Genomic DNA, 72,089 nt, shown 5'->3' with positions numbered 1-72,089 from the left:
CATAAAGAATTGGCAATTTCGAAACTTATGTATGTTGTGTGCATACAAGTATTAAACAAATCATGCACTTTGTTCTCTCTTCTGTCCTTATCAATCAACCAAAAATCTCCAACAATGCTTTCATCGCCATCTATAACTTCCCCATTCATATTCCATAACCATCTCACATCTCACACAGAGAGAGACAGAGGACTCTCCTTTCTCTTCATATTTCATATTTCGAAAGAGGACTTTCCTCTCTCTTCGTATTTCATATATTTCATATCAGTCTACAATCTCATCAAGAAGATGGCAAGCAAGAGGCCCTTGAAGATATGTTGTGGGGTTACCTTCCTGCTAATCCTTCTCTTAGGAATAACATTAGTGATCTTATATTTCACCTTATTGAAGCCCAAGCAGCCTAAAGTAGAGGCCAGGGCCGTTACCCTAGAGAACATAGAATTCGGATTGTTCCCTGTGGTGAACCTCAATGTGACCCTTGGCTTAGTGTTGTTAATAAGGAACCCAAATGTGGCTAGTTTCAAATTTTCCAACTCGACTGCTTTCGCCTACTATAGAGGTGTGGAGGTGGCCCAATCTCCGGTACCGGAAGGCCGGATTGCGGCACGTGGGTCCCACATGGTGAGCACGAGAGTTGTGATAGTCGCTGACAAATTGGTGACGAACCCGAATTTTTTCGGCGACATTCTCAAGGGTTCCTTGTTTTTCACTTCGATATCAGAAGTGAGTGGCAAGGTTGGGCTCTTTGGGATCGTTAAGTTTCGGGCGATGTCATCCACCAGTTGTGAAATCACTGTTGTTTTGCCGGGTGGCCCTGTGAATTCCACTTGCAACTCAGCAGTCAAGTTTTGAGATTCGGCAGCTTGGCCCTGTGAATTCCCCCAGAGTTCACATGATGTCTAGAACGTCCCTTGTTCTTCTAGGTGACCGCGGCCATGAATTTCTATTAGCCACTGATTTTGCTTTCTTTTTCCGAAGAATGAAAGAGAAAAGGAAATAGTATGACATATTTGGATAGTGAATTATTTCGTTTGTAGAATTTATTTTTTAGGATTTATTTGGAGCATTAAGGCATTTCTATCCGTTTCTAATGAGAATTTAGAGGTTTTCATTCAGTATGCGAGGCTTTCATTGAGTATCCGTTCAGTATCCGTTTTCATTCAGTATGCGAGGTTTTCATTCAGTATGCGAGGCTTTCAGTCAGTATGCGAGGTTTTCATTCAGTATGCGAGAATTTAGAGGTTTTCATTCAGTATCCGTTTCTATATGCGAGGCTTATTTCTATAGTTTTTGTCATTTTATTTTATTTTTTATGAAGTTTTTTGTCAGTGAAATTTATAAAAATGTAAATCAGAGATGACCTATTTAATGTAGGGTGCAGTTTGAATAGAGCTTGGGCTCTAAACAATCAAATTAGAGCCTACCTTCAAATAGTGTTGAGAAATGTGGTTTCAATATTGGAAATCTTTGTGATGGCTTTAAAAAACATTTTCATTTTTATTTATAAAGTTAAAAGCTTTAAAAATAGTGTAGATCGACAGATCTATGAAAACTTGGAAATCTTGAAAATTAACGGTCCAAAAATAAATTACAAAATATACTATTTGCAAAACTTGAAATCCATTTTTTTCTCATGTCCATGCATCTTGCTGTCGAGATGATCAATTTGATGATATTTGAGCACCAAAACAACCTCTTCTAGTGAAATTTATGAGGTAGGCTCAAATTTGATTGTTTGGAACCTCGGCTCTATATAAACTTTTCCCTTTAATCTATCAACTGTTTTTACTTTAATCTCCACAAGTCAATCAAAATACATGTAATCATGAGTTGGAATAGAACAAAATGGGTAAAATATTAAACAATAAGATATTTTGATAAAATTCACTTTTTACTAGATAATGTAGACAGCTTGTAGTTTATCAGGCACTTGAGCATTTTCTCCTAAAAATTAGTTATAATGATATTCTTAGCATTGTTTGTTATAGGCATCGACGAAACAAGTGGGATTTGTGTTTTTTTGGTTATTCTTCTCCTTGGTTTATCCTTTTTAGGGTGACATTTTTTCAGACAATATGAAAGCTTAGGAAAGAATTACAATACACGAAGGAGTTCATATACAACAATTGTCTAAAGGAAACACCATGCTTTGCCAACCCATCTGCTAAATCATTCACTCACCGACAACCCATCTGCTAAATCATTCACTCACCGATAAACATGATTGAATGAAATTAGGAGAGCGTCCCACAGATCAACTATCTCAACCCAAAGCCAACAAAATTTCCAACGTAGTTTTCCCAAATTGTTGCACTAAGTAATCACATTTTGTGAATCACCCTCCACCACAATTCTCCACATAACAAACAGGGGCCTAGTAAGCTCACCTCTTCTCATGATGCCCAATTGCCTCTCCATGGATCCAAATACCATGGTAGTTATCTCCCTGGAGTCTTTATTGTCATGAATGTAGCCTTGCTGAAAGACATTAATGGTAAACAGTCATCTCGTAAATCTTGAAGTCATCTGAGTTTTCCAATATGACTTAATATATACAGTACTTTGACATGTTGGCATATATTTGGTGATTGTCATTTCTTTGATGATTTAAGTACATGTTTAATGGGTGTGAAATTTGGTGATTGTCATTTCTTTGATGATTTAAGTACATGTGTAAATCTCCAAGCAGGTATCATGTGTCCACATTGCAATAAACATATGCAAATATGTAGGCATCCATGTGTGACTTTCATATAGAACTCCAAGCTAACTTTTCTTGGAAGAAATAAAGATTTCTCAAGATGGGAAAAGTACCTGGGCGCCCGAGTAGGGCCAAGTTCTAGCCAAGCTAGAAATTGTCAAAAACAAAAAAACAAAAAAAAAAAGAATTATTTTTAAGGTGAAATTCAACAAAGAACATCTAAATGATGTTAAAAAAAGTAGTAAAAAAGAATCGATCTTGAAAGAAACTAATTTGTGCTGGGGGTATTTTAGAAATAATCCAAAAAAGGAAAAATTTTAAAATAAATATTCATGACCAAAATACTTTTCAATCTTTGCCAAAATGATAGACAACATAAAAAATATTTCTCCAATAAATTCCTTATTTTTTGGCATTTTCTATGATTCGTTTTCAATTTTTTTAAGATCCTTTAGGACCGGTTTTTAGGGTCCCCAATCCAAGTCACCAATCCGTTTTTCAGAACACCGATTTTATGAAAAGAGGATGAAGAATCAAGTGACCTTCATTTTCTCCATTGCTGATAAATGCCTGATTTGCGAATGTAGTTTGCGAGTATTTACCTAATTCTACGAAGATCAACCACTAATATTGATGATCACCTATATGTACCCCTCTTATTTGAGATTGGAAAGGTTGTTACAGAGCATGTAGAGTGGAAACTTTGGGACGAATAGAAGAAGAGAAACAAGAGGGTTTTTGAAGGGAAGATCTTGGACTTGCATTCTAGAACCTTTCGGGTAGTCAATTATGAAGAAGTTTGGGATGTATTGAATTGCAGACATGAAGTCATGAAGTGTTGAAGATGGAGAATCCTTTTTCTAGAAGCCCTGCAGGTTAATGTGGGTCGATTAGAGATCATTAGGGTAGTATTTTGTTTGCTTACTAAGGCTTTTGCTGGGAAGCAACTGCCAATGAGGCGAAAATGGTAGCAGTTTTAGAAGGTCTGAAAATTTTTAAGTACTATTGTGGCAGACTGATATTCTATGGATGTGATTAAATGGTGTCGCAGGATTAGTGGGTTCTTTGGACATTGAGATTGATTTGGTTTCACAATCTTGACATTTATGATAGGGTGGAGGTGTCTTTTGAGCAAGTCTATAGGCAGGTGATAAGCCTATAGACTTTGGTCAGTGTTGAGGTATGAACATTGGCGATTTCTAGAGAGAGAAACTGTAATGCTCATTGGGATCTTTGATTGGTTCTGACTGAGATATCTTATATTCTTTAATAGCCCTTGCTTCTGGTCAGATCAGTCTTCTGATTCTCATTATCTCTTTCGAATGGTAATTCAAAACCTAACTCCAACATAAAACTTATTGTTGTTTATTTGAATGGACTTAATTATCTTTTTTGGTCGAAAGCCGTTTCTCGTTATCTCTCTGAAAAATCTAAATTTGGACATATAAAAAGAAAAAAAAAGGATCCAAGTAAGGATGATTATTTATATGAGGAATGGAAATTCAGTGATGATCTTGTAATGTTATTGATCATGAATTTCATGAAACCTAAGCTTTCAGAAATCTTTACTTTTGTTGAAAATGCCCAAGATTTATGGAACTCTATTAAAAAATGTATGGCCAACAAAACATTGTCTACTGAATTTTCTAATTAAAACAAGATATTTCTCAAACAAAACAAGGGGATAAAACAATTACTGAATATTTTGGCACTCTCAAGAGCACGTGGGATGAGCTAACAATGTACTTACCACAACTACTGACTTGGCAATCTTGCAAAAACATGTTGAGCATGACAAAATATTTCAAATTTTGGCCAATTTAAATAATGAATATAAATCCATCAAAAGTCAAATCTTAATGACTACAAAATTTCCCTCCTTGTATGTCTTGTCATTCAACATGAGGAAACTAGGAAGAAAATCATGAGTCTTGATTTTGAAACTTTTGAAAAAAGTATTGATAAATCTGCCTTGGTCCCTAATAGTAAAAAATATGAAACTAAAAAATTAAAATAATGATGGAGGTAGAAGCCTTAACAATTATCACGGTGGTGGAAGGGGTCACAATAATAAGGAGTGTCCTAGATGTAATCATTGCAACAATATATCACATGTGCATGATTAGTGTCGGGTATTATACTCATACTAAAGACCCACTAATGACAAGACAATCGATAGATCTATTATTCATAGCACAATCACTCAAACTCATTACTGCAACTGTGATCATTGTTAATAGCCAAGTAGCAACAATGGTTATTCATCCATATAAGATCCTTTTTTCTCTACCCAAGACATAGGTAATCCTTATGTATTCTCGTCTTTCTAGGGCACTTTTTTTTGGATAATAGACTCAAGGGCCATATATCATATGATTGGTAACTTATAGTGCCTATCTAACTTCAAGAGCAATAGCAATATGAACCATGTGTCTTTGTGCGATGGTCTTTTTATTCCTAGTCATGGTGTTAGTAAGACTACTTTCAGATGCATGTTCCAAAACTTTGTTACTTTTAAGCTATTTTAATTGTTTGCTATCTGGGTAATAGACTTCCAAGTAAAATTTTCAAGGACAAATATGCCCTTGAAGTTTTGAAAAATAAAAAAATTGATTCATCTCATTTGCATCTATTTGGGTGTGTATCTTATGTACATATGGCTGAACACAACAGGGATAAACTTGATAAATATGTCAATAGATATATCTTTTTTGGATACTCCTATGCTAAAAAAAGATACAAATATTATGATCCTGCAATGGGAAAAATGCATATTGTCAAATATGTTCAATTTGTTGAAACTGAGTCTTATTTCAATGACACCCTAGAGTGTGGTATGTAAAATAGGACTCAAGGCAAGTGTTCTAAAGGTTGTTTGTCATTGCCTAATATATAGTACAAGTGATGTATCCAACACACCTGGAACAAATCATATTGAAGAAAACGGTCATGATGATCAAGCTAAAACTGAAGATACTTCTGAAACCCACCAAGCTTATTTAGAAGAAGAAGACTGCGCCACGGCCCCATCTGATCTCCTACTGCACAGGCCATCTCATGTTTATCAACCTTGCTCTAGGCTTCAAGATTATTGCACTTACCACATAGTTTCTTATCCAATTTAAAATTACATTTCTTATGATAACATCTCTCCTAGTTATTTTACTTTTTGAGTTCTATTTCTAAAAATTTTGAGCCACTCAGTTCTCAAAATACCATTTCTCAACATGGGTGGAAGAAGGCCATGAAACAGGAACTTCAGACACTTAACAAGAACCATACTTAGAACATTTTCAAGTTATGGAAAGGAAAGAAAGCAGTTGGGTGTAGATAGGTTTTTAAAATTGAACACAATAGTGATAGTTTGCTACGAGACATAAGGCCAGGTTGGTGGCTAATGAATTTACCCAAACGTCTAGAGTTAACTATAAAGAGACTTTTGTACTAGTTGTCAATATGAATATTGTTCAAGTTCTTTTGCCTATCGCAATTAATTGTGGATGGTCTCTATATCAAATCAATGTTACAAATGCCTTATTATATAGTTACCTTGAAGAAGAAATATATATGTGTCTTCTTATAGATCATTCTAAAGAAAAAAAGAACGGTCATGTATACAAATTAAAGAAGGCCTTGTATGAACTTAAACAATCACCCTATGCATGCTACGTCAAACTCTGCTCAGCTTTTATGAGTATTTGGTTTCTTAGAAGTTCAGTTGATTCTTCAATGTTCATAAAAATTGGTACTTCGCATACAACAATTATACTCATTTAGGTTTGTGATATTATTATTAGAGGTGATGATATGAAAGAATCTTGAAGCTTAAAAATTATCTTCATAAGAAATTTGACATCAAGGTTTTTGGTCAACTAAAGTATTTTATTGACATTGAAGTAGCACATTAAAAAAATTGACTTTATTACTCAAAGGAAATGTATCTTAAATTTGTTGAAAGATACTGGGAGAAATGAGAATCAAACATGTTAACACCCATGTTGATCTTAATTGCAAGATTAATTAACTAATGGTAAGCCATTTGAAGATATAGGTTGCTTTCAGAGACTTGTTGATAGATTGGTTTATTTGACCAAAACGCCACCAAATATAATATATGCGGTCTGCCTTATAAGCTAATTTATGCTTGCTCGTAGATCATGTCATATAAAGGTTATCAATAAGATTCTTAGATATCTTAAATCATCACCCGGCAAGGGTATTTAGATGAAACAAAATAGTCATACTAATATTATCGGTTATTCTAATGTTGATTAGGTAGGTAGTCTAATTGACAAAAGGTCCATTACTAGCTATTGCACATAAGTTGGAGGGAACTTAGTTTTTAAGAAAGTAAAAAAACAAAATGTAGCTGTTTGATCCAGTGTAAAGGCTGGATATGGAGTTATGGTTGCAACTACAAGTGAATTGATATGGTTGAAATCACTACTTCGAGATTAAGGTTCCAAACGTCCAATCTAATGGATATTTTTGCAAAAATTAAGCAACTGAGCTTATAGCCTCAAATCTTGTCTTTTATAAAATAACCTAGCATATAAAAGTTGATTGTTACTTTGTGAGAGAAAAAAAATTCAGTAAAAAATTATTAGTACTCTTTATATTCGAAATAAAAACCAAATAGCAAACATGTTTACTAAAGCTATTGTAAAGGTAAAGTTCCATCAGATATTGTCCAAGTTGGGCTTTGAGGATATCTCCATACCAACTTGAGGGGGAGTATTGACGGTTATAACAATAAACTATTGAGTTTTCTATTTTGTGGGATTACTTTGAAATGTGACTTGTTTCAAAAAAATAAAAAATTGTAACTCTATAAATCTCTAGTAAACCAGAGTAATCTGTATGAATGAAAGACTGGTTTACCCTCTATACATGTAGACACCTTTGCTCTCTCTCTCTCTCTCTCTCTCTCTCTCTCTCTCTCTCTCTCTCTCTCTCTCTCTCTCTCTCTCTCTCTCTCTCTCTCTCTCCTGGTTGCAACCTAATGCAAACCACACTAGAATAAAGACTTTACATTGTTCTTAATAAAATAAACAAAAATGTTTATATAAGGTTGACACCTTGAAATATAGAATTAAAGTGCACCTCTAAAATCATTCAAAAAAGATTGTTTTGGCGTTGAAAAAATATCTAACTGATCATTTTAACATCAAGATATATAGATATGGGGAAGAAAATAAATTTCAAGTCCTAAAAATAGTACATCTTACAACACATTATATGAACTGTCTATTTGGAAGATTTTCATGTGTTTATAGATCTCTTTGATTTGAACCAGTTTTTAAATTTAAAATTTTATAATTTAAAATAAAAATAGATTCTCGCGCCATCCTAAGAATTTTCAACACCAAAATTACGTCTCATAACAAAGTTTGAAGGTGCACCTTACTTTGATTATTTATCACTGTACCTATAATAAAACTTCATATACCAACAAATAATTAATCTTATGCTCAAGGAAGCTCCCCAAGTTGCCCCAGCCCCTCACACATATACACACAATACACACAAACACATCCCACTTTTTCAAAGATTTTTCCTAGAATCGACTCTAACCTATGTTGCAAGAAAAAGAGCAACTAGGTTCCTTTCCAACAAAGCAAAACCTCCCAATACCTTTAAAAGTTTCTACATCCCAAGGTAATGTATCATTAATGAGCATGACCCACCTCTTAGAGCCTTTATGGCCTGGAATCACCCTTTTTATCATCTTTAACGCCATATATTACAATTGTTTTCCCATTCTTTTGAAGTGGAATTCTCCTTAGCCCAAGACGCAAGATATCCATATTCCAAGTGCCTAAAGTGCTCATATATATACTTTGATCAGGAAGCCAAGGTATCCTCATTTTCCCAAAAGGAAGAATAAATCATAAAGCAAAATGTTCATCCCACCAAACTTATATAACCATGCTTGGAGAAGCCTACAACAGGCCACAACCCCTCTCTCTCTCTCTCTCTCTCTCTCTCACTTCTCTTCAATCCAAAGCTATACTTTCTAAATGCTTGCATTCTCAATTCGACCCTATATAGCTATGGCTAGTAGTAAATGTGACCAGAAGAGAGTGTTAGTTTTGCTTGGGTTCTTTTGTATGATGATTTTGTTTCAAGAAACAATTGCTATGGAGTTTCAAGTTGGGGGCAAGAATGGGTGGTCTGTCCCTTCGGATCCTACCGTGCAAAGCTACAATCAATGGGCTGAAAAAAGCCGTTTCCAAATCGGAGATTCGCTCCGTAAGTTAACAATGTCATTTGTGGTTGTTTCTCCAACTTTTCATTTTCAAACTCAAAAAAGTAGTCCACATCAAGCTGATCTATAAATGTTTGAAAATCTTGAAAATGGATGGTCCAGATGAAGTGTTGCAAGATGTACTATTTTTAGGACATGAGCTCTTTTTTTTATGCTTTTACCTATACATTTGGATGTTTAGATCATCAATTAGATATTTTTCCAATATCAAAACAACCATTTGCGAATGTTTTTAGAGTTGTACCTTAATTTTACATTTTAAGGTGTCAACCACATATAATCTTTTTCCTTATACTTAATGGGAAAGGTTTCTATACTTCCTCTACAACATAGAACATCTATGCTTCTCCTATCATTCAGCCGTCCAATTGTGATCAAGAAAGCTATTCACCGTTTGATCTTAGATCAAACATCTTAAAGTATTTTATTTTTAGTTTTTTTTATACAAATTTTATGAATATGAAATTTGGTACGTGCCATCTTCTCATTGGGGCGCACCTATAAAAAATATTAAAAATAATACCCTTTGAAATTTTTAGAGGTATTTTGGTCATTTTACTTTATTGAAAATATTTTTTATATATTTTTTGCTAATGCGAGTTTAATAGAGGATTAGACGTACAAAATTTGGTTGTCAAAATAGATTATAAAAAAAATTAAAAATAAAATAGTATAGAAATGTAATGTTTTGATTGGAACAATATTAGCCCTCCATTGAAAATGGACCTTTTGATAAGATGAGAAGTATATACGTTTTATGTTGTAGAAGAAGCATAAAAAGCTTACCCATATTTAATATACTTATCATTTTGCAAATGTCCCTTCTCACTTATCAAAGATGCCTTTTCTAGAATGTAAATAAATGTGAGAGCAATAATTATCTTTCGTTATAATGTTCATTCTAATGACGACAAAAGCCCGCATCATGCATGGTACGTAGGAAACACAAATTTTTTGAAGAGTGTAAAAAAAGTTAAAAATTTTATCATTCCTTAATAGAATCTCGACAAATTTTGGTTTTATTTCAGATTATACAATTTTACAAAAACATATTATCTAGCTTTTTTTTCTTGTCTTTTTTTATAAACAAGCTTGTGGAAGCATGCAAATGTTAAAATAGAAATCTACAAGGGAAAAATGAAAACTATTGAAGAAATAATATGTGATAAGGGGGAATACCATTACAAGTAAAAACAAATCTATCACAATAAACCTTAAAACGTTTGGTTCGCCTGAAAATATTATAGAAAACATTTTCTCATGAAAAATTTCTCTCATGTGGTTTAGTGTTGCAATATTTTTATATCAATTGGTCTTAGTGCATCTTTTCACACCAATGGGCAACTAATTGAGATAAAAATATTCTCACACTTAACCACATGAGAGAATTTTTTCATGTGAAAATCTATTCATGCGAACCAAATGTACCATAATGGCACGTTTGGTTTGTATGAAATTGTTTTCAAGAAAATATTTTTACATAAAAAAATTCTCTCATGTGGTGAATTTTGGGGAATATTTTTATAGCAAATGGTAGTGCATCTTGTCACACCAATTGACAACTAATGTAAAAATATTCTTGTACTTAACCACATGAGATAATTTTTTTATATGAAAATATTTCCGAAAAACAATTTCACGTGAACCAAACGTGCAATGAAGTAACATTTCCTAACACTTCCGCTGATATCATACTTCAAAAGCCCAAAGTTATTTGTTAGTGAGCCATTTTCCATAGAATTTTATATTGAAATTGGAAACACACACACATGCATATGCATCCACACACTTACCACAAACTCAACTATATATATATATATATATATATATATATATATATATATATATATATATATATAAAAGTAATGATCCTATAGGACCCTCTCTCACCTATGTGTGTAGGACCCTAAAGGATCACCATTAAAGTTACCACGGATCTCTAGAAAAGTTATCACATAGATGTGGAACTTGACTTTTTCATATATCCGTGCCAAATTTAATGGTGATCCTTTGGGGTCTTACACACATGGGTGGGGGAGGACCCTATAGGATTATATATATATATATATATATATATATATATATATATATATATATATATATATATATATATATATATATATTATCCTATGAGCTAGTAGACTCACAAGTAAAATTGAGCCCAACAGATCAGATTGAATCTGGGTCAATCTGACGATCACGGATGCCCGATAGTGTTTGAATTTTAATTTTTTTTCTACAAATCTAAATCACTTGAAATTTTAGTCATGTGTTCATAAAAAATAGTTGAATCTTCGAAAAGTATTAAAAAAATATTTTACATTAAAAAATTGATCAAAATACCCCCATAAAATTTCAAGGATATTTTGATCAATTTTTCTTTTACAGATTATTTTTTTTATATTTTTATCAGGTAAGTCTTAATGAGAATAACATACGCCTAAAATTCAAGTAATTTAGATTTGTAAAAAAAAATTAAAATTTTAAAACTATCAAACATCCGTGATCATTAGATCGACTCAGATTCAATATGGACCGTCGGGCTCATTTTTTTTTGTGAGCCCACTGACTCACTAGATTATTTTCCATATATATATATATATATAGGAAAAATATTATATAAGGAGGCAACCTTATCATGTTGAACTATGGATGCACCTCAAAAATCCATCGAAAAAGATAGTTTTAATGTTGAAAAACCATTTCATTAATCATCTCAACATCGAGATGTATGACCATGAAAAATAAAAAGATTTTAAGTATCAGAAATAGTGCATTTTACAACATATTATCTACACCATCCATTTTTTAGATTTTCATTTGTTTATAGATCTACTTGATTTTAACCATTTTTGAAATTTAAAATATTATAATTAGATATAAAAATAGATTTTTAAATAATTCTAAGAACATTTTACATCAAAATTATATACCATGATAAAATTTGAAGGTGCACCTTACCTCTACATCTATAGATGCATCTGTATGCCAACTCTACCTCTCTCTCTCTCTCTCTATATATATATATATATATATATATGTGTGTGTGTGTGTGTGTAAATTTAACAATATTATATATGCTGCTAGTTTTTGTTTACTCCCTGGAGAAGGACTCAGTGCTCCAAGTGACCAAGGATGATTACTCAAATTGCAATACTGGCTCACCAATTGCTCCTCCATTCAAAGATGGGCACACTTCTTTTAAGTTCAATCACTCAGGCCCTTACTATTTCATCAGCGGGGTCAAGGAAAACTGCCAAAAAAATGAGAAGCTACTGGTGATTGTAATGGCCGACAGGACCGCCAAGTTGGCTGCTCCTCTCGCCTCGCCTCCCCTAGCGGCTTCTCCTCCTGCTCCGGCTACGACCTCGCCTCCTCCCCTCGCCGCTTCTCCTCCTGCTCCTGCTGGCCCCAACTCCAGTGCTCCTATTCTTAGCCCAACCATGGCTCCCACCACTGAGACTGAGTCCCCAAACAAAAATGTTGCCAGTTTTTTGGCTGAGACATTCCTAGGATTGGCAGGGGCAATTGGGTCATCTATACTTTTCCTTATCTTTTAACCCCTCTCTCTTCCGTATTTTGTTAAATGATTGTTTTTGATGGGTGGTGATGAGAAATTGGTGTGAGAGTTTGTGGTTATGGTTTGTAAGTGCCTTCTTTTTTTTTCTTACTTCCATGTCTCCGGATTTTACTCCTTGGAGGCCGCATAGTAATAAATGTATTTTGATGTGTAGTAATGATTTGATAAATTTCTGCTAATATGTCACACACATGTATATGAAAAAAGACGTTTGGTTTGTGAGGTCTTAAAGGCTTTAACCTTTTAACGTAATGGATGTACAATGCTTGATTCTAATTTTTATTTTAAAATCCGGCGATTTCCGATCAGGGTCGTCGATTCGGATGTCGAATCGGTCGGGATCGAACCAGTTTCAAAATGATATGGGTTCCAATTTAGTTCCCCCTTAAACCTTCTGTTTTTTTTTTTTTGGATCACTTATCTAAACGATTCGAGAACGATCTGAATTGTTGATCCAGCCAATTCGGACGGGATTTAGGGTAGACCATTCGCTTCATCGATCCATTTTTTTAAACACTGAGTCTATTGAAAGATCGCAAGATTCGAAAATATAATAATAATTACCATCATCATCTGAGCCTTATCTCAACTATTTGGGGCTAGCTACACGAATCATGTTTCAACATTTTGCTATATCAAGGGCCATACTTCAGTAAGACAATATCATCATATATTTTCTCACTACTTCCATCTATATTTTTTTAAGCCTTCTCTTTGCTCTTTTATAGCCTTCCACTTAGACTAAATCGCACATTCTAATCGGTACTATATTAGGTCTACTTTGTATATGGATAACTCGCCTTTCTTTCATCTTATCACCTATTGAAGCCATATCTAAGTTCCCTCAAATGTATTCATTTTGAATTCTATCTTTTATTTTTTTGTGACTCATCCATCTCAACATCCTCATCTCAACTACACTCATCCTGTATATGTGTGGGATAAAATAATAATAATAATAATAATAATAAATATGATACGTCCCCAACTTCTAGAGTTATTTTATGGTAGCCCCTCCAAACATTTCTCTCTAAGCATTGAATTTCCGCTAAAATTATTGATATACCTCTTCATCCCCTCTCTTCCCTTTTATCACAGAAATTTAACGTGAACAATTTCTGTTGTGCCACATAAGGACGTGGTCCTCCCATCCCTTTTTTACCTCATGTGATATAAAAAATTTGTTTATGTCGATATTTATGTAAAAAAGTGATAAATAAGGAAGGAATGAGATCGTATCCCAAAGAAAACAAGGTGATAAGGGGGTAACTTGATGACGGGATATTTAATGCTGATTTGGAAAGAAAACTTGGATAAAGTTCCTGAGTCCATGTAAAAATGAGTCCCCTCTTAAGAATATATTTTCGAGGGATATTTAATGCTGATTGGAAAGAAAAAAACCTTGGATAAAAATTTTCTAAGTCCATGTAGAAATGAATCCCCTCTTAAAAGTATATTTTTGAGATGGATTTTTGACTTAATTTTTAAGGACATATAATCTCTAATATGGAGAACATGAATTTAAAAATTAAGAATAATGATTTTACAAAGAAATCATTTGGTTTTTAAATGGGCCACCTGAATGCTTTATTCCTAGGAGGGTGCAAATATAGAAATGCATCCAGGGAAAATTTTTCCGAAAAAAACTACCGTGAAATAAGTTTAAAAATTAGGCAAGCTGCACCATATTTTCCCAAAACTAAAGAGCGTAAGGAGCCGTTCTATACCTGGGTATAATCCAATATTTTACAAGAATAGTCCAATTTTTGGAAGTTGAAGAACCCAAAATGCAATTTTTATTCTTTCACAGCACTCATCTTAGGTATGTAAATTTCAAAATTTTGAATTCAAAGAAAATCCCTGTAGCGGATATTTTGCCCAAGGGAGTACGGTATGCTCGCACAAGAGCATAATTTATGCGCTCTTCGCATTTTCTATACAACCCAACTTTCTCTAAGATTTTGAGTCTTATTTCCACCTTTACAATTTTCCACTTAAAAAATATATATATTCAAGAAAAGTTATCATTCAGATGGATTTTTAGAAACAATTGTTTCATGCCGACTGGACAGCACTTCTACAATATACGACATAGAGGTATAAAGCATCCATCTTCATCTTAAAGATGGACCGGCATTTCTACAATATACGATCTAGAGGTATAAGGCATCCATCTTCATCTTAAAGATGGATGCAAATAGGTGGTCCATCTAAAAACAATTGTTAACTGCGGGTCCAAATGTTTTATTAATATAATTATCATTTCTAATTTTCAATTTTTTTTTCATATTCATGATCTCCGTGTTGAAGATTATATATACTCTAAAAATTAAGATCAAAGTATATTTAAAAAATATATGTATTGCCAAGCCTGCATTTCTACAATATGCGGGCTGGTCGCATGCTAACCGCATCCCATTTTTTATTCACCAACCAAAGTTTCAGTAGAGAACCATTCGGCTGATTCCACAAATTTAAGGCAGGCAGAACTTTTATTCTTTAAATGGCTAAGTTTAGCTATTTTTATTTCTTCTTTTAGGGCCTTAAAAAATTTCCAATATAAACATTATTTTTTAGATGTTTAAAAGACCTAACCATGTGAGATTGAATGTCCAATTTTTTAACAGTTAGACCTAAGTATTCAAAATCTACTTTATACTTATGATAATTCTAAAGCAGATGCCAAGATTTTAGATCAAGAAAATACTCACAAGTGGATTGTTTTGCCCAATGGAGTTAGTGTACAGGTACGCACTCTTCTTTTTTGTACTTAATTTCATTTTGAAATACTTTATTTCATTTTGAAACTCTTGAAGTTTGAAATGCCAACATTTTCTCACTTATTAATCCAAATTTCTGCTACCTGGCACTAGCTTGTGTTTTCAGGAGAAGCAGCTGGTGGGAGTGTCTTGGACAATGAAAAGTTCGTGCTTTCTGTCCTTTCTTTTCTCTTTTTAGATTTTACCAGAAATGAGCATTCTGATAACTCGTAGCAAGCTGCATAAGTTCCTTTTTTTTTTTTTCTTTTGAAAATAACAAAATAAGAAGAGAATGTAAAAAGCAGCAAAAAGAAAGAGAAAGAAAACATGAGAAGAAATAACACTTGCAATGAGGAACTCATATATTGATCCACTATACTCGAGACATGTTTTCTGCTCTAGGGGCGCAACATACAGATGATGGCTGCAACACCCCTAATCCATGATTAATATAGTAAAATTAGATTAGACCTTATAACGAAAGAATCACCTCTTCTGGTCAGAACTGCTTTCCTAGTTCAACTTTCTTCACTAACCGGATTGTATTTTGCAAAATTGAATCCAAGATACCGGCAACCTAAGCACACATTAAAACCGAACAAAAACATTATCATATAAAATGGAAATGATACAACAGAACTTACAAGGAATATGTAATAACACAATAATCAACAAAAATAAAAGTCAGTTAAGCATGGATACTAACCGTGAAAACACCACCAATAATTGCACAGACATTTGTGATGAAATGTGAAAATGACCTTGGATTTTCAGTCACCAGGACCTAAGCAGTTAAAGAGGATCATACAAGCAATTCAAGCATGGGCACAATCAGTGTGTGTGCGCGTGCACGCAGGGTGCATTGGTCATTAACTTGCTTGTCTTAGTAATATGATACCTGCATGGGTGAGAGCTCAAAATGGAACTTAGCGACAGGGATATCTGGACTGTGCACCAAACTGCTATGAGCAGTGTATTCGTACTCCTCTAACAACTTAAATTCTTTACTTTTCTTCCGTGATACCACCTCAGTCTTCACTATTTGAAGGTAATGTTCAATCTGCAAATACAGGGGAATTTAAAGATCTGACCAAAATAATGCGGAAGATCAACATTCCAATATTTTTGTCTTATCATCCCCAACAAGTAGATAACTCAGCCACTAACAAGATGAAAAAAAAAATATTTGATTACTTTAAACATTCAATGATATATTGCCAACTGACAGAAATCAGGAAGACGGCAATGGAATATCAGGTTTCTGAAAGCGACAGTTTAATTTGCCATTGAGAGGCTGAGATATCTGGTTCAACAATACACGACACTGTTTTGTTTATCCATCTTAAGAGGAGATTTCCATAAATCCCACTTTTTTGATTGTGGAGATTTCTCATGGTCAATATACCGCCATTCAGAGGGATTCCTAGATGAATTTCTATAGATTCTATGACTTAAACTTACCTCTTTCTATAAATGGTGACTCCATTTGATAAAATGTTGTCTAAAGTAAATGAAAGATCTTCATATTAGGAATAAGGTTTCTCAACCACACTAATACAGCATCCATATCCTCACCTCCTTTAGCCAATTGATCAGCATCTCCTTCAGCTTCACTAGGCATATGTGCAAAAGGCACATGCACATACGTAGTACTTTATTTCTCTTGATAAGTAACATGGGCATCTTCTATCAACAAGAAGCTTCCTCCGGCTTGATTTTCAGAATGGCTACATACTTCAAGGCTAAGGCTCTCCCAATTTTGGGCACAAGCGTGTCCTCGAGCTTATGGAACTTAAAGTGCCCTAACCAACATGACTGTGTTTCCCTTTTGGTTCTTTTGTTACCCACAACCTTCATCAATAATTTAATATACACCAGGTCCAGAAAGTCTGGTTTCACTCACATGTACTTTTCTGGATATAGCTTCAGTTCTTTGCCTGTTTTGGGTTTTGGCTTCGATAATACCTTCTAGGATGATCAAGGAGATCTAGGAAACCTCAAATGAGCTCTTCTATCATGTGGGTTCAGGTTCGAAATCTTCTATTTTGCTTTCCAGAGGGTATAATATCTCTCTATACCCATTCCCTTCATGGCCCATTGTCAAATGGTTTATTCTACCTTCTAAGGTTCGTTCGTGGTGGCCTCTCATTGCCTTGATAGCTGGACACTCCGAATATTGCATTGTCGTATGAAAAAGGGGAATTTGATGTTTTAAAAAAACAACATAGTTTAAAACATTCTAAGACTCCAATTAAATGCTTTACCAGAGGACAACACATTCGGGGCCAAATTCACCCATGCATTCCATATCATAGAAAACACAGGTTTTTTTATGTTATATACTGGGAACATAATAATTCCAAGAGTTTAATCCCCTGTTACAATTTACATGACCAAATAATGCGATAACAATCAAGTAAGTCCAACTATGCTTGATTATAGCCTTAAGATCTATACATTCGTTTCTGAGATAACAAGACGTATAGACATATAAAAGGAGATAACATCGGATGGGATATCAGCCCATATACCTGATCTATAGCAGGGATGCTAATCCTAAGTCCTTGCCCCTTTCAGAAAACGGGCCTCAATCTCAAAGCACGGGATCGATTTATTTTTCTCTTTTCTCTCTCTTCCCTCACTCTATCTCAATATTTGATCAACATATGAGATATGTGCTCTCAAAGAGTACCTATCTCCAGAAAAAATATGCGAACCCCCTTTCTCATCTATTCACATGGCTTTTATAACCATCTTCAGATGATAACGCTCAATCTTTTTTTGATAACCACCCGATATTATCTCCATCGTTGATTCCTTAATACTTATCTTCTTCCTCACCTTCACGCTGAATCTTCATTTTGTCCTTATCTTCTACGTGAATTTGAATTTGTGATATGATATTTTAGTTCGAATGAACATATTTCATGGATTTGAATTTAAACTTCAAAGCTTCACGCGAGTTTTAAAACCGCATGTAAATCTCTTAATCCCGATCTCATTCACGCGCAAACTTTGAATTTGTGATTATCCTATGTGGTCAACCCTTAACCATTCGCAAATTAAAATTCACGCCCATCTGATGTTGCCAACCATCTCTCTTTTGTATTTTAAATATGCAATCTCGCAGATCAATCAAGTTGTCTGATGAGAAAGACCAGGACATATCCTCCCTTTTTATTACTCGTTGGCTCACCTTGTTGTTCCCCCCATTGAATATACTTCCTTCTTCTTGCATAGAACATTTCCACACCTTTTAAAGGATTAAGGATCCAACAATCTTGATTTCTTGGGAAATTCCTCATATTAAGGAGAAATTACAATATCAATAGTCGAAAGTTGTTATGTCTGGAATCCACGAGACATGGGGCTTTAAAGCTCCAGCTGTCGAGCTATCCAACCTCCGACTAATACGAAACTTCAAGAAGAGGGTCACAACGCCTCAACATGGTTTCCTGAGAGTCTCAATTTGGTATTGAAGGCATTGAGCTTCGGGATGTCAATTAGGGCATATCCGAACCGACGGTGGATATGGACATGGGTTAAGCCAGGTCCAAATATCGCCTAAGTCATATCACTCTTGGACCTTAAGCCACATGAGGCGTTAATATATTTAGGAATTCACCTCAATATATTATGACAAGGTTTCCTTTAAGCTCCATCAGTCAAAACCCCATTATTTCAACATACAATGGATCTTTTTAGAGTCACATCTCACCCAGAATTCCTCCAGTATCCAGTGGTGGGACATTTTTTGCCAGGGAACATATGCATTATGGAGTTCCGTCTCAAATAGAGACGTCTTCATGATCTCTTATCATTGGTCGTAAGTTATGGCACATGCGCATAACCAACGATGGATGCTAATAGTCAACCGTATTTGTCCCTCCATGTATCATATGGATAGGTGTACATTGAGCCTTAGGAGTATATATATCCTATAACTTGTCTCAAAAGGAGATGGTTTCACCATTTATGTTAACCTTGAATATGTCTAGCTGATGGGCTTTTGGCATTATCAGACATGGGTTAGGATTTTTAAGGACTAACCAACGAGTCAAGACTCCTTTAGGCATATCAAGCCTTTCATATGACGGATCTTAATCATATTACATATTTGTGTCGCATGGGGTATTTCTTGAAGCCTTATATGAAGCTTGGCTATCATATCAATATCAAAATGCATCTGGTCCTCGTATGTGACTGAAAACACACCCAACAAAACCGCCCTAGGCGTTCGCGTGTGTGGGAAAGATCCCTAGAACACGTAATGACCAATGTTTTGGGTGGTCTTGTCGTCATTACTCCTTGTGCATGCCTTGAAATCTTCTCAAACGTTCCCCATCTCGAAAACCCCTGCATTTATCAAAACGCATATAGCCGTCCGGGTATTCAATTTTCGGTGTACCCGACATAATTTCCTCATGTTCCCAAGAAACAACCCTTCGGATCCCTAACAAAACGTTTATAAATCTGGGATAGAAAGCGAATATCTCGTGTCCCATATCTTTAACCATGGCAATCCCCAAGTTCCCACGTCACTTGGAAACCCGTCTCAATCCTCACCGCACTGCCCCAATTTTGGGCAATGAAGAACATTTTGGTAACATCCTTCCCCCGATTGCTGCCAAAGGGGAGGGTAGCCACTAACGTCCCACAAACTCGAAGTCTATGAGAAGCTCCTCTGAGGAAGAGGAAGATGTTCTTGTGGCAGCATTGGAGGCAGGCCTCATCAAGGACCCTAAGTTCCAGGAGATTGCTCATCTTCGGGAGGTGGTGTCTCAGCTACGCCGGGAGGTGGCGCATTATCGGAACACGCCAGACTTCAATTAAGGAGAAGCCAAGCATGCGAAGGAGGCCCTGAGCTCAATGAAGAGAAAGCTCACCAGGGTCATGGAACTGATTCGCTTCCGGGAACTGGCCTTGACTTGAGCGAAATTAGTTGGCTCCTCTCTTTCCTTATTGTTCTCTTTTTTCCTTATTTTTTTTTCTAGACATTCACATGTCGTCGGTTCGTGTTTCAAATTTCAAACACAATCCTTATATCCCTATCTTTTCAAGACATATCGGACGCAACCGAGTAAAATCCTCAGGTCATACTGTCTTTCAATAATTCAGTGGGGGCAGTTTGGTAAAACTAGGAGCAACCATCTTAATCCCGTCGTCTTTTTTAGCACAAATCGAGGTATAAGGTACCCTTGGCGTCGCATTTTCTACAAAGGCTCTTCCTTTCACCTTCTTCAACTCTTCCACTCACCACCATTTCTGGAAAACCCTCTTTCCTTTTAGCATTTTCTTTTTGGTACTCCAGTAAAACTCCTCAAGAGAGAGACCCTTTAGTCACCTTTTTTCAAAAGAAGTATCTGCAACTTCTCTCCTGCTTCTTTTAGTATGAGTTCAAGATCAACAAGTTCCCCATTTGCTGCAAGCGGAGCCTGCAGCTTTGAACACTTCAAGTTTCAACAGCTCAAATGTTCCTTTTGTAATCACAGTAGCCCAAAACGGTGAGTGCTTGACCTCTTTATTTTTTATTTTTTATTTTTTTCATCATTTTCCTTTACTGTTCTTCATCTTCCCCTTTTTCTTTCTTCTTCCTAGCCGTAACCTAATTCCTGAACAGTTGCTCATGACAAGGAGATTGGTTTAGGGATTTTCTGTGGTTGGTCCCACCTTTTTGGTTTGGGTTGATGCTCCGGGCTATCGCCCCGATTTCAACTTTCGGTCAATTTGGCATATGGGATTTTTGAGGATTCAATTTCCATCGGCAAGTTATGCCCAAATTTCTGGAAATCTATTACAGATTTCGATAAATCTTCCTATTATTGAGGAGATTTGGGGCTTTTTCTCCTTAAGCCCTCCTTGATTTTTCTCAGCTAACATTGGTCGTGAGTCGAATGCTTCAATCGAGTAAGGACCCTTGCAGAGGCACTGGCTGGGGGTCGGGGTATCGAGTTAAACGATCAAACCCTCACAGGTTTTGAGGGTTAGTTGAAAATCACAATCTTATAGGACCTAAGGTTCGAACCTTAGACTGAAGCTCTGTAGGCATTAGCCGTAGGCTGGAACCATAGACATGTAGATATTCAATCTAAAGACCAAACCTTTGACCTAAGCCACGAAGGCATGGGTCATAGGTTGGGGACCATAGATTTGTAAGCATCGAGTCTAAAGATCGAACCTTTGAACTAAGCCGCGAAAGCAATGGTCGTAGGTTGGGAACCGTAGACCTGTAAACATCGAGTCTAAGGATCAAACCTTTGACCCAAGCCACGAAGGCAATGGTCGTAGTTGGGAACCACAGATTTGTAAGCATCGAGTCTAAGGATTGAACCTTTGACGTAAGCCGCGAAGGCATTGGTCGTAGGTTGGGAACCATAGACCTGTAAGCATCAAGTCTAAGGATCGAACCTTTGACCTAAGCCATAAAGGCATTGGTCGTAGGTTGGGAACCATAGACCTGTAAGCATCGAGTCTAAGGATTGAACCTTTAACCTAAGCTGCGAAGGCATTGGTCATAAGTTGGGAACCATCGAGTTTAAGGATCGAACCTTTGACCTAAGCCACGAAGGCATTGGTCGTAGGTTGGAAACCATAGACCAATAAGCATCGAGTTTGAGGATCGAACCTTTGACCTAAGCCGCGAAGGCATTGGTCATAAGTTGAGAACCATAGACCGGTAAGCATCGAGACTAAGGATCGAACTTTTGACCTAAGCCACGAAGGCATTGGTCGTAGGTTGGGAACCATAGACTTGTGATCTTGATTTCCAAGAGCATCCTTTTAACATTGGATTTCTTCTTAAGCACCATGAGGTCTAAAAGGCCTTTCCAAATAGTGGGGAAGATTCGCGAGGCCAGTGTTCGGGCGTCGAGTTTCCTCGCCATGACCTCAAAGGTGAAGATGAATGCAAATACCTACCGGAGATCTAATGGCCTGTTTCCATCAACTTCTTGGTAGACTTTGCAGAATGCGAAGAAATCATACATCGATCTCATCGAGTTTCAGGCTGAAGATCCCTGCTTCTTCACTTTGCACATAAAAAAGCAACAGATTCAGGGTCCTTCCCTATTCTAGCCCACTTAATTTATGACAAGGAAATGAAATGGCATGAAGAGGGATTTCGATGTGAAGGGGAGACCAGCTTCCTTTGGGGCTACTACAGCTGAACACGAAAAGTATGCGTCCGTTACAAAGAGCCCCTCCTTGCAGCAGGGCTCCTAAGAGCCTGTGAATGTTCTGCCTATCCTTATGATAGGTGCGGGAATGTAGCTAGAGCATATCTAGAAACTTGGTGTTCGGAGACCAACTCTAACTTTTTCGATTGAGGGATGTCCCTTTTGGATCTTCATTTTATTGGTGGTCTCTCTATTTTAGGAGGCTGCTATGAGGAGTTTACTCCTGAGAACAAGATTATTTTTTAAGGTAAAGTCTACCGGAGTTTGCGAAAACCAGAATGCTTGTAGGGACTCTTTGAAGAGTTTGCGAAGCTGGTTGCGGTCAGTAAATACAAAAATAAGAATGCGTACTTCCAAGTCTAGATCAACCACTTTTTCGATATGCAGAAGGCCGCAAATGAACCGGCCAACCCCATCCAGAATGCAAGCGACAGACCCTCAGCTTTACTGGCCGATGAGCCCCCGCACCCCACCGTCTACTTGGCCGCCTCTTTGGCCTTAGTCCTTTGCCACTTTGTTCTTCCGAGGTCCAGAGGATATGTAATTAGGCCAGAGTGACTTTATGCGGCGTGTAATATGACTGAAGATCATAGGTATGCCCTGGCTCAACCCGCTTTGTGCATCACTTATCATGGTTTACGAGCAAGGACCAACCCTCAGAAGATGTTGGGGAACAGGCGCGCTCCTTTCCCCATCCATTATGTGTATGGATGAATAGGTGCTTACTTCCCAAGCACCTACAAATCCCCAAGCGGGAACAACGACGATGTTTTCCCGTATCTACTCTGCCTTATGGATCGTCGGGTTGTGTTTCATTCAGAAAATGACACAAGGAAGCTGTTTCGTGGTGAAGAGTTCTTTTTTAGAGGTGTCGTTCCCGATAGGTTGTCTCAAGGACCATCTTTACGCAGATGACCAACCATACCGAGCTGGCTTGATTCCTGCCACAGAGAGGGGCATGATGTACTCGCTAAGTGTCCGAGGAGCCCTCCTTCCTTTAAGGATCGGGGTTCACAGGTATATCCAGCTTTATAAGCCCCACCGGTTTGCCAGGCAATACAGAATAGATCAAGGTTGTCATGTAGTCTATGAGTTCACCAGGCGACACAATTGGCTGGGTCCTTCTATCAAGATTGCATGGGACTCTTGCACACGCTTAGGTCTGGGCCGACAAGTCATCATCCCCCACTATAGGAAAGAGGCGTATAAGACTTAAACCTAATGCCTTTGGTATGACAACCATCAAAGGGGTTTCCATAAACCTCTTTTAAATGAACTGAAGTTGATTAGGGAAGATGGAACATCTCGTACTCATTACAAGTTGAAGATTAGCAATATGGATACCGAGTGGGTCATAGGGACCCGGTTTCCTGATAACTAGAACATCGTCAGTATTGAATGTCCAGTGGGTCCTTTGGTTCCGGAGGATGTTTTGGCAAAGACGAATGTGTCTTTTTGCCATTATCTAGAGAATTTGCTAGAGACTGATCCACGAGTCCCAAAGGGACCTTCAGGCCCTTTTATTCGAGATCTCAACAAATTGATTGAAGCTGAGTCAGCTGACCTAACTTCTATTCCCATCCAAAAATCCAAAGGCAAGAGAGAAGTCATGCGTCGTCTTGCTACAAGGCAAAGATTGGCGTACAATCTTTCGAGCCAAAAGAAAAGGCAAGAGAGGAGTCCAACTCCTCCACCAGATGAACCTGCACATGAGCCCTTAGCGAAGAGAAAGAGTCCTTCCCCTTCAGGGGATCCAACAGCAAAAGATCCGTCTCCTTGGAAGTAGAGAAAGAAGGTTGCGCCTTCTGTAGAAGAGGAATCAACAAAAGATCGTCCTGCTCAGAAGAAAAGGAAGAAGCAGACTGAGGTGGTACCCCCGGCTGTAGCGCCCTTGGAAGGGTCAACTACGTCGGGTAGTGACATGGCGGTAGGCCGCTCAACCGATGATCAAGGTGAGGAGAGGGCTGACGTTCCTATTTCTCCTCGTACATAAGAGATGCAAACCTTGGAGGGCACCATAGGTCCGAAGAAAGAGAAGAAGAAGGATCGAAGGAGGGAACTCCCGCCCCAATGTTAGTTGCTAGAAGATCATCCCAGAGGCGTAAATTTTCACGCCCTCAAGATGATTCTTCTGAACTATTGGAAGCTCAACCTTTGAAAGCTGGGCTGCCTTCCCAAGCAGCTACTCCTACCCCTGGCCTCCGATTGAAGAAAGTAGGATCTCGAAAGAAACTTGGGGTGGTGATTGAAGTAGTTACACCTTCCCCTCCATCTCCTTTTTGGATGAGAAGATTGCTCGGGAGTCTTGTGATCTCGACCAAGTATCCCATCGCGTGGGGTCGATGCTTGATATTACCAAAGGATCTCAGCAAGACCTATTCAGAGCAAGAGCTCAGATGGAAGCCGCTCAGATGGAAGCCACTCAAAAACTAGAGGAGGAAGAGGGTCAGAAGATTGAAGAACTTCTGAAGCGTTTTAGAGCTTTTTAACTTCTCTTTTTCCTTCTTGGGAGCGGTTTTTTTTTATAACTCCACATATTCTAAGCCCAAGAGGCACCCTTTTCATTTGTAGCAGACTTACTCGCGTGGTTTGATGGTTATTTATCATATTTGAAGAATCCTTCCCTTTCTTGTTTTAGCATCATATGAATGGAATTGCAATTCTACTTTCAAAAAGCCTCTATAGTTTAAAGTCCTACTGAATGGACTCTAAGGCCTTCCTAACGTCGAGGGGATCTTGTAGCCTAAAGTCATGCAGAGTAGACTATTTTTATTAAGGCCTTCTTAACCTCCTACTTAAAAAGGTATGGGTGGCCCAATGCTCAAGGCTATAAAACCCTGAGGGGATCATGTAGTTTAGAGCCATGAAGGGTAAGCTATTTTTATTAAAGCCTTCTTAACCTCTGACTTAAAGGGGTATGGGTGGCCTAATGCTCATGGCTATAAAAGCTTGAGGGGATCCTGTAGTTTAGAGTCATGCATGGTAGACTATCATATGCTTGACAATTTAGAGTCTTGTAGCTTGGACTATGTGATAGGCAGTTTAGAGTCATACATCACAGACTTAACCTTTTCAAGGGTAATATTTCTTCCAATATCTTCCACTAATTGAAGACATAGCGTCCTCTCTCGTTTCGGTGCAAAGAAGTTATGCCCCGACAGAGTAAGCCTCCTTAACCACATAGGGCCCATCCCATTTGGTTGGAATTTGGACTAAGGTGCCCCAATAGAGCGTCGTATGGCCAAGACCAGGTCACCTGGTTTGAATGACCTTAGTCTTATCTTTTATCAAATGTCCTACTCGTTCTGGCTTGATAGACCTCGAACTTTTGCTAAGCGATGAGTCGCTTGTCATCTAGGTCATTGAGCTCATCATGTCGAAGCTTAACGCGTTCATCGTTTGTTAAACCATAGTGAACTGCCACCCTTAGTGACGGTATTTGGAATTCCAAGGGTAAAACAACTTCAGCCCCATAGACCAGTGAGTATGTTGAGGTTGCATTCTTCCTTGTAGTTCGATAGGTTCAAAGAGCTTCCGACAGTCTTTCATGCCAATCCCGCTGGCTTTTGCTAATAGTCTTCTTTAAGACTTTGCAAAGGCTTTTATTGAATGCCTCCACCTGTCCGTTAGCCCTCGGGTTGTACATAGATGAGTACCTCCAGTAAATATTGAATTGGCAAGTCAACTCTCGGATGCAGTCATTCTTGAATGGAGACCCATTATCCAATATGATCCTATCTGGTTACCCCAAATCAATGTACGATGTGGTGACGCACAAAGTCAGCCACGATCTAGCCCGTTACCCTCCACATAGGAATAGCTTCTGCCCATTTTGAAAAGTAGTCAGTGGCTGTTAATATGTAGAGATCACCTCAGCTAACACTAGTGTAATGGGTCCCACTATGTCCATCCCCTATTGAGAGAATGGCCAAGCCGTAAGGGTCAGATGCAGTGGCTTTAGTGCTTGATGGATATAATCTGCATGTACCTGACACGCATGGCATCTTTTTGTGTACTTGAATGCATCCTTGGCCATGGTGGGCCAAAAGTACTCATTCGGTGAAACTGGTGAAACAACTTTGGTCCGGATTGGTGCATACCGCATACCCCGTTGTGTACCTCCTTAAGAGCTAGTTGTCCCTCCTCATGCGAAAGACGCCTTAATAGCCTCCCATCATATGAACTTCAATAAAGTTGGCCGTTTAGCAAGGTGAACCTTGTAGCTCACCTTTTAAGGGGCCAGTTTGTCTTCTCTGATTTGCGGGAGTTGACCGTGCATTAAATGTTCTAAAAAGGGTTGTCACCAATCTGGTTGAGCAGCTTCCACAGTAGCCACGACACTGGTGGTGGTGGTGGGTTCTTTCATCGATTTTCTCGCTGCTCCTTAAGGGGTGGGGAAATTCCGCCCGTAAAGATTCCTCATCCACGGAGTTGGCCTTGTCCACCATGAAGATAGCTCGCCATTCTTGCAAAGGAACATGAAGCGAGATGTCGGGCTAGATGAATTTGGCGACCCCAAGCTTGGCTAATGTGTCAGCCTGGATGTCCAATCCCGGGGTATGTGAGTCAGGGTGATTTCATCCATTTCCCGAGGAGATATCTTGTCGTGCTGTAGTATGGTTTGAGTTCATCTTTACAAACCTCATAAACCCCTTTTACTTGTCGAACGAATAGCTGGGAATCGTCGAAAATATTGAGGTGTCCAAGGTTCAACTCTAGTGCCATATCTAGACCAATAATCAACGTTTGGTACTCGACTTGAGTATTCAAATATTTTTCGTTCAAGGAGAAGGCATACGGCAAAAACCCTTTATCGGGCATCACAAACATGCCCCGTGCCAGCCCCATTTGCTTGGGAGGCTCTGCCAAACAACATTTGCCATTGGGCTGGTTCATTTTCCCACATGACTTCTTCATCAGGTAGATCTTCGTTCACAGGTGATCCTTCGGGCAAAGAATGAGCACCTAAGAAGTCTGTTAGGGCTTGCCCTTTAGTAGCCTTTTGGTGAACATAAGTGATATCGAACTCCATAAGGAGTAGGGTCCACTTAGCCAGGCGTCCTGATAGAACGAGCCGAGTCATACATTCCTAAATGACTTGGAATGTGGCGCAAGCTTCTAGCATGCCAATCCTTAGCTTCAACCTGACACTGCCTATGACTTGTTGAGTAGCCTGATTGAAGCCTTGGATTATCATGTGCCCCTCCTGCAGATTCTTGATATCCATTCCTACGGCCTTCAGCATCCTCAGAGGAAGTAGGTTCACGGCTGACCCTCCATCTATCATTGTCGATTAATGTGGGTGTCATACAGAACTCCGGGCACAGGCGATTGTGAGGTTTCTCCCCCACCTGTAAGACTGCATCTAAGAAAGTGACTGGCATAGCTAGCACTGTTGGGTCAATTTCTACTTGATCAACTTTCGCTTGGAACTCCTCTGGAGACGACAGGACCTGTATCAAGGCTGCCGAAGCTCCTTGGATAGCATAAGAGGCTCATAGACACTTATGGCAACTGGTATTCTCCTCAAATGGGATGCTACATTATAGTCATCAATCTTCTTATCCGTGGACGGTTTTACATGCCCGATAACATTGGAGGTTTCGGCCTGTATTTTGGTGGCAGGCATAACCTTATTTGGCATGGTATCCTTGGGAGGTTTTATTTTAGCAATCCTTCTACCTGATCTCAAGGCTAGTTGCACGATCGGAGGTTCTAGGTCAGTTTCCACCATCCATGTCACATTACAGGATTCTTTGGGGACATCATCCATCTCCCTTTGCTCATGAAGGCCATTCATCATCAAACGCCTTGGCATGAAATCTTTCAAGGTGGGATACGAAGGCAAAGTTCGCCTAACGACTTTGTTCGTCTCTTTCTCCCTTTTTCTTTTTTTCTTGTTTGCGTCTTTGGAAAAGGATGGAACAACTCCTTCATGTCCTTCTGTTATTTGAGCTTGAGAAAGTGTCGTCTCCAATGCTTCTAAGCCAGCTCTTTTCAAGAGCTTCAGCTTGCATTCGTTTCTTCTCCTTCCGGCTAACATAGGTAGTCCAGCCACTATACGCAGCTTCCTCTGTGTTAGTCGAGGAGTTGAGGGTTCTCGTATATTCTGAGAACTCAAACAGCTCCGGGAGAGGACATCCTTCAACTTTTTCTAAAATGGGGGCTAGATGAACATGCCGCTCGGGAGAAGTATGAGCCACGGATGTAGTTCCATTGTCTATATGTTCTTGTATGAAGTCCTTTACAGGCCAACAATCTATAGCCTGTGTGAGCGAGAATCATGATATCGGCAATACGGAGTACCCTTCGAGGAAGGTTTCCTCCTTGATGGCCGATTTCTCCTTAGAGGGGCTAGGAGTCCCATAGCAAGGAGTGGGTCATACATGCCACACACCATGGTTCTGTGAAAGCCATAAGGCTCCTCACAGGAAGGGCCATCGTTCATCTGCAAAGGCTCTCTTCTGTGGATCATAAAGGAAACTACATTAGCCGCTGCAGTTTCGGAAACTGGTGCTTCTGGTTCATTTTGTTTGAGTTTCCCTCCGTGATGAGGTCTTCGATAATGTCTTTCAAGGGAAAGCAATCTGTCACCACGTGCCCCGACATTTGCTGGTATATGCAGTAATTAGGTTGATCAGTTTGGCCGACCTGATCGGGATATTTTGGTGGAGGGAGCGTGATGGTCTCAGCTGCCAAGAGCTTTTCCAATATCTTTGAGACTAGCACCTTATCGAAGGAATATTCTCTCTCAAGGCGTTCTCAAAATGTGCGTTGTCTCCCTCTTTGGCTTCCTCGCCCACGTTCAGATGGCTGCGGAGAGTCATTGCTCCTTGGAGGTGGGATAGCTGCTCCTCGCCTCCCTTGTGGCACCACGGATGTGATCATGGAAGTTTTAGCTGGCGTAGCCGTAGGCTTGCTTTTATCGGGCTCTCTTCTCATGATCACCGGCTTGGGGCCCATGCCAAAACTCTCCAAGAGATTCTCTAAGTTCACAACACTTGAGACTAACTCAAAAGTGCGGAGATTGGAGGTGTGCAAATGTATCGCAATCTCGGGTCTCATATTTTTTATGCACGTGCACTTCTTGTATTTCAGGGAGTGGGGTTGCCTGCACCACACTAAGGTTCTGCCATCAGGTGATGTATTGTTGCACTAACTCATGAGCCTTTTGCTTCGTATTAAGAAGCTCGGGTAAATAAACATCCCTTTCGGTGTTTTGGAAGCATGCCAGGAATGCTTCCTGCATCCATCTCCATGTGAATATACTCCCAGAAGGTAACACGAGTACCAAGAAAATCTCAATCCAGATAATTGATTGGACAAACTGCTTCATCAATAGGTATCAATGAAATGATAGAATCCGTCAAAATTATTCAACAGGCTCTAGAAGGAATTCCGGGGGGGGCCTATGAAAATTTAGAAGCCCGACGCTTTGATAGAGTAAGAAATATAGAATGGAATGATTTTGAATATCGATTTATTAGTAAAAAACCTTCTCCCACTTTTGAATTGTCGAAACAAGAACTCTATGTGCGAGTAGAAGCTCCAAAAGGGAACTCATTGTTGGCCGTATCTGAACATAGGGATACAAAATGGGCCAAGTGCGAGTGGGGGGGTTCCCTGCCCATCGAATTTGGGAAATTTAGGGCGATGATACCCCACAAGGTAAGCTGCTTCATCCACATACGCCGGATATGGCTTATGGTATGCATCTACTGGCCGCACACCGGGGAGGTGCAGCGATTGTAAACTTTCCATAACCATGTCGTGCACTGTCTCGATAGTCAAGTTGTATTGGGGAGGTGCGGAGGAAACACTGGTTCGCGCATCGCTCGGTTCCCTGTCGCGGGATTTGTGGAGCATTACCCGAAAGGGTTCGCTGATGTGGCGGCTATTTGGGTTGCTCTCAGTGTTTCAAGCTCCATAGCTTGTGTTTGGACCTCAGCTTCCCTTGGGGCCAATGCGGCCCTTAAGCACGCCATTTGTTCGGATTCATCTGGGTTACTTCCCCCTCCAACCATCATCACATCCGCGACAGGCTGCTGCTCAATCAGTCTAATAAATTTGCTATATGATATTAGCACATCGGGTTCTTGTAATCCAAAGTGAAGAGTCGGAGTTCTCACAGCCGCCGTTGAGGCTTTCCTTGCCTTGGCAACACTGCGAGTAACATGGGGGTTTGGAACAACTTGCCAGCTCTTGTTTGCCTTATTTGTCTTTTTGGACGGCGGCTTGATGGGCAGAGGCCCGTCATTAGATGATAAGGACGATACATCATCGAACCCCTGAGCAATCTTCTCTTCTACTGCCCCCTTGTCTTGATCAGGGAGCACCCTTTTGATATTGCACGGCCATACCTCGTTAAGATAATCCCTCGAGTCATGAACTATCTCGTTAGGTTTTGTGTTCAAGAACTCCATCAATGTCTTAATCATCGGATCGTGGTTTGGTCGATTGTCCACTTGGGTTCTCGCAAACGTATTGATCAAGGACCTCTCGTGCCTGCTTAAGAACAGCTTGGAGATACGCCTTCTAGGCTCGCATATATTTCTTCAACCATGCTTTGAAGGTATAGGGAGGCTTACCATCACTTTGATTTAGGCTACGCAAGTCGAGATCTCGAAAACTATCAACTGTCCGGGGATGAACGATCCCGGGGCGGTCAATGCTCCGAGTATTGGTACCCACAAGTGGTCAGTTAAGACAATTGAGACAGGGGGGGTTGACATCATGAGGATGTACAACAGTTGGGGTGTGAGCAAAATGGTGCGAGCCGACAAGGTTACTATCACGGGGAAGACTAACCGCCGGTTGATTATTGGAGAACTTAGGATGCGAGCCTGTGAGGCTGGTAATATTAGGAAGACCAACTGCCTATCGATTATTAAAGTACTTAGGATGCGAGTCCATGGGGTTGTTAACACATGGAAGACCAACCGCCAGTCGATTATCAAAGCACTTAGGAGGCGAGCCGGTGGGGATGGTAACACTAGAAAGACCAACCACCAGTTGATTATTGAAGTACTTGGGATGCAAGCCGGTGGGGTTGATAACACTAGGAAGACCAACCGCCGGTCGATTATTGGAGTACTTAGGATGCAAGCGAGTGGGGTTGGTAACACTAGGAAGACCAACCGCCGGTCGATTATTGAAGTACTTGGGATGTGAGCCGATGGGGTTGGTAACACTAGGAAGACTAACCGCCAGTCGATTACTAAAGTACCTGGGATGCGAGTCGATGGGGTTGGTAACACTAGGAAGACCAACTGTCGGTCAATTATCGAAGTACTTAGGATGCGAGTTGGTGGGGTTGGTAACACTAAGAAGACTAACCGCCAGTCGATTACTAAAGTACTTGGGATGCGAGTCGATGGGGTTGGTAACACTAAGAAGACCAACCGTCGGTCGATTATCAAAGTACTTGGGACGCGAGAAAGTGGGGTTGGTATCACTAGGAAGACCAACCACTGGTCAATTATCAAAGTACTTGGGATGCCAGCTGGTGGGGTTGGCAACACTAGGAAGACCAACTGTCGGTCGATTACTAAAGTACTTGGGATGCGAGCCAATAGGGTTGGTAACACTAGGAAGACCAACAGCTAGTCGATCATCAAAGTACTTGGCATGCGAGCCGGTGGGGTTGGTGACACTAAGAAGACTAACCGCCAGTCGCTTATTGAAGTACTTAGGATGCGAGCCGGTGGGGTAGGTAACACTAGGAAGACCAACCGCCAGTCGATTATCAAAGCACTTAGAATGCGAGCCGGTGAGGTTGGTAACACTAGGAAGACCAACCACCGATTGATTATCGAAGTACTTAGGATGCGAGTAGGTGGGGTTGGTAATACTAAAAAGACCAACCGTCAGTCGATTATTGAAGTACTTGAGATGCAAGCCGGTGGGGTTGGTAACACTAGAAAGACCAACTGTCGATCGATTATCAAAGTACATAGGATGCGAGCCGGTGGAGTTGGTAACACTAAGAAGACCAACCACCGATCGTTATTGAAGTACTTGGGAGGCGAGCCGGTAACACTAGGAAGGCCAACCATCGGTCGATTATCAAAGTACTTAGGATGCGAACCAGTGGGATTGGTAATACTAGGAAGACCAACCGCCGATCGATTACCAAAGTACTTAAGATGCCGACGGGGTTGGTAACACTAAGAAGACCAACCGCCGATGGATTATCAAAGTACTTAGGATGTGGGCCGGTGTTACCGCCAGGCTGTACAGCAGTCGGAACTGAGTGCACGATCAGCGTACCCAACAGCGAAAAACAAGACCCTGTAAGGAGGGGGCCAAAAAGCTCAGAAGCCATGGCTCTTTTCAAACCTCCTGAGGGAACCGTGCCAAGACTGTACCCATCAGGTAAGGTAGTGGGATTCGCATAATGCACTAAAGGTGTCTGGTCCTAAGCGTGATTATCGATAGCACCGCCGTGACTCCCCTTTCCTTGACTTTTGCCAAGGTAAGTAAGAACTATGGTCAGTGGCTTAACACCTGGGACTAAAGCCACCTAGGGGCTCATCTCGTGGACTGCGGCCTTTCGTGTTGTAGTTCCTAGGTTGTCGTGATCATCAGCAACGACAGTATGATCCCAGGGTGAGGGGAGGTTTAGCGAAACTTCTATAGCGCCGACTTGAAAGGAGGTCATTATCGCAGCCATCGAAATCGCTTGACGACGTATGTAATAACACAGGGGATCACTCGTTAGATTGATCAGGAAGTGAGATTATGAGAGAGAACCAAGGATATATGTCCCTCCTATACCCTGCTAGAGACGAAGGGTGAACTATTCCCCAGTGGAGACACCAGAGATTTGAACGCTCCGAATATTGCATTGTCGTACGAAAATGGAGCATTTGATGTTTTAAAAAGACAATATAGTTTAAAACATGTTAAGACTCCAATTAAATGCTTTATCAGAGGACAACACATTCGGGGCAAAATTCACCCATGCATTCCATATCATAGAAAACACATGTTTTTTCATATTATATACTGGGAACAGAAAAGTTCCAAGAGGCTAATCCCCTGTTACAATTTACATCGACTAAATAATGCGATCAAAATCAAATAAGGCCAACAATCCTTGATCATAGCCTTAAGACATACATTTGTTTCTAACAGAACAAGACGTACAAATATATACAAAGAGATAACATCGGATAGGATATCAGCCCATATACCTGATCTATAGCAGGGATGCTAATCCTACGTCCTTGTCCCTTTCGAAAAACAGGCCTCAAGCGGGTATCTCAGAGCACGGAATCAATTTCTTTTTATCTTTTCTATCTCTTCTCTCACTCTATCTCAATATTTAATCAACCTATGATATATGTTCTCTCAAAGAATACCTATCTTCAGGAAAAAATATGTGAACCCCCTTTCTCATCTATTCACCTGCCTTTTATAACCTTCTTCAGATGATAACGTTCAATCTTTCTTTGATAACCACCCAATATTATCTCCATCGTTGCTTCATAATGTTTATCTTCTTCCTCACCTTCACGCTGGATCTTCATTTTGTCCTTGTCTTCTACGTGAATTCGAATTTGTGAGCTAATCTTTTAGTTCAAGTGAACGGATTTCATGGATTTGAATTTGAACTTCAAAGTTTCATGCGAGTTAAAAAAGTGCGGGTAATCTCTTAACCCCGATCTCATTCACGTGAAAACTTTGAATTTGTGCTTATCCTTGGTGGCCAACCCTTTAACCATTCGCGGATTCAAACTCATGCCCATCTGATGTGGCCAACCATCTCTTTTTTGAATTTTAAATATGCAATCTCGCAGATCATTCGAATTGTGCAGATCAATCGAGTTGTCTGATGAGGAAGATCGGGACATATCCTCCCTTTTTATTACTCGTTGACTCGCATTTCTGTTGCCCCCGCTGAATATACTTTTTTCTTCTTGCATAAAACATTTCCATACCTTGTAAGGGTGATCAGATAGAGGATCCAACGGTCCTGATTTCTTGGAAAATTCCTCACATTAAAAGAGAAATTACAATATCAATAGTCGAAAGTTGTTATGACTGGAACGCACAAGACATGGAGCTTTAAAGCTCCAACCGTCGAGCTATCCAACCTCCAACTAATACGAAACTTCAAGAAGAGGGTCACAACACCTCAAAATGGTTTCCTGAGAGTCTCAATTTGATCCCAAAGGCATCGAGCTTCGAGATGTCAGTTAGGGCATATCCGAACTAACAGTGGATACAGACATGGGTTAAGCCAGGTCCAAATATCACCCAAGTCATATCACTCTTGGACCTTAAGGCACATGAGGCCTTAATATATTTAGGAATTCACCTCAATATATCATGACGAGGTTTTCTTTAAGCTCCATCAGTCCAAACCCCATTATTTCACATTACATCTCACCCAGAACTCCTCCAATATCCAGTTGAGAGGCATTTTGTGCCAAGGAACATATGCATTCCGGAGTTCCATCTCAAATAGAGACATCTTCATGATCTCTTATCATTGGTCGCAAGTTATGGCACATGCGCATAACCAATAATGGATGCCAATATTAAGTCGTATCTATCTCTCCATGTATCACATGGATAGGCGTACATAGAACCTTAGGAGTATATGTATCCTAGAACTTGTCTCAAAAAGAGATGGCTTCACCATTTATGTCAACCTTGAATATGTCTGACAAGCTTTTGGCATTATCAGTTGTGGGTTACGATTTTTAAGGACTAACCCACGAGTCAAGACTCCTTTAGGCATATCAAGCCTTTCATATGATGGATCTTGATCATATTACATATTTGTGTCACATGGGGTATTTCCTGAAGCCTTATATGAAGCTTGGCTATTATATCAGTATCAAAATGCATCTGGTCCTTGTATGTGACTGAAAACACACCCAACAATAGCATGATCAAGGGTGGATATGGCCTCCAGCATGCCTCCTTTGGTCACTTTGCTCCGATTCTTCATGTGATGAGTCAGTTTTTTACAGGGCTCAACTTGGAGACTACCATCACTATAAGAAACATGGATGTTGCTAATCTAACAGCTTATGAGTTCTTTTCAGTGTTTAAAAACATAGAACTGGGGACAGAACCATGCAGGGGGTGCATCCGAATCAGCTCGTCAAATCCCAAGTCTAAATGGTCAAGACTTGGACCAGAATCACTGGGCTTCCTAAACACTCAGTCAACACTTGGGCCGGAGACATGATCATTTGGAACTGGCAGGGTGCTAGTTCCGAGTGACTCACAGGAGTAGGAATCGAACTAGCCAAGTTTTTAAACAATGGTTCTTTGAAATTCAATATGATGGGGTAGTTCCCTGGTAGTGATAATTTCATAGCTACGACCTTAATTAATCTATAGCAAGTTTTTGAGTCATTATCAATTCTTGCTTAACAGAAGAGAATAATATAAGATTACCAATCATTTCAAATAGATAAGACGTAAAAGCATGAAAGCATATGCAACTCACAGTAACATTGGCATTAGCATCTCCTTGGTTTGTCATATATGACTTTCCTGTCAGTCGATCGACACTTCCGCCAACATAAGGTGAGAGACGATTTACTTCAGAAATCATGCTCAATGAAAGTCTTTTACCAAATGAAAGATGGGAAATATAGTGCGACATATTCATCATGGAGGCATCGAATGAATGGGCTCCTGAATGAGCTGAGATGACAAGGTTCCCAGGGACCTGCACATGGAAAATAATAATAAAATGTTCATAAATGTCTACTATTACCTCCTCTATGGATAGTGATTATGACTAAGGCGAAAAGAAATCAGGAGATGAAAGTTCCATTTAGGTAATACTAATTTGCCTATGCACACAACTTGGTCAGATGTATTTATACTTCATTGAGAGTCCATGTTAGCCGAAAGGGCTTCAGATTGGACCTGATAAATTTTGGCAAATATTGCTTTTCTACTATTGGCTCCATCTAAGCCTCGGTTTATAGGAAGTGCCTTTCACAGAGAAACAGCGGAACAAGGATAGGCACAACAGAGCAGTATAAAAGAGAAAGCAGTGGAACTCGTTCATGATCAAGTACGCTTTTGAAGTGAGGTAGGTACTGTAATTGATATAGCCCATATTTGATCTGGCAACTTCCTCTGGGGACCCAAAACAATGGAAGCAGGGGAGAAGAATTAGGGGCAATGCACATAACCAAAGAGTGAGAGGATAGGGAGGAAATACTTCAGTAGAAACTTCCAGAGATTAGCATAGGGTAGTTATTGATGATATATCCTATAAAAGGTGACGATAAAGCCAAAAATCTCAATTGCACGAGAAATGCACAGATGCTAGGTTGATGAAATTAAAAGGAAGTGCAACATAAACCCTTGAAACAATTCATCAAGAGAGGTAGAAAGAGGACGTGCGCTGGCAGGACGGGAAGAGAATAGATGCAATACTGAAAAAGAATGAAAAGGAGAGGACAAGTTAGAGGGAGGTATGTCAGGTAGATCTGGTAGACACAGATGATGTTCATCACAAAAGTGGTTACTAAGGAGGTTTCAATGTGTTGGAAAGAACTTCAAGAACCTCTTCTAGGCATGTAAGTAGCTCCAACAGAAGAGGCTGAAACTAGTAGACATGGAGAGTACAAAATTTGATGTTGAAGAGGATGAATGAAGGTAAAGTGCCACTGGAGCAGGTATGGCAATGGAAAGTGTAGGCAATAAACATCATATGGAAGAATTTGTTCTGCCGCAATGACTAATCCTAGCGAGTAAACTATCTTACAAATCTCAAAGGTAACTCAGATGAGAATGCCTCGATGACTGAAACTAATGCCATGCACAATGAAATTCTACAATCAAAAAAGGAAAAAATCTGATATTGCTTTCAAGAATGCTGCAATTCATAAAAAAGGCATCTGTATATAGCTACCCCTCAAAATGCTCACTATCAATTAGAAATGTCAAAAGCAAAATTACATTAACGATGAGATATTACCTTCTTAACACGCACAAATCCTTCTATTCTGCATCCTCCTGTCAATGGTGCAGGACGCTTGACTGAATCTGAAGTTCTGTTGGATTTGTCCTCCAATGCAAGTTTATGTGATTCCAATGGTATAGGAGCAACTAGTGACTCCATTGTCTGCAAGGGAAGCATGTAACCGACTTATTTATTGTGGTCCTCATATACAGTCAATGGCGTGCAAATTGTACAGATAATACCCAACCAAAGCTGGCCTCAAAACTCAGAAAAGAGAGAAGAAATTGCAAAAATATATAAACAGGGCATGTCATAATCTTAAGTTAACTGCTTACCGCAACTAGGCTACCTGTGTCTCGGTCTCCATAATATGATTCATGGTCATGGTGCCCATGATTGTCCCTGAGTTAGACACTACCGTTTTGATTATTGAAACCAATGTGATTAATAATCTAGAAGAAAAAAAATGAAACAAATGAGTGTATATATTGCTAAAACAGAAACAAATTGAAAGAGGAAGACAAACTGTGTCTAGCCAACATTGGAAATGCATGAAGGCAAGAATATAATCTATAGAGAAAATTCCAAGCATTGAAGAAAGGAGTTCATGGAAAATATCCAATAAGCAGCCACTTATCAAAATAAATTGAACTAATCATTTACAAATTATCTGATCATTTACAAATTATGAAACTTGATCTTTTGAACTTATTGAAAACAGCTAGGGTCCTGCCCTCATTTTTCCCGAGGTTCTTCCCATTTTAAAAGTACAATTCAATTGTCAATCTTAGATAAATAAAAAATTTAGGGGAATTTACGAGCATACCCCCAAATATTTATTCACTTAAAACTTCCCCAAAAAAACTACAGTTTTGACATTCCTGCCCATTTTTTGGTTTTTTTAATTACCAAATTGCTCCTATTACAACCTTCAAGATCCGAAGTTTGATTTTTGTAAGATAGATAAAACAAACTTCAGACCTTGAATATCTGAAGTTTTAACTTTTCTGAAGTGTTTTTTCATGAACTAATACAAAAAATATAAACTCGGACCTTGAAGTTCTGAAGTTCAACTTTTTCGAAGTGTTTTTTTTTTTCTTTAAACCAATACAAAAAACTTAAACTTTGAACCTCGAAGGTACAAAGTAGGGAAAATTTGGTCATTTCAAAAAAGTGTGAAAAAATGGGTATGAATATAATAGCGGAATCTTTTAGGGGAATTCTTAAATAATAGAAATTTTGAAGGGATATGAAAAAAATACTATACAACAAAGCACATGTACTTTGTATGCACGTCTTTTTTCTTAGAAAGATCAACTTGGCATTAGGGAGTCTCAAACCAACACCTCTCTTTTGTAAACCACATGTCTCACTTATAAGACCAACAGCCCGATTAACTATATTACATTGTATAAACAGGATGATATATCTTATCATTCTAATGATACACCAGATATGTCATATAAGGGTCATTAAGATACATTTATACATTTTGTTGAACACATATTAGTCCTCTTGGTAGAGCTTATATTCCAAATTCCAAATTGCCAGTCCCAAGCCTAGATGAGAAAGGAGGGTTGTTTTTAGGTTGACAGCCAGCAAAAACCTTTTACCATATCCCTATAATAAATTCTAATCCAACGTTATAGGCTCATATAAGGGCATTCCCTGTAAGCAACACACTGAACCAGCACCTGGGTGCATTGAGAAATGAGGTAGGGTTAGCTAGGGCACTCATTGGAAGCGACATGTCGCAATAATGCCTGGTTGTGGTGATAAGTAAGCATAGTTTCAAAAAGCGCTAGGCGGGTCCTGGGCGAGTCGCCCAGCTCCTAGGCAGGCGCCCAGGCGATCGCTCAGAACATGAGCGGCCCAGTTGAATCCAAATAAGGATTCTGGCATTCTGCAGTTATGTCAGTATCAGTTACATGTATTGCAGTACATAATTCAAATTATACTACATATTTAGCATTTAGCATACACTCCATAAGCATAACCATAATCCATAAGTCGGGTCATCCTCCATATCCAATTAAAACTTAAAATTTTCCAACCAACCAAATTATCAAACCAAGTTATCAAATAGTATCACAACAGTACTGCAGTAAACCACCATGACGAAGAAAACAATCTAGTTTGAGTAACTTTGAGTTACCCTTCGATCTTAAAACGTTCACCACAATCTAGTTTTTTGGGGGCTTTCTCTCTCTAAATTTGGCTCCAACAAGTTTTAGGTTTCAAATGAACCAAAAACCCTAATTTTTTGCCTTTAAAAAAATAAAAAAATAAAAAAAATAAAAAAAATAAAAAAAGATGAAAAATGCCCTTACTGAATGGTTTTTCCACCCCAAGGCAAGGCGCAAGCCTTGAGCGGCCGCTCAGGGCTGGGCCCTGAGCGCCCGCCTAGGCGGGTTCCGTACCGCGCAGGCGGCCGCCCAAGGATCGACCGCCCAGATTGGCCGCCTAGGCCTGAGCGATACGCTTAGGTCTTCTGGACCGCCTAGGCGCTGGGCGGTCTGCTTTTTGAATCACTATAAGTAAGCAAGGATATCCGTGCCATTTTAGGCAAGCACAGTTTAGGAAGCATAGGTAAGAATATGGAGTTAGTAGATACAAGGAGACGAAAGAGAGCTAACCTAGCGTGTTTGCAAGAAAGTAAGTAGAATGGGGTAAAAGTCGAGAAAATTGACGGATATAAACTTTAGTATATAGCAAAGGACAACAATAGAAATGGCGTAAGTATAATGATAGACCAAGATGTAACAGATAAAGTAGTAGAAATCCCAAGAGAGTAGGTAATAGGCTGTTAATACTTAAACTTGTCTTAGGAGAGGAAACAATTACTATAATTAATGCTCATGCGCCACAGGTAAGATCAGATGATAGAATTAAAAAGACAATTCTGAAAGGACATGGATGGACCAGTCCAAGAAATACCAAATGGAGCGAGGACACTTTTACGAGGGGACTTAAATGGTCATGTAGGAATAGATGGTAGAAGATATGAAAAGGTACATTGAAGAGGATTTGGTTCAAAAAATGAGATTAGTGATGCTATTCTTGATTTTACTATGGCTAATGATGAAAAAATAACAAACACTTATTTTAAAAACCAAGATGAACATACAAGGGGAATCATGGGAATGCTATTCTTGATTTTACTAAGATTATATGGAATGCAAGTTTGATAACAATAGGGACAAAAACGATAAATTAGTTATGATTGATGGCCAAGAAGTACATATAAGAGATTATTTTTGCTATCCAGGGTCAGTAAGCCAGGAGAAATGAGAGATTAAGGACTATGTTGCTCATAAAATTAGAGTTGGGTGAACCATAGTTGTTGGAAACACCTGATATTTCGAATCATTTTGGGAATCGGAATCTCGGAGTCACAGATGGATAGATTATTCATGTTTTCATAATCGACGTCCATACAAGGGGACTCATGGGAAATGAGATTCCTACTTCATAGGAATCAAGATTCAACCCAAATGGAATCGAAATTCTTACATACATGGAATCGAGATTCTGACCTCTTTGGAATCGAGATTCCGACATATTCAAAATCGATCCACATGGAATTGAGATTCCTTCATATATGGGATCGTGATTCTCGATTTAGACATCTTTGGAATCGTGTTACTGAGGTATTTGGAATCAAGATTATACAGATTTGGAATCGAGATTCACATCAGTTGGCAATCGAGTTTCGCCCTCCTGGCAATCGAGATTTGTAACTCTATGGCGTTGAGTTTCAACCCCTTTTAGAATCAAGATTCCCACATTTCACGCCTTATCAACTCAGAACCTCATTAAGCAATCGAGACTAGAGGCCTATAAGACCTAAAGAAGGGGTTTTAGATTTGAAGTCAATGTATTGACTATTGAGCTTAGAGTAAATTGGTAGTCCACTGAGGAAATTGTCTATAAAAGATACAAATATTATCTCATGGATTTCTAAAATGTGATTTTGATTTCATTACTACAGTTCAAAATAGGATTTTGTTTGTGCCATGGTATTGTCTATGTGCTAATGCCAATAGTCTCTAATGGATCATTACAATGTACACTTAATGAAATCATTCTATAAAGAACATAGGCCAATTGATTTTTGTTGGTCATTTGTTCTCAAAAACGTGACAAAAAGATGATTGCATCTTGTAACTTGAGATTGGGCGTCTAGCTCAAGTAATTTGATGCTTTGATATCGTGAGCATCAGTTCTCCAAAACAAAACAAAAATACTTTGGCATAGTAAACATCAGTTCTCCAAATAAAAATAAAAAAAAATAGTGGAAATACCAACGTGCCGAGGGCTATGTACCTAGTGATAATGACGGTGCTGTCTGAAATACCATACGTACCGAGGGCTATGTACCTAGTGATAATGTACCTAATGCTCCAACAGCCTAGTTATACCTGCCTTTCTTAATTGCAAAAGACAGTAGAATCATATACAATGAAACATTTGCATTTGAAAGTTGATACGTGTTACAAATACTATAGCACTGCGTTCATCGGATTTTTAATTGGAGCACCTATAAACCATGGGAAACAATATCCAATCAGGTTTCCAAATAAATGAAATCAAAATCCATAAATATTAGGGGTGAGATTACAAATACAACGAATCACAGTTTTGTGCACCTATGAACAACAATACTTGATTTAGTGAAATAAGGATAACAAAAAAGTTCAGATCGAGAAGATTCCATGTTGATTGAATTGTAGTTGCCTCGTTCTTGCACCTACGAAGCAAAGTTCTTGATGTTGCGGATTCTGGATTCAAAAAATAATCGAATCGAATATCATTATATGTGGAGTCGAGAATCACAAATGTGGACTCAAAATTCAATAAATATTGGAATCGAGATTCAAAAAAGTTGGAATCGAGATTCCATAAATGTTGGGATAGAGATTCGAAAAAAGTTTTGAATCGAGATTCCTAAAATAAGGAATCTGGCTTCAAGGAAACGGGTTCCGTAAAGATCCCTTATCGAAATCGCCGAATCAGGATTCTGATGCAGAATCGAAACCTGGGCAAAGAGATTTCAGTAACTTTGGGGTGGACGAAGTGGAGATGTGCTTTTCGAGTCTTATGTAATCGTCACACACCAATAAAACTTAAGGGAGAGTTCTATAGGTCACATACCAATAAAACTTGAGGTAAAGTTCTATAGGATGGCTATAAAACCAGTCATGCTTTATAAGACGGAATATTGACAAGTCAAGAAATAACATATCCATATAATGAGTGTCGTTGAGATGAGGATGTTGAGATGGATGAGTGACAAGACAAGGAATGATAGAATTCGGAAGAAATCCACATGAGGAAACTTAATGATAGCTCCAATAGGCGACAAGTAGACTTAAGCGGTCTGATCATGTGCAAAGTCAACCTAGAACAACACCAGTTGGAACCGGTGATTTAGTTCAAGTGGGCTCTAAAAGGACAAGGGAAATGCCCCAAAGAATATGGATGGAAGTAATGAGAAAAGATATGGTGACTAATGGTCTGACTGAGGGTATGGCCCATGATAGAGGATTGCCAAAATAGGATTCATATAGCTGGCCCCAAATAGTTGGAATAAGGTTTCGATGATGATGATGATGATGATGATGACGACGACGACAGAGCCTATAATCCAAGGTCAACCTACAACTATATACTAAGGTTGACATTGTCAAAATCAACAATGTTTGCACAATGCAAATAGCTTAGTGCTTAGAATAATCATTAAATTGCAAAGTATAATACTCATTGTTCACAATTATATCTAATCTGGATACATCACATCGATATCTTTTTCTCCTTTTTTCTTTATCGATTATAAATCACATCCATGTTAGTCAAAGTTCTTCCCACATAGCTATAGCATATTTGAAGAAAGATAAATAAACAAGGAAAATGAGTAATTATTATGCAAAATTACAAGGATAATATTGAGATGTTGAAAAACTTATATGCACTAGCTCTATACATTTTTTGATAATTTACAATTATTTGCACCAAGACAGTGTGATAAACTGAAAGATAGTGACTACATAGGAATGATCAGATTATGATGCATAAATGGCGAGAAGTTACTATAAATACGAAAAGTAAAATAATAAGATACCTTACATCACTTCCTTTGCGAAAAATTCTAATCGATGGATACCCCTGGATATGATGGCTGCACAAAACCTAATAATTAATTATTTCACAAACACAAAAGATGTGTCGCTGAAGCGCAAGCAATTGTCAAGCAGCCATTCCAAATAAAATAAAACCAGAAAGCAGAACATAGGACTTCAAATAATTTTCATTCAATAGTAGAATATAGAGTGACCTTCCCACTAACAAAACAAACTACAAGTAAACGCGATTTAGGAGGTCATACCTCTTGCATAACTCAATATCTTTAGTGCAATCAACTTTGCCTACAAGAATCCGCCCATCTTCTTCAAGATCATATCTGAAGAAAAGATTTCAGTCGGTTAATTCCGTATTCAGGTGGCTTTCTACTAGAAACATGTTAAGATTGTGAAGCAAGCAAACAATGAGAGGAGAGAAATTACCTTTCTTTTATTATTTTAGCTGCCTTCTCCCATGAAGGTTTCTGAAAACACAAACTAAAGTAAAAATTTTGCAGCAATAGATACCAAAATACTGACCATAGAACAAATTAGAGTAAAACTCAAAAGCATGCCTTCAAATATCTAAATAATAGTGACTGCATCATAAGCAAAGTCCTCTACATAAAGGGTTTAAACAACCATCCTCAAAACTCCTCCATTGCACTTGATAAATGCTTAAAGTGAAAGATCTTCACATTTTAGATATTCCTTTGGAAAACTTCAAGTCAATCCATGGCAGACTTCAAGAACGATACTTTACATAACATGTGCATGAACTGAACGTCTAGATAACTAAGATTTGCAGTGAATACAAAATAGAGCTGAACGTCTAGATAACTAAGATTTGTAGTGAATACAAAATAGAGCCACAACACATGAAGTCCAGCTTGACTGTTAAGAGTTAGAGAACCAAGATTACCAAACGATTACTCCAATAACACCAAGGAGCATAGAAGTTGACAAACAAAATCTCATGCCTGCAAAATGTTCACAACCACCAGAAAAGGGTAAATGCAATTAGAAGAATAATGAAAATGCTGTAAAAGTATCAAGATTAAGAAAAAACTAGTCAAAAGATGTGCAAAATATTAAGAATGCCGAATTTTTCCAAGCTAATTAAACAAAAAAGATACAAAAAAGGCAAAAATGAATTTCTTTCTTAATATGTTGACTGTAATAAACTTAAAGTGAGTATGGAATGTGCGAAAAGATGGGGGCAGGATGCCCACAGACGGGCTCCGCCCAAAAATATAGGCTACTCACAAATGGGTGCCCTATACAAAAACCATAGGTAGATCAAAAATACTTTATATGAATCGAACCATTAAGGAGGTCAATTCCAATCTGTGATAGGAAACCGAGCACTGCAAGCATGCCAGCTGTAGAATTTGGCTTTTAGGGGTTCTTGCTTTTACAGTGTTTGGGTACGCACATAGTAGGCAGAAATGAAACACATTACCTAAGATTTCTCCATAAATCGTGAAATCTATTACCCATCCCAATCGCTGAAAAATGTATTACAAGATTGATGGGTAATATAAACCCTATGGAACCGCTAGAAAATATAAAATAAACCATAAATTTGAGGTCTGTATAAAACAGTGACTCTCTTTCTAAAGTCTCTCTCATCTCTCTCCCCCTCTCTCTCTCTCTTCGCTCTCTCTGGACATGCAACCTTGTGTACTCCACACAGGTGCACCTATTCCCTTTTCTCTCTATAAACCCTAATATTCACTCCTCTTCCCTTTTCTTTCTCTAAACCCTAATATTCACTTATCTTCATTTTGTCATGGGGAACCTTACTCCATGTTTACACCAGATTCCTTGTATTTGGACTTGAACTATCGAATTAGCATGGCTTTGGAATCGCAACTGAGGGACGAAAAACAATTTTTGGGTTTAATGCCATCTCAGCCAGGGATATATTCAGTGTTTCCTCGATTTTATATATTTCTAGCTTAAAATATTAATAAGCTCTGTAATTTTGGGTGTCTATGATTTAATCATTAAATCATAATCTGAAGTATCTGTTGGTATAGTGTGTGATTTTTTTTTTTTGGGTGTAATTTATGCGGTGCTTACTCAATGATATGGTGTTTTGCTAAGTTTGATTGGGATTAGGATTTTTATTGGCTGATTTTTCTTTTCAGATGTAATTCTTGAGTAAAATGCAGTAATAGTAGGGTGGGAATTTTATTAGGTTATTACCGGTTTTCCTTGTTCTTATTTCTCTGTGCAAATTCAAATTTGCAGGGTAATTGTTGGGCAGTTACATATATCTAGTTTTTTTGAAATTTTTGTTAGGACGCATGGAATTTTTGTTGCAAATTACTTGTATTTTACTTTAATTTTTTTGTTTTTGGATGCACGAGTCTGCCTTCCTTTTGTAAGTGTTCTCTACAAATTTACAGGAAAGTATCAGTGCTTTCTTCACTGTATCATATATGTCTTCAAAACATTGTCGCTATATGAGTGTGAGCATTGTAATTTTTTTTCTATTTTGTTTTAATTGATATTTTATATTAAAAGAGGAAAAATATTGAGAACTATATAAAAAAGCTCACATTACTATAGGTAAAATTTGTGCAATACTTTCAAGCTAAAATAAGGGTAATGCATTTCCTATATTTCTTTCAGACATAGCTAAACAACAACAATGCATTTCCCAGGTTGTGCTTGGATGCCACCCAAACAGCAAAAACTCATTTCCAGGTAATGCATTACGCTAGTAATACACTACACGTAATGTATTTCACAGACAATATATTTCTGAGTACCCAAACGGCCCCTAAATGTAGAATCAAGGGGGGAGTTAAAAGTTTAGTGAAAGAAAAACCATCTGGGTTAAAGGGTAACTGCAATTGCGAGACACCATAAACTGATTCACATAAACAAACCAGTTACTTCCTAGTTGCTCGCTATTGCGAAAATAACCAGAGCTATGTGATGAGACATCTAAATTTGATGTTTAGGGTTTTCAAACTACAATAATATAATACTTTGGGTATCCAACTTCAACCATTCAAAGCTTTTTTATGTTCCTTTTGATAGTTCACAAATTCAAGCAGGCAAAGTACAGATGCTGAAAGTGCTACCTGATTGCCACAAAACATCTCTTACTACAAGCAGCTCATTATAATGCTATCAAGTTATTGTCAGCATAACTAAGTGGCAACTGAAAAGGCTTGCAACCTTGTATGTTGCTTGAAGTGTGGTAGGTGTAGTTTTTGCACTCAACAGGAAAGTTGGGAAAAGATAAAGAAGCCTGGGATGAAATTTTATTTTAAGACAAAATTAGTTGCTCTAGTTAGAAGTATGAATCCCTATATAACTTCATTCCTGCTATGAACTAAATGAGCAAATCAAACAAATTCACCTAGGCCCCATTTCCAGGTAATGCATTATGCCAGTAATACACTATGCTTGTAATGTATTTCACAAACAACATATTTCCAAGTACGCAAAAGTTCAATGGAAGAAAAACCATCTGGGTTAAAGGGGCACTGCAATTGTGGGACACCATAAACTGATTCATGTAAACAAACTAGTTACTTCCTAGTTGCTCGCTATTGTGAAATATTAGCAGAGCTATGTGGTGAGAGATCTAAATTTGATGTTTAGTGTTTTCAGACACAATAACATAATATTTTGGGAGTGTTTGATAACAGGAGCTTACTTCCCAAAACGTGGAAGTTACCTGTGACTGTACATGGTTTATGTTTGATAAAAAAAGGAAGTTAAATATGAGAACTTCATATCACTGTAGAAGTCTCCTCTTTACGTTTAAAAATACTTTCGTCCTTTTGGACGGAACTTAAAAATAGAAGTTTGTCCTGAAGTTTTTGTCCCGATAAACTCAAGCCTCTCCGCTTATATACGAAAGTGTATTGTAGAGAGAGAAAGTCCATTTTTAGTGAGAGAGAGAGACTCCCATCGTTTCTGCAATTTATGGAACAAATCTCATTCGAAATCCGCAATTTTTTTGAAGCTCCAAGCTTAGTTTTTTTCGCCATAGCCTTTGGTCCAATGGTTACAAGTCAATTCATGTCCTTTTGGTTATGAAATTTATACCTTAAAACTTTCACTTTGAGTGCAGTTGATAGTTTTCAGCAATATCAGTGAGATCAATGGGACGTGCAAGTAATTTTTTTGTGTATTTTCCTATTGGGTGACTGATGAGAAGATCCAAATTCTCCCTATTTGTTTCCTCTGCAAATTAGTGCCACAAAGAAGAACTTTAGGGCTGATTACTCAAAAGAAAAGAAAAGGGAAACTTTAGGTCCAGTGACCCTGAGAATCAAGAGCTTCAGTATGTTTAAAATCTTCCATTTGGTTGTTTGATCATGTGTTTCTTTCACAAACATGGGGTCTAGGTTGTGCATGACTCTGTACACAATTTCTAGGGCTTTGGGATCACTTGGGAATTGAGGAGCAGTGATTTTGATTGCTGTTAGTGCTTATGTAATGATTTTGTATTGTGCAAATCTCCTATATATCTTTAATTTTTGAAGTTTAGGTCTTATTCATTTTATTGGAAGAATCCAAAGGTTCATTTAGTTGTAGGATGTGTTAGATTTTAACTGAAATTATTCTTTACAAGCAATGATTAAAAGCCGTGACAGACTATATACTTTTTATTTGTCCATTCACACAAAACTTTGAAGCAATGAAAGTGAATTTCGACATCCTCAGTTTATGGTTTTTTACCTTTTCTGAATTCGTGCTGCTTTTTAAAGTTGTTGGAATCTAGCTATATGGTTTTCTGCACAGAGCATCCGTGGTTTCTTGTATGTGTATTACATTCTTTTGCAAACTATGTTTTATAGGGGATTAGATTTTATGAAATTGGCAGAGGTTGACTCAAAGAGAATAAATGGTATACTTCCATGACTGCAATATCCATGTGTATGAGTGATTAAGGTATTCTGAGCAACGGTTCATTGTAGTAGTAAGCCACTGGTGACATTTTGTGTCTATGTATTTTTTACCGATCTCATTGGGGCAATTAAGATCTTTATTATGGAATATAATGTCAAATGAAAGAGAATTATATCTTTCAAACAAAAAGCATGAAAGAGACATGTAGAGAGATTTTCCTTGATAACAACAATATCCTTTTCTTTGTCTGGCTAGATCCCTAATGTGGTATTGTGTATCCTTAGAAGCCATTTTTTCTCATATGTTAGAAGGTCATGACATAAACAAATATGCTACAGGGACAATCTAGTGTACTTTGATTCATATACTCAAATGTTTGGAGGAAGCAACACAGAGAAGAGCTGTATCACTGAAGAATTGCATGTCTACCATGATTAGGAGTTCAGACATTTACCACATGAATCAAAATCTTGTGATCTGATTCACTGTTGCACACTGATTAGCTCAAAGATAATACATCAATTAGCAGAAATATAGAATAATGCTAAAGCTATGGCAGTACTTCTATTTTCCATTCACAATATATTGCATTATCAAAAGTATAACTGCAGTAAAATATTTCACTAACAAATAACCAATTGGGATTTCCACTCTACATTTAGGGGAAACAATCATAGACTTGCATTTGGGACCTTCCATTAGGATCTGATTCGTGTTGGAAGTTTTGCCCATTGAAGCAAGTAGTTTCTTGTCACTCTACATCAAATACAAGGCAACACTGCTAATGGGATGGTGGGGCCCTTTTCATGAAAGAAGTTTGGAATCTTGGAAAATGTGTAGGAAAAGTGAATGATGTGAGCAAGCATGCACAGAAACTATTGGCTTTTCGAATAACAGTTGGCCTGTAAAAAACAGAAAACTGTCATTTTTCCTTTGTCAGTGGAACATAAAATCATTTGCCTTATATATTGACAGTGCATAATATTTATCTAGAATGCCTAAATTTTTACCTTTTCCTTTTAATAAATTTTCACCTTTTCCTTTTAATAATCATGACTTAAGAACTGAAGTTGGAGTTTCTAAAGATGAAATCTTGTTATTTGTTTTAATTTCACAAATTTCAATCTTAGATAAAAGTTATCATTGATGAAAAGGACAATAAAATCTTGATGCAAGTAATGGGGTTAGTTAGCCTTATGCTTTCTGTTGGGAGGTTTGAGCCCCATCTGCTTGTAGCAAAGGTAGGGCACTCTGGGGACACTGCTGCGTCTGCATGGGCTGATACCTTGGTATGTGGATAGATGGTCATATCATTTGCGTTTTAATTGTCCTAGGCTGCAAAAACATGGTCTCACAAATGAAGTTAGGATACCCCTATCTCCTTTTCTTTGATTTGGTGCGTTCAACCTATATGGATTCCCGTTTGGGCTTGTGTTAAAACTAATATGCAATTTCATTTCTAGGAATGTGACTCAAGCTAGTGACACTGGCTTGTGTTAAGGGATATGCAGTATTAATGGTGATCTTCCCCCAAGCTCTTCAATAGATTTCAATACCTGTGTTTGTCATCTGTATGTGCTCCTCCAAATTATCCATTCTAGTGTATCTTGCATGAGATGCTCATGAATGTTGCAAGATGATGACTTGGAGCTTGAATTGACAATATGGATTAAATGGATAGGTTCATAATGGATGCATTTGGGTTATTAATTCGACCCCCTTTATGTTATTAATGCATAGTTGTCCCCTCCACCAAGAGACATGTCGGTTGGATCTGTTAATAATGTTTCTTGCTAGTTTTGACAATCCAATTCTACTGCTCATTACCAGATAATAGTTGGTTGTGGATTGGCCTTTTCATTATTTGCCAGCTTAGTACTAGTAGATTCTACTTTGTGTGGCACTCTCAATACAAACTGGTTGATCCCACGTTCTCGTTTCCTTGTGATTTCTTACTCATTCGTATTCTGGTTTTCTCCCTCCCTAGTGCTTTGCATCTCTTTTCGACATCGATTGAATTACTACTAGCTGGGAAACACAAGACTTGTGGTGTAGCTTGATATAAGTGCTTGTAGCGCAGTAGAAGTATTGATGGACTTGTCTTTCAATTTTAAGTGAATAAATGTCATGGGTTTCTCTTCTTGGGGTTGTGGCTTTAAGTATGAGAAGGTGTTCGAACTGAATCCGTCCTTGTGGTTTTCGAGTGTTGCCCTATGTGAAATATATGATCTTGCTCAGTGTTTTAAAATGCGGCCACATCGCCGCATATGCGGCCGCATCATGCGGGATGCGCTTGCATCCGCATCCCGTTCAAGAGCATATGCGCTTTTGACAGATGCGGCCGCATATGCGTCGCATCAGGCCGCATTATGGCCGCATCCCGTATCATGGCCACATCAAACCGCATCACGCCCGCATCTGTTTCCCGGAAATTTTTATTCGATTTTGCCCCTCCAGCAAAATGGTCTTTTTTTTGTTCCAATGTTTAGGGAAACTGTTTGGGGGGTTACTATACCCCCTAATCGAAGATTTTCAGCCACTTTTGTGGCTTTTTTTGCATCAAATCGAAGGATCCAAATCTTCGATTTGGCTGTTGTTTGATACTTGGATATTCATTTGATGCCTTTTATTGTTGATTTGGGGATGTTAAGGTGAATTTGTGATAAGAAATTGGGGATTTCAGAGGCCGTGAAGATATCGAGCACTACTTCACAGAGTCGGTAACTTTTTATTCCTTCTTGTACAATAATACTGTTATACTTATTTTTGGGGCAATGTCTTCTTCCCAATCTTCTACTAACAAGGATCCAGCTAGGAAATATGCTAAACTAAAAATCCGAAAGATAGAAATTATGTGATATGCTTGCTCTGTGGAAATACTTATATGGGTGGTATGTTTCGACAAAAAGAGCATTTAGCCAGAATTTTTGGGAATGTAAGAGCATGCCCACAAGCTACAGATGATATAAAAAAGGAGATTAGAGAATATTTGGATAGATTGAAAAAAGATAACGAGAAAAAAAAAAAAAAAGAAAGGAATTACTTGATGATATGCAATTATTTGATGATGTTGATGATGATATGTCTGAAGTTGCTATGAGGCAAAAGGGTACTCATACTCCAACCTCAAGAGAGAAGGTTATAAATATTAGTGGTAGTGTTGAGAGAAGAACACCTCTCTCTAAGGGGCCAATGGATTCTTTTTTCACCCCTAGCCCCGAAATTGTGGTTCAGGAGAGAGAAAAAAACAAAACAAACCACAATTGACAATAAATATAAGAAAGAACAAAGGAAGTCGGTATGTAAGTGGAATTACAAAGTGTATTTACATGGCCGGCATTCCTTTTAATACTATAACTCTAGATAGTTTTGTATGTAAGGTCCAGGCAATTGGGCAATATAGCTCAAGATTTATTCCTCCTTCACTACATGAGGTTAAGGAGCCCTTGTTGAAGGATGTTGTATTTGATGTGAATAAAATTTTGATTTCTCAGAGAGAAGGATGGGAGAAATATGGGGCTACTATTATGTTTGATAGTTGGTCCGATGGAAAATCAAAGGCATTCATTAATTTTTTGGTTAACTGCCCAACGGGTACTTTTTTTGTTAAGTCTATTGATGCATCAGACAAGTCACATGATGGTATATACTTATCTGGCTTGATAAATGAGATTGTCGATTTTGTTGAGGAGCAAAATGTGGTACAAATTATCACTGACAATGGTGCTAACTATGCTGCAGCTGGGCATTTCTTGACTTAGAAAAAGAAGCATATGTTTTGGACACCTTGTGCAGCTCACTGTGTTAATCTTACGCTTAAAGAAATGGGTACAACATCTTTATTTAGTGCGGTGATTTCAAAAGCTATGTTTGTTGTTGGATTTATTTACAATCACACCATAGTCCTAAGCATGATGAGGTCTTTTACAAAGAAGAGAGAATTAGTGAGACCGGGTATCACTAGATTTGCCATGTCACTTCTCACTCTTCGAAGCCTAGCAAAAAAGTGCCTTGAGGACCATGTTTGCTTCAGAGCAATGGAGTCAAAGCAAATGGTCAAAGCATAAGGATGGGAGAAAGGCTGAAAATATTATTTTGAATACATCTTTTTGGAATCAAATAATTATTGCATTGGAGGTGGCTCGCCCTTTAGTGAGAGTGCTTCGACTGGTTGATGGTGATGCTAAGCCCGCCATGGGCTACATACATGAAGCAATGACTAGGACAAGAACTGAAATAAAAGATGTTTTAAAGGATGATGAAACTATGCGCAAGGCTATGCTTGAAATTATTGATAGGAGATGGGATACCCAGCTTCACATGCACCTCCATTCAACCGGTTATTTTCTAAACCCATCTCTTCACTACAAGCACCCATCCATTGAGTCAGATCGTGAAATAAATGGTGGGTTCTTAGATGTGCTGGAGAGGTTGGTGCCAGACAAAGATATCAAGGATGAGATCCAGAACCATGAGTTGATTAAGTTCAAGTTAGCCTTCGAAAACTTTGGGAGAGATATTGCCACTCGAAATAGGGACACTACAGATCCAGGTAAAGGCCAAATCTTACTTGTCTCTTACTTTATGTATAGTTCCATTGTTTATTTTATACCCTTAATTTTTAACTATATTGTAAATTATAAAATATTATATAGCTGCATGGTGGGCATTTTATGGAAGCGAGACACCAAATCTACAACGTCTCGCTATTCGAGTGTTGAATCTCACATGTAGCTCATCTGGTTGTGAGCGCAATTGGAGTGCATTTGAGCATGTAAGTCCTTTACTTCTTATTCCTTAATCCTTTTCTAATCTAAAATCTAATTTATCTGATTCAAATTTCTACCATAGCTCCATACAAAAAAAAGAAATAGGTTGGAGCAAAAAAAGTTGAATGATTTGGTTTATGTGCGGTATAACAAGCGGCTTAGGGAGAGGTATGAAAAACGCACAAAGCTCAACCCTATTCAATTATATGAAGCTGATGGTGATTCCATAAGTGAGCGGACCGTGGATCCAAGACAAGAGCGTGTGTTTGAGGGTGACGATCTTAGGTGGCTTGATGTTGAGCTAACAACAGGTGTTAATGAAGAAGATCGACCTAACACTAAAGCACATGGAGTAGAGGAGCTGCTGGTCTAGTCGCACTCGCACATTAGCTTCAGAGGTCAAGGAGGAAGCTGACTCAGAGGAGACCGGTGAAGAAGAATACATGGAGGCCGTCGAGGATGATATTGATGATGCACATGACGACTCTCAAGATGACTTGTCTGATTGATATTTAAAAAAATGAAGTTCAAATTTCAAAATTGACTATCAAAATGGACGATTGTATTAAGTTATTAACTATTAACTCTTCTTGAGCTTGACTTTTGGTTTGTATTTTGTAATATCACTATTTTGTGCTTATGGTTGTTGATGGTTGTTCTTATGGTTGTGCTTATGGTGCAAATTTGTGCTTATGGTTGTTGATTGTTGAATCCTTATGAAGCTGGTTTCAAGTTTCTAGTTTCAGGGGATAGTGGATAACTGGATACAGAATCTCCGACAGCTAATAATTTTGAAGTTAATCATTAAACAAAAATACCTACTATTACATATATCACCTTCATATTGTTTTTATATGCATTAACTTATTTTTTTAGATTTTTTCGAATTTTTTTACATTAATTGACCGCATCATCGCGATGCACCCGCATCCCGGCCGCATCGGCCCCCCACCGCATCAGGGCCGCATCCCGCATTTTAAAACACTAATCTTGCTTTATAAGTTCTTTGGGTTCCCTTGGTTTAACTGGACTGCAAACCGCATCCATAGCCACTGCATTGCAACCCTTTGGCTCTTGCTTCTTTTGAATTTGAAGAAATAAATACCACGTGCTCATTGTAGTTTATGAAAAGAACAAAGATATTAGTGTTAATAATTCGAGATAAAAAGAAAGTGGATTAGGTTTAAGAAGAAAGTCATCGACTACCTACTTATGAGATTTAAACACCTATTCCACTACATAATTGTAAAAAGACTCAACAAATCGTATACCCACAATAGTCAAGAAAATATATTGATTAGGAAACTAGTGATTTGGTACATAATATTGAATTGAGGTTGTGCTTGATATTGTCTAGAGAATGCTTCAATTTTGAGGTGCAATGAAGTTTATCATGCAACATCTGCTTCAATTGTTGTACAAATATATCTCTCTCTAGGACACTTCTCTCACTCATCTCTCTCTCTCTCAATCCAACGTATTTTACTTTCAATTGATATTTTATCCCAAAAAATAAAATTCTAAAAATTAATAAATAATAAATAATATCTAGGTCTCAATTTTAACATTTTACATTTTGCCTATTACTTCTACTGCTAATCCAATACAGATACCCAAAACTTCCTAGTCTTTCAACATGTTATCAAACACAAGCACTAACTTACTTAACATTTCAGGAGGTTATCAAATACAGAAACCCATAACTTCTTTAACATTCCAGCAGATTATCAAACATAAAACCTAGAACTTCTTACAGTAACTTCTTTCTTCCCAGCAAAGAGGAACTTCCAATTTACAGTTCATGAACTTGCTTCCAGTTATCAAACAGGCCCTTTGGGTATTCAACTTCAACCATTCAAAGTTTTTTTTTTATCTTTTTGATAGTTCACAAATTCAAGCATGTGAAGTACAGATGCTGAAAGTGTTGCCTGATTGCCACAAAGCATCTCTTACTAGAAGCAGCTCATTATAAAGCTATCAAGTTATTGGCAGCATAACTAAGAGGCAACTGAAAAGGCTTGCAATTTTGTATGTTGCTTGAAGTGTGGAAGGTGCAGACTTTCCACTCAACAGGAAAGATGGGAAAAGATAAAGAAGCCTGTGATGAAATTTTATTTTAAGACAAAATTAGTTGCTCTAGTTAGATGATTAGTATGAATCCATGTAGAAATTATTTCTTGTTATGAACTAAATGAGCAAAGCAAACAAATTCACCTAGGCCCCTAAGAGAATGTACTCACTAATCCCTGCACAGTTAGTACACTATAAAGTTAAAAGGGCATACTAGCATTTACTTAGTAATGGACTAGCCACTTTTCTTGATTATATAAAAAGAAATACAAGATGGCTGCCCCATGGGAAGGATGAAATGCCTGCAGGCCAAAGGGCTCAGGAGCTTCACTTCATGATCTAATCACACTTAGAACGTCAGAGAGTCGAAACAGCCAAAGCTATTAAAAAATTTGTTCTGTTCAAAAGACTACTTATCAAAAAATTTGTACCAGAAAAATGTTATGTTTTATCTCTCAGTAACTCTAAACTGTTTGATGAACCATAGAATGAGAAGCTACATTTCCATTAAGGATATACATATAAATAACCAACCATCAACTCACAAGTTACAACCATAGATTCTGGGATTGTGAGAAGCAGGATGCTCAATAAAAGAATTTATGGTCTGCACACCCTGAAATCTAGGGATCTTGATCCCAATATTTTGTGGGAGTCGATCCAGACTTAATCAGGATTGAATGATAAACTATAGAGGGCTGAGTTCCATCTGATTAAAATAAGGCATCGAAGGTATAGTATTTACTAGTATACTATACAGCACTACTATAATATATTGCTATACAATACAACAATGCTATATGCTATATACTATATTATCTATACTATACCTATGTGCTCCTATATTTAAACTTAATATATACAACCATATCATATATTCTATACTAATAGTATATATTACTATAAAATATCAAACTGCTATACTCATTACTATGCTACAATGCTAGGCCACATGGACCCCCATAACCAAGATTTCATCCCTAGTAGGGAGGATTGAGATTCCAAAGATTAAAAATCACGGAGCAGCGAGATACTCTTCCCTAGAGTGTAGGAACGAGATTAAGGAGGGAAACTACCCCTTGTTGGAAGATCCCACTAACTATGGTTAGAAATTACAAAACAAAAAGATAAATATAGGCTAATAGCTTCTTCTTTTTTCCCGTTTTAGTCATTGAGAAACATAGGTTTATGTGATAAAATCAAAACACTCTAGCACAATTTGTTAGAAAAAGAATCACAGATTACCATGTTGAAGAGTGTCCATTCAAAGCAAGACACATGATCTAAATAATAACAATTTGACATGCATGAGATTTAAGGGCTGTCTTCAACTTACTGATGTGAATATGCGTCAAAATTGTCTCCCCTCAAGACAACAGACCCCTCTCCATATTCTTCATCAACTTCATCCCCATGGTTCACCTTTGGGATTGGTCCTGGATGAAATTCAGCACCTGTCGGTCTCAAATTAGGGTCTATTGAAAATTTCTGCAGTGTCTTTGTTATATTCAACCTGTTCTGTGAATCAAAGGATGCATAGATCAGTTTAATTTGTATTATGAAACATAAATACAGTAGGCACGGAATAACCTTAATGCATGAACGGGATTCAAAAAATAAAAAGTAAGATAAATCAACCTATTCGACACTCAATAGTAATAGGCCAATAGCTCAAATACCATTCAAAACAACAAAACCAGACTGTGTCATTTGGACAATCACTAATCTGCTTACGGATTCAGTAATATTACAAGATAATAAAGATGATCTCTCTTTCTGGCTGCGTTAGAGCTACAAGATGATCCTCTAATTAGTCAGGAATGAAGAGTTTAATATGTATACATAACTTCAGGTTCATGAGATCCAGCATCCTGTGAACATATTCACTATCTGGATGCCCATATAAAATACCAACTTGGTGGTCTTAACACGCGGGCTGTACGACGCCGTGATTTCACTGCCATAATCTACAGTGGGACATCAATTTTGAGCGGAAAACATATATATCATTGATTCAGCCATTCCTTGAAACAGGTGCTTTACCTTCATTGGTGCCAAGCCTTCGTTTTATGGCATATATTGGCGCATCCAGTAAGGCCCTAACCTTCACAGTAGAAATATTAGGAAACCCTGATCAATTAACAATCCCATATCCTGCACATTAGAATTGTCTCCTCCGACCCAGGGCTTAGGCCTTTAAGTGGTTGGCTCATTCATACCAAATTCTCGTAGTAGAGTACGCAAACACCAAATTTCTCAGATTGCCCACATGCTCATCATGCACTAGGAGGCAATCCACAATCACCTCTTGATTGTCAAAAAGAAAAAAAGTACGGAGCCTATTGTTGAATTCCTTGTTATAGATAGGATAATTCTTAAATCAACGTATGGGCTTTTCGCATAAAGGTCATCACTTCCAGTCCCACCAAGAAGTCAAATTATTTAGAAACTTAGCAGTCAAAAGTATTATGAGGAATTTTTGGAAAGAAATTAATAACAACATTGTCAAAAGCATCATCATTATTAAACCAGTTCGGAAGGAATAAATCAATGATCCCAGTTTAGAGCATGTGGACAGTTGACTTCATTAGAGATTGAGAATGTTTTGTCAAATGAGCCTGTGCCAGAGACATAAATAAATTCCAGCATACTGCTGTAAGGGATAACAACACTTATTTTGGTGGTGATTCACTCATCGATTCTGTCCACCAAAGGTTGATTGCATTTTGCAGGACAATGACAGGAGCTATAGCATTCTTGATTCTCTTTGGAGTTTTGGATTCATAGTAAGCAAAAGCCTAACTATTGCAGGCACTCTTCAAGTGCAGGGAGACTCATTGATGTGATTAGATGGCACTATGCATCGCAATCTTTTGGCACCTTTTAAGAGTACTTGCAAAGAGCTTTAACATTTGTCAGACATTTTTTTCATCCTTTCACATTTTCTTTGTGAGGTCAGTAAGGCTGCTGGGAGCTGATTTGTTGGCATGCTAATGGGATGGTTGTCTTACCCTTTTTAGTTGGGGACTCCATCACTTTGTCCTGTTAGACAGGCAACCCAGCACCTCCAAGTCAGTTGATTTATATTCTCTGTTATCTACAGGGTGATATACTCTTCAATTATCTCATTAATGAAATTTCAGTTATCATTTGAAAAAGAAACAAGATGTCCATTCTCACAATTGTTAAACTACCGAGCCAGTCTTACTTTTTCCTCTCTCCCTGTCACCAATGTACACGTCTTAGTATGGCTTTGTAACTTGATGTTAAATTTCCAAAACGAACAAAAACAACAGCAAACAATGAGGATAGCTAGAGTAGGCATATGAGCTTGAGAAGGACCAACCTCACAGCCTAATGGACCACCACAACCATCAGAGATTGGTTCTCTTCATTCACACACCAACTCATGAACTGAAGCATTCTAAAGAAGACAATCACTTCAGAACTCGCAACCAAGCTGGTGGCCTCAATCGGGACCATAACTTTGGTATAAGGAAACTAGAAGTTTCAGTCACACACCTAGGAATATGTCAAGAAGTTTCTAATTTTAATTAAATTGCTCTAACATTTTCAAAGAGATGCAGATCAAAGACTGGGCATCAAGTCTTATGCAATGCTCATTTTTCAGAATTCTGATCTAAATTTCTAATTCAAAAAATGGCAGACACAATCCAGAAGTAGATTTTCAAATTAATAGAAGTTCCAGGTTGACATCGCCACAGCATCAGAGACCTTTATACGACCATAAGAAAATGGTGTTGTATTGATATCCATGCTTGTGCTTGTCACCCTGTAGTAGCCCGGTGGGTTAGTTTCTGATCCGGAAGGAATGTCGATTGTAGTAATTATTCGTTTGCTTAGTGGGTTGGTTGGGATCCAAAACTTAATTAGTTATAATTTAGTGGAACTACAGCAGGAGAAGAGCCATTTAGCTTTGATGGTTTAACCACCTGCATCATATATGAGAAGAGCATTTTATTATGTATGAATATCTATAGATGAGAGAGCATTTTCTTATATATAAATATCACATCTAGGCCAATCTAACAGCTTGTGATATTTCAATTTTCTTATGCATGACAAAAGTTGGAAGATTTTAATTCGGTGCTTAGTGAAAGTGAAGTTCTTTCCTTCCATATTCTTGCAGCGGATTTTCTCTTCATGGCTGCCAATAAAGAATACCACTACAAGAACATCATCAGGTGGCAATTTGTATAACCAAGTTGTTCTCTTTACGGATTATTTGTAAGCGATGATAAACGAAATTCTAAATCATCAATTCCATGCTCCATGTAATAGTTCAACATTGGTTGTTGAGCAATAGTTCAACATGTAAGTATGGACTATAAACTAACATAACTATCTAACGTATTTATAAGTCACATATCTATACATTTAGTGTGATTTTTATTTCAACGATTTACATTTCTAACAGTTCCCATTGTTGTATTTGAACTCCTTAAATTTTGTATCCAAGACCAGAATCTTACAATTGCCATCCGAATGGGGGAAACATCTTACTCAAAAAAACCAACAGTTTGTATCATACTGTCAAAAAAATTTATTTCATGAGAAGTGAGTTTCATTTCCAAATCTGTGAATTACTGATGTCAAAGATATCATTCATAGCTAAAAGAAGGACAAAATGGCAGTTTACATACCAAGTAGCTAAAGCCAGCATCCCATCATTATGAATCAAGAGATCTTAGTCAATGGTAAGGCTATGCAAAAATAACCTAGCATATTAGCAATTCTATGCCCTATGGCAACCAACATACATTCATCAATTAAGCATTTTTTATATATCTTTTATAAGTTTGAATACAATCTGTGGTAGGTTTGGTGAGGAGAGAATCTTACTGTTCCCAGCACATCACTCACATCAACAGAAGCAAACTCACAAGAAAGTGCAGGAAAACTGCAAAAGAAAAAATTACTAAGTTATGACCACATTAGATGAAAAGTCAACTACATGCTAACAGCTCTACAAAACAGAAGCAGGACATGCCAATATGATGACACTTATAAAAACTCAATAAAGAAAATCTGTATGCTCTCAGAGCAAACAAAACAAGTAACCTAATGAACATCCATAAGTTGATTTAGGTAAATAGGGCTTTTTTTTTTTTGAAACTAGAATTAGGTAAATAGGGTCTAAGTCCATACATTATTACTTTTTCATCATTTTCAATCATTAAGGGTGGATTAAGAAAAAAGCAGTCTCTTCAGGCCCCTGTATTAGTCATATAGCTATCACTTGAGAATGTTGTGAAATAGATGTGTCTTCTATGACAGAAGCTAGCAAGTAAAAAATGCACTGATCAGACGACTGTTTGATGGATACCAAAAATATTTAACAGATAACAATTTTGAAAAGAAATAGTCTTAGAATCCAATGAAAGTGGTTACCTTGACTTCCCTTGACCTTTATGCTCAAACTCAATGATTTACAGAAGACAGTCAAAAAAGTGAAAAGGGCCAAAAGTTGACATGGTGAACTCGAAAAACTTAAACAACTACTAAGTAGATATTTACAGGAGCTGGTGACAGTAGAAATAAGGATTGGGATGGTAACTCAGGAGTGAAAAGGAAGGTAAACTAAAATTCGCATTTTCAAGGTTAAAGACTTCTCTAACATTGAGTACAGATGTAAGTAAAATAAATTGCTGGGGTGCCAATTCAAAAGATATTCTACCGCAAGATCATCATTAAAACACATAAACATGAGTCACTAACCATATACATCGAGTTCCAAGCCTGACTTAAAGATCAAGCAAAAATGCAAAAGCATTCCAGTATAAGAAAAAGACGACTTGTCATTACCACCACCAAATAAAACCCACATCCAGAAAATTGAATCAACTGAACTCTTGAGATCATGTTCACTTATTCTCAATCACTTTCTAAAGCAATGGATGATATCTTCCGATATCCCAACAAATAGAGGCAAAACTACCAGACAAAAATATTATAGTGGCAAGATGCCTTTCTTTATCTTTGCTCTTTTTTATTTTAAATTGATGTTTCCAATAATACCCCAGAAAAATCATAATTATTCGTTTATTACTATTCATAATAATTTTTATAGTAACTGTTCCATAAATTTCCTTGGCCGACTATCACCCACCAGCAGACATTCGATAAACTGAAATATATCTACCTCAAATTGAATTCCATGCGCAAGAACTCGCCATCCATGCTCCTATCTACAATAACAGTAGTGGTGGTGCTGACAGCCAAGTAACTATTCAATTCCTGCAAAATGCGGCCATCATAATTTACTTGCATAAATCATCAAATCACATATTTCACACTCTCAATTAATTCATGGAAGGGCGATTCAGATTCCTGAAAACATTTATTTGGCAGACAAGCATGCAGAGAAGACAAAAAAATATGACATAAACAACAACAAACAGAAAAATTCGGATAAGCAAACCTAGTCCGGGGGAAATATAGAGAACACCCAAATGCCAAAGTAATTGAATGGATCCAAAGCCAACAAACCACTAAAAAAAAACTCTCAAAAACTGAGCTATCAAATGCAGATGAGATATACAAACATGAGGCCTACAACGACATACTGAGCAATAGAAAACAAAAGTCAAAACATATACTTTAGGAAAAGAAATGAAACTAAATCCATACCATCCCAAATAAGAGTATCATGGAGAATGCTGCTATGATGGATAAACCTGCACCTGACAGTGATGCCTCAGTCAGATCTCTGGGAATTTTCCTGCAGTTCCAGAGAAAAAAATCAATAATAGTTAAATGATGTAGCATAATACACTGGACTTTCAAGTTACTGTTTGTTGCATTATAATCTATAGCCTCATATTTGTTAGCTACATTTCATCACCTAGGTAAAGTTTGAAAATTTGCAAAGCAAATGGAGTCCAGGACATGATTCTAACATTCATGAGAGCTCAAACAAAAAACTGATCAAACTCTACAAACATTTTCCACATCAGGAGTTCAATACACAGTTCTTGTTAGAAGTCTCCATAATCCATAAAGTGCATCGATTCTATTCACTGAATGTGTCCATTCAGTTTGTAGTAACTTACCCAATATAATTCATCATCGTCAAAGCCCTTTCCCAAATAATTGGGGTCGGCTAACTTACCCAATATAATTGAAAGAACTATATTAATAAACCACTGAGGAATCACGAAATACTGAACTATCATTCTTTTATTCAAAATCCCCATACAATTAAATAGGATTATATATTAATCAAACTTCCAAAACATAGATATGGATACAAAGTCACAGATATGCATACTTATTTGAGCATATGATTTGAAATTTTCCAAAATCCCCAATAGAGACACAAATAACAAGTATCCTGACTGATACATAGATCATTTATGTCATCTTAAAATATACCTATTACACGCCCGTTTTGATGTACCTGTTATCACTGATAATTTATCACCATCATCATCATCATCAGAGCCTTTTTCCTAATTATTTGGGCTTGGCTATCATTGATAATTCATTATTTCAATAAAGTTAATCATGATAGTGAACTATCTGTTGTTTGGTAGTGTCCATCATAAAGTTATCTTAGATAAACTTATAGGTAGTTTTAACTATACGTTTATCTTTTCGAAAAGCTATTTTTACTTTATTCAAAGTAATTTTCTGATCACATATTTGTAGCCAATAATAGCTAAAAACAATTGGAAATCACCCAAAAAATTGAATAATTAAATAATGTTATACATAATACGACATACATAACAAACAGCTAACAAAATAATATTATCCAAAGTAAATTAATTTTAGAAAAGATGGTCTATTCCAAATAAAGTTATTTTTCATCTAAACAGGTATGTAAACATAAATAAGGATATCTAGCAGCTTTTATATTAACATAATATTCTATTTACAAGTATCCTATGTGTATACATTATAGGAATTAGTGGGGTATCATGTCGTCAACACTTGTACCAGGAGAATATAAAAGCATCTAGGTATCTAAGAATTGAAACACTAGAAGTACAAAGACCAAATAGATAGAGGCATTTCAAGTATTGCAAAAGTCAAGTTTGTCTTCCCCATTCAACAAAAGATGGCTTCCAGACTCATTGAACCAGTGTTTAAAACCTTGGCTCGGGCTCGACACTTGGCCTCTAACCAAGCTTGAGGCAAGTCTAAGTCGACTCACTGAGAAGTGTACATGCCGAAAAGGGCAAAATGCAAAATATTTTTTAAAAAAGTAAAATAACTAAAAAGCAATTGAAACTACAAAAGTATTAAAAGTCTACAAAAGATGGAAAAAAAAACCTTTATACAAGATGAAATTTGGGAAAAAAATGATTTATACCTGAAAACAATTCAAAAAAACCAAGAAAAAGCAAAAATAGGAATACACAGCATATAATAAGAAAAACTCACAAATCATCATCAAAAATTTATATGAACATATTTATAGTATAAATTTTATAGATTGATTTAATAAAAAGTACAAATTCTAAGATTTTTTTAGATTTCCGAGTTTATACCCACGAACTCGGCTGGGTAAAGCCCCAAGACTAAGTTAGCCGAGTCTGATGTCACTTGGCCGACTCTCCAAGCACTGATTGTAACCAGTGTTTCAAAAAGCGGACCGCCCAAAGCCTGGGCGGCCGCCGAGGCGGTCCAGAAGGCCTGTGCACATCGCCCAAGCCTAGGCGGCCAAATTAGGTGGGTATCCTTGGGCGCCCGCCTAGGCGGCCGCCTGAACCCGTCTAGGCCCGTCCAGGGGCAAAAATGCCGCTCATTGAGCCATTTTTGGGTCATTATTTTTTTAAATTCTGAAGGTGCAAAATTATGTGTTTTAGGTTTCAAATGAACCTAAAAAACCCATTAGAAGCTATTTTAGAGAGAGAAAAATCCAAAAAAAAAAAAATTTACTGGGCCGCCTAGGTTTTGGGCGCCTGCCTAGGCACTGGGCGGCCTGGACCCCCCCCCTCGACCGCCTAGGTGCCGCCTAGCGCTTTTTGAAACACTGATTGTAACAATGATTTGCCTTCGCATAAGTTCAAAATGTTTTGCAATCCTCATTCATAGAAAGTGTGCACATCAATTACTTCTGGCCTGATCGAGCTAGAAAGATCAAAAGTAGTACAACGGGTGAACTAAATTGTAGATGAATCTAATTTTTCTACAATAAAAAATGATAGCTTCCGTGATATCTTGAAAATCCACAAAAGGAAATTCAATGCATGTTTATTTGTTTCTCTGAAAGTAATCAAAACGTGAGGGACTACCAGGATTTGTTTCTATAAAAGCAATCTAAATGTGAGAGAGTACCAGCATTTGTCAACATTTAACATTGATCACTAAAACTAGCAGTACAAACCTACTATCATTCTGAAGATGGTCGACGTATCACACGTCCAAAATTCACAACCTTTCATGTTGGGTATTTCATTTCTAGGTTAATCACAGAGAAAATAAGGGAATGTTCAACTGTTTGATCATCCATCAAATGTATCCTATACCTTCATGGGGATCAATCAAACGAAAGTTCATATAGAAAGTCAGCATTAAGACTCACCTCTTGCTTCAAATACAAAACGCCATTAACAATTATACATCAATCGAGAGAAGCATAAGCCATGAAACCCAAAGAACAGGAAAACATAGAACCAAGCATTACTCTATCTAGAGAGATAAACAAAACGTGAAATCTAAACGAATCGACGACGTATGGGCGATGAAATGTGACCTGTAAAAGTCCACAGACTTGATCTTGCTAGTGGCGGTCATGATTTGATAACGAACACAAGCCTTTGCTTTTCGGAGAGAGAGAGAAATAGAGATGATCTTAGCTCTGCTCCCCTTCTAGATAGAGAGAGGATATCTGCTCTGCTCTGGATAGGCTGGCTTCAAAGGGAAATTCAGCGTGCCTCTCAGCATTAAAATAAGGGTGTGGTTTGTTCAAGGCTGACGCTCTAAACGATCAAAATAAGGCGGACCTTTAAATAGGGCCAAAAGATATTACTTATATCAGAAGTCTTTGTAATAGAAAATTTATTTTTATCTCTAATTATAAAATTTAAAAAGTATGAATACTTGAAAATCTTAAAAATTGATGTCCTAGATATCGCATTACAATATGCATTATTTTTAAAATTAAAATCTATTTTTTCTCATATTCAAACACCTTGAGGTCTAGATGATCCAATTAAGGGCTTTTCAGCATCTAAATAAACTCTTCTAGTGAGTTTTCTAGTGAGTTTTTTAGGTACATCATAATTTGATTGTTTAGAGCCTCAATCTTATATAAACCTCCTCCCTACAAATAAAGTACTTTTTTAGGGCACGATTAGGTAGTCGCTCGAGACCACTTTCTTCACGTTGTCTGGATCCAAAAGCACGACCAGACCTCTGCCATGCTCGAGTAGAGTAACTCCAAGAGCTCGAGTCGGACAGTGTCCGGCCAAGTCAAAATCTTTTTAAAATAATAAAAAATAAGAAAATATATTTAAAGCATAATTAAGGGAAAAATACACATGTATCAATATTTTAAGTGTTATTACCATTTTACCTAAAATTTTCACTTATTACATTCAAGATTTTGGATATTACATGCATACCCGTTCTCAATCCCCCGAAATTTTTTTTCAAAAGTGACCTATTTTTGGATCTTCAGAATCCAAAGTAAAGAAAAAAAAACAATTCGAAACTTCAAGGTCCGAAATTTCCCTATTTTCGGATCTTTAGGATCTGAAATAAATAAAAAAAATAAAGTAGACCTTCGAAGTTCGAAATTTCTCTATTTTTGGATCTTTAGGATCTGAAATAAAAATAATTCAAACCTTCAAAGTTCAAAATTTTGCTATTTTAGGCTCTTAATTTGCCTATTTTTCGTTGGAAAATTATTTCATGCGAGCTGTATCGCATATCTACATATGCGGTCTAGAAAGTGTAGCATCCATCTCAAAGATGGATGCAAGTAGGTGTTCCATCTAAAAACAATGGAAACTAACAATCCAAATGTTTTTTTCTTCTTTTTTTGACAAATATTATAAGATTTTATTGAAAAAGAAGGTTACCCAACAAGGATTACAACATCTGAAATAGAAATAGAAGATAGAGAAGCACCCCTTTTAGCCAGATAGTTTGCTAAAAGAGTTAGCCTCCCTATACACATGAATAAAGAAATGGACATTTCAACAGTCAAATCGATAATCTGCATCCAAATCGACGTCAGCTCCCATGGGACCCTTTGTTTTTTACTACACCATTTGACCGCATTCAATGAGTCTCCTTCCACCTCACAACAATTTCCCAAATTTTTATTACGAAAAATACGTAACCCATGGAAAATTGTTTGCATTTCCACACTATTTGCAATGGCTATACCTAGTGGTTTAAAAAAAGGATCGGTGCCACGGATCAAGCACTCCAAAAACGCATATGGATCGGTGAATCGGTGTTTCGGATTAGGAATCAACCGGATTCGGCTTTAAAAAATTAAAAAAATTATTAAAAATCGTTATAAGTATTGTTTTTTAGGAATCCAATAAGAAATGAGGGTACTACATTAATAACTTTTATTTTTTTGCATCAATAAATGAATATTGAGATGTTCTTTCCCTGTATGAAGATTCTCATCAAACATTTATGAAAACCTAACTAAATACAATATTATACATTGAAATTAGAATTATTGGTTTGTATTTTATTATTTTATCATCATTTTACTATACAAATAAAGTGAAATTAACGTCACATCAAAGTATCAAACATTTATTATTTCATTTTACTCATCCAAAACTAGTACAACCTAACTAAGTATAATAGTACATATTGAAATTGAAGATGTTGGTTTATAAATTTATATTTTATAATTATTTTATTATACAAATAAAAAAATCTAAAATGTCATATACTATTATCTAATTTAAAAAATCTAATTCACAATTATAACAAAAATAATATATTACCAAATTTATAATATAAATAAATTAATAAATAAAATACAAGATTTGGTTATCAATGTATATTATTAATTATAATATAATAATAAACATGACTAAAAATTATTAGAAAATGCTTCCATATCATATGATTAAAACCAAAATAAAATCCCCGATAAATTTTAATGTGATGATATTCATATGATTACAAGTTCTTAAGATAAATAAACAATATGACTTTCAATATAATTATACTAATTTTTGCAAATGAATTAAATAGAATTTCTTTATGTAATTATATGCAATTAAAACTTAACTATATGTACTTTTATTTTTTTTACATCATAAAAAAAAGAATAAATATTATTAATCTTAAAAAAATTATTTTGTTGAACATTTCATGGAAAATCTAAGTAAGAGAGATAGCTAAGTGTGATTCAAATGTGACAGGTGGGTGGTGGGGTAGGGCCCATCACTATAATTTTATAAGAAAAGGGTCCACCACTATAAGTTTATAAGAAAGCTACTTCAAAATTTGAACTCCCGTCAAAGTTCAACTTCAATACGTTTGGTGATGGACGAGTCCAAACACTCCTATATCTAACTCTTGTGGTTTTTGCAAACATTATATTTTTCAAATTGATCAGCACATCCACCTTAGAGATACCCCATCCTTCTTTAGTTGCTGCCAACCAATACCAAACCAAATGGTTAGTTTTGCTCAAAACCATTTCCTCGTTCAAACATTCACCTTCAAAGGTTCTATGATTTCTTTCTTTCCATATCTCCCACATGTTCACACCTGTTGTATTCTTCCAAATAGCCTTACCATTCTTCGGTAAATCAACAATAGAGAGATGCATCACAATAACTAGCACTGAATGAAGTAATGGCAGACTAATGCCCAAAAGAGAAAGAAAACACCACCAAATCTTATTAGCAAAGCAGCATTGTAAAAATAAGTGATCCCCAAATTCCACTTTTTCTTTGCACAGTAAACAAACATTAGGTAAGATCTTTCCTCTTTTAAAATTAGATTATCAATGGTTAGAATTTTGTCTTTCGTAGCCAACCAAATGAAAACTTGTACTTTGTGTGGGATGGACCACTTCTAGATCTGTGAAATTTGGGGCAACGACTACCACCAACGATTATGGAAGAGTAGTCTATAACATGACTTTACTGTAAAAAGTCCATCACTTTCAACATCCCAACATACCCCATCTTCCAAGTTTGATGGGATATGCGTTTCACTTAAAATTTCAAGCAAAGAGGTCAGCTCCGGGATCATATCTTCTCGAAGCCTATCGTAGGGAAAAGTTATATTCCAGGTAACTGAGTTAACAACACCTTCAAAGACCTCTGAAAAGTGTACCAAAGAAAGACGTCCAAAAATCCAGTTTCTCCACTTGTTTCCAAAACCCATTCTCCGTATTATATCATGAAGCACCCCTCACTCCACTCCATCATATGTTTTCTCCATGTCCAATTTGATCACCACACCTTGGGTTTGGCTCGATACCTTGGAATGAATACATTCCTGAGCCACCATCACACTATCTATTATAAGATGGTCCTGAATAAAAGTTGATTGTGGACACGAGATAAAAGCAGGAAATACGGTTTTAAGCCTAGTAGCCAAAACTTAAGCCACTATTTTATATATACTTGATAGCAGATTAATTGATCTGATACCGAATAACTCAACAATAAATTCCTTGTTTGGGATCAAGGCAATATACATCGAGTTTATCCCTTTGAATATCTTCTGACTTAAAAACTCTTTCACCATTTCAAGCAATTTCCCTTTCGTCAAATCTCAAAACTTATGGAAGAAGATAAGGGGAAATCCATCTGGACCCGGTACCTTATCAACTGCTAAATCAAACACTGCCAGTTTCAACTATTCCAGAGAGATATCTACCTGTAGCCGATCCTGGGACAGGAACTTGAATGGCACATGATCCAACCTTGGAGTAAATCTAGCATCACTCGTAAAGGCCTTTTTAAAGTGCTCAACTATAGCTGAGGTCATACTTTGATAATCACCAGGGTCCACTCTAGGGATAGTGATACCCGAAATGTTATTTTTTCTTTTACGAGCACTAGCAATGGCATGAAAAATATTTAGTATTACGATCCCTTTCTTTTAGCCATTTTGATCTCGATATTTGTTTTCAATAAATTTCTTCCGACCTTTGGAGGTTAAGAAGAGATTTAAGCTTGGCATTTCTCTCAATCTGCACCTTTTCAAACAAAGTTCCCTGTTGTTGGATATTAAGATCCAACAATTCAAGATCCAGAAGGACTTCCTCAATCTTTGACATTACTAGGTAGCAGTTGTCTCTCTTCTAAGTGATCAACTTATACTTAATGTTAAGAAATTTCTTATGTAATTAAAAGTCAACCGACCCATAGGTAATTTTGTTCATCCAAGTGGTCTAAATTAAGTCAATCACCTCTTGTTCCTCTAACCAACCTATTTCCATTATGAAAGGTTTAGACCCAATTGATATAACTTTAGAAGACAACATGATTGGGGTATGATCTGAGGACAATCTTGGTAACGCTTTAAACCGAAGCTAAGGGAAACATATCTACCCAATCCGCAGAGACTAAGAACCTATCTAGTTTAGATAGGCTAATAGTACTATTATTCGACCACGTATAGATCGTTCCAGAAATAGGAAGATCGAAAAGGCAATGGCTTTCAATAAATTTATTAAAAAACCTCAATGCTGAATTTAAAGAGTTTCCTAAAAAGAGACTCATCTGGCCACCTGATAAGGTTGAAATCACCCCCAAGCTTAAGGGATAATGAAAAGCATTGATAGCTTCAGATAAATCATTTAAAAAACTCTCTTTTAAAGCTGGCACGTTCGGTCCATATACATTCAGTGGTCCCCAAGAGAGAGTCGTATCAGGTCCATTAAATCCATAATCTTCTAGAAGCTCCTATAAAATCAACCCCCAAAACGTCTACTGACCATGAGCCCCAAACGTCCCTGACCCTAGAAACATTGGGTCAGGGAAGTTTGGTCTCCTACAAAATAAGTATAGCCAGTCTAAATTTAGAAACAAAAAACAACACATCTCTCTTCCCCTTACAATCCAAGAAATGAATTTATTAAAACAGGGATTTAGAAGAGGAACCTGGTCCCTCAATGCGTATCTCAAAGTACAACTCCTTATGCATAAGGGCTTCATTCAAAGCTGGCCCCTCGGATGTAAAAGAGTCAGAAGAAGTAACTCCACTGCTAATCTCCATTACCTCCAATTCCTCCAACGTAATGCTTCGAGCAAGTGCACTTTTCTTGATAACACCTATTGATGCAAGACGTGAAGAAGATCTAGTTTTAGAATAGATATTCTTCGAGCTCTTCTTCTTTTTAACTGGGGATTGCATCTCCTTCGCGGACCTCACCTTCTGCTTCACTGGGGTTTTTCCTTTCTATGAGTCATCTTTGGGTGGAGCCTCAACATCATCTGCTAAACCCTCAATCTTCCTTTCTTTCTTCCTGGCTTTTACCTCATCAAAGAAAACCCCAATGGCGACATTGCAGTCCATTCCCATATCTTCTACCATCTTACTAATCTTGGATAGTTGAACTTCATCAGCATCAGACACCCCTTTGTATGATCAGTGAGGGCAATAGGTAAGATAATAGGAACGGTCTGAGGAACAAAGTTTAAAGGTTGAGAGTTTACAGTCTGAACAATGGCCAAATCAGGATCCGAGATAACATATTTGTCAAAGATCATCGGTTGGTTTGGTGTAATCAGGGTAACTTCCTCAAACTGTTGTAAATCTAGTGCATTCAACTCAATCTCAGGTTGAACCACCATTATCGCAAGAGGGTCCACTTCCATAGGATCGAATCTAATTCTGAAAGAGTGTCCCCTCCCTTTTGAAGCAGCCAAGTGAAACAGAAGGGGGTACATGTTCTGCACCAGAGCAAGAATAACACCCAGAGAGAGAACTGAAGTCCACTGGCGAGGAAGACCTTGCTTAGAGAGTGAAAGAGGGACGAAAAGACCCAAAGAAGAGACAAATTGTAGGATATGGGTTGTTTCAAATCCCATCTTGGAGAGGAAATCTCTTGAGAGGAGGGTGGCAGGCCACGTAAGCCAACATGTCCTTTCCTAAGGGACATCTATCATTACGGCTTGAAGGACAATCTACATCTAGAAAATTCTGTGCACCCAAAGGTTTACCTCCAATAAGATGTTCCGCTCGTGAACCATCTAAGAAAACATTCCTCTGCAAAAAATTTGGTGGGGCTATAGGACCATCTGACGAGGAAGGGCCACTAAAATATTGGAAGAAGCTGCTTTGAAAGTGGTTGAAGGTAAGGTCAACGGCTTCGAAAGCACCGGCACTGGATCAGGAAACTTCCGAACTGAAATACAACGTTTCTTGATTTTCGAATTTTTAAAATCCTGAGATTGAGTTCCTTTCCTCCACTTTTTGTGCTTTTGACGTTTCCAACATTTCTTACCGGAATGACCAGCTCCGACAGTATCACAAGGTTGCTGATAACCCTGAGAATTACGCATAGGAATTTTTGCCATTCATTCTAAATTACCACAACACCTTTCACTTTGTCATCCTTTAACAATCCCAAATTCTGAATTTTTACACCTTCGACGTCAATATTGACCATAAAGGATGCCTTATCAACCTGTAACCGGATATTCTTAGGTAAATCATGACCCTTAAGACCCCACATCTTAACTCTTACACACCTAAAATTTGATCCCAGAAAAGAATTGCAGTCAATATCACAATAATCACTACAAAGACTGGTTATTTTCTGAATGGCAGTAAGTTTCCAAGCATAAAGAGGATTACCTCATAGTGTAATCCAAATAGGTTATCTTTGAATAAAGGATTCATGGATT

The 72,089-nt window shown here is 37.6% G+C and overlaps 3 protein-coding genes across 8 annotated transcripts; 2 read left to right on the top strand and 1 right to left on the bottom strand.

Annotated features, from left to right (window-relative positions):
* The first annotated feature begins 288 nt into the window (after positions 1 to 288).
* Positions 289 to 852, top strand: LOC18421481 (uncharacterized). Its single transcript, XM_006826466.1, has one exon. The coding sequence runs from the start codon at positions 289 to 291 to the stop codon at positions 850 to 852; it is 564 nt and encodes a 187-aa protein (XP_006826529.1).
* Positions 853 to 8,631: 7,779 nt separating this feature from the next.
* ENODL9 (early nodulin-like protein 9) lies at positions 8,632 to 12,702 on the top strand. Its single transcript, XM_006826465.4, has 2 exons — positions 8,632 to 8,953; positions 12,057 to 12,702. Exons 1-2 carry the CDS (start codon positions 8,722 to 8,724, stop codon positions 12,527 to 12,529), a joined length of 705 nt encoding a protein of 234 aa, XP_006826528.2. The 5' UTR covers positions 8,632 to 8,721; the 3' UTR covers positions 12,530 to 12,702.
* A 2,944-nt stretch (positions 12,703 to 15,646) lies between these two features.
* LOC18421476 (protein disulfide isomerase-like 5-4) lies at positions 15,647 to 65,158 on the bottom strand. Of its 6 annotated transcripts, none has more exons than XR_016050557.1 (15): positions 64,991 to 65,158; positions 61,918 to 62,008; positions 61,430 to 61,524; positions 60,130 to 60,187; positions 56,603 to 56,784; positions 44,469 to 44,526; positions 43,991 to 44,031; positions 43,813 to 43,887; positions 43,549 to 43,605; positions 37,763 to 37,879; positions 37,443 to 37,589; positions 35,952 to 36,176; positions 16,207 to 16,368; positions 16,015 to 16,092; positions 15,647 to 15,885 (listed from the first exon to the last, which is right to left on the bottom strand). XR_016050557.1 is itself a non-coding variant. In XM_006826461.4 (15 exons), the coding sequence occupies exons 1-15, from the start codon at positions 65,029 to 65,031 to the stop codon at positions 15,808 to 15,810; spliced, it is 1,455 nt and encodes a 484-aa protein (XP_006826524.1). In that variant the 5' UTR covers positions 65,032 to 65,158; the 3' UTR covers positions 15,647 to 15,807. The 6 variants fall into 6 exon arrangements, 3 of the variants coding, with proteins under 3 accessions (XP_006826524.1, XP_020529735.1, XP_088716184.1); XR_016050559.1 differs by having other exon boundaries at positions 60,151 to 60,187; XM_006826461.4 differs by having other exon boundaries at positions 37,763 to 37,829.
* Positions 65,159 to 72,089: the final 6,931 nt, after the last annotated feature.

This window comes from Amborella trichopoda, chromosome 2 (assembly GCF_054954075.1).
Source record: "Amborella trichopoda isolate Santa Cruz 75 chromosome 2, AtrichopodaSantaCruz75HAP2 v2.0, whole genome shotgun sequence".
NCBI lineage: Eukaryota > Viridiplantae > Streptophyta > Magnoliopsida > Amborellales > Amborellaceae > Amborella > Amborella trichopoda.
The sequence above is the reverse complement of the archived record's forward strand: the minus strand, read 5'-3'. Positions and strand labels throughout refer to the sequence as shown.

Coding starts and splice junctions, on each gene's coding strand:
- ENODL9 (XM_006826465.4), top strand. CDS start 8,722: ATGCTTGCATTCTCAATTCGACCCTATATAGCTATGGCTAGTAGTAAA. Junction 8,954..12,056: donor CCAAATCGGAGATTCGCTCC/GTAAGTTAACAA, acceptor ATATGCTGCTAG/TTTTTGTTTACTCCCTGGAG.
- LOC18421476 (XM_006826461.4), bottom strand. CDS start 65,031: ATGACCGCCACTAGCAAGATCAAGTCTGTGGACTTTTACAG. Junction 61,525..61,917: donor TGATACTCTTATTTGGGATG/GTATGGATTTAG, acceptor CGCATTTTGCAG/GAATTGAATAGTTACTTGGC. Junction 37,590..37,762: donor ACACAGGTAGCCTAGTTGCG/GTAAGCAGTTAA, acceptor CTTCCCTTGCAG/ACAATGGAGTCACTAGTTGC.
- LOC18421481 (XM_006826466.1), top strand. CDS start 289: ATGGCAAGCAAGAGGCCCTTGAAGATATGTTGTGGGGTTACCTTCCTG.